Genomic DNA, 60,948 nt, shown 5'->3' on the forward strand with positions numbered 1-60,948 from the left:
ACCCGCTAGTTTTGCGAGAAAACTGTTATAAATAGACAAATATCGCACACCCGTAACTTGTGAACCACTAAAGCTATTGACTTGTGCTATTTGTAGTGGAAAAGGTATTTCGAAATCATATGCACATCTTTTAAACGTACTTTGCATGGTCTTTAACTTAGGGCCAATCATTTTTTAGATCCATGTTTATTACTTTCATGTTTATTTCGCAAAAACCATTTTTAATGATTTCTTCATTATTTGGGTTAAAGAGGTTCTTTATTTAATAAAAATGTCGTCAATTTGTAAATGCATATATTTGTTCCTAAGACAGAAAAAGTAAAAGGTATAAATAAGGTTCAAACAAAAACTTCTGATATTAAATAAAAACACCTCTTAACAAGTACTAAAACTCTGATATCAACATTTGTGACGAAAAATTATTACACTAATGAATAAATACTTTCTAAAATTGTATCATTCGGCACGCTGCATTAGAAAATGCCAGTGAAGGCAAAAAGCCGAGAATTGTTTGCTAGGGCGGTCCGAATGAGTCACTAGTTTTTTACGTCGTCAATATGTCTTCCCACAGAGCTCCATCCACCATCTACCATCCGTTAAACGGATGGTCCGCAAGGTTTTGCCGTTCCGAAAATTTCCCAGTTAGTCCGCCATCCAATTTTGACGGTCTTTGACGGGCGATATGCGATAGTTAGGCGATGTTTTTTCGGTGCAACTCTGGCTTCTTGACTATGGGAAATGGAACGATGACTGATAACAATTCAAATCGATGGCGGGAAAAAATTCAAAATTGCTTAGCCTCATTGTTTTATAGCTATTGTTGAACTATTTGTAGTTTGTTATGAGCAAAAAAGCGTTTGCAAACTGATTGCTATGAGAGGGCCAAAATGTAAGCTGTTCTGCGTACGTAGGTGTTAATTGGCTGAGGACGGACATTAAAGTGAATTACTTGTATTGTATTCTTTTTTGGTTTCACCAAAAATTTGTTTAAACCGCGAGTTCTTTGGGATAGGTGGCCAACTTCATGGCCAAAAATGTCACTTCCTTAATGTCTTATCTAAGCCCTCAATTAAATATCCAAAAACCAGAAAACCGCGATTTGTTTGGCATATGGATGCATATATGTATAAGCATCGTTTATCAATGGCATTTACCAAATAAAAGAGCATTCGTCGCTAAAAGTAGATCAACAAAATTTATATGCGAATTCTTAAGCCTCAGCGTTTAGTATTTTTGAAATATTTAAAACCTCTATTTTAAACCATTATTTCCAAACAAATTTTAATACATAATCTGGAGTGTTGTAGGCCTTGAAAACTATTTTGTATAGAAATTAGTGTTGGAACGGAATTGAATACCCTAAATGTTTGCAGCGAAGTCTCAGAATATTTTCTGTCCTTCATAAGTAATAACTAATATTAATTAAAAGTGTACTATGGACTCCTAAAATGTTCTAAAGGTGATATAAATTACCAAAACAGCACAATTTTGGGTATGTTTACAAATTTGCCATATGGGCATTTCCAGGAAAAAGTCAACCAAACCCCAAAAACTAAAAGCTGGCGGAAAATTTAATTTTTTGTTTTGAAAATAGAATTGGAATCTATATTTTGTGAATCAATTACATTTCAAATTAATTTTTTACACAAAGATATGCAGGTTTCAAGCACGAGCAACACTTACTGTATATCTAAGCAACATTTTGATGTGTTTTCGTAATATTCCTATGCCTTCTGTGGAAGTCTCAAGATTAAGCAACCAATCCTACAAATTACTTTAAGGCAAGTCCTATCAGGAAAAATTAAGACTTCTTTAATATTAATGGATTAGGTGTTTTTATCAAAGTTTGTTTTTAAAATTTCTAATACCCGTCACTCGGTTAAAGGGAGTGCGAGGGAGATGGATATATACAATTTTTTTGATTGCGTATAACTTTTTATTGAATGGTCCGATTTGAAAAATGTCTTCTACATTTCGATAGGTATACGTATACACAACAAAATTGCATTTATACTTCTCGGAAATCTTTAAAGGTGTGGGCGCCAGACATTTTAAAATTGTTAGTGGTTGATTGTGGGCGTTAGAGGGGGCGTGGCACTTGGCTGAAATAAACTTGCGCTGCGTAGGAAGCCCAAGAATATGTGTGGAAAATCTCAACCTTCTAGCTTTTGTAGTTTCTGAGATCTCAGCGTTCATACGGACGGACAGACGGGCATGGCTATATCGACTCGGCTAGTGACCCTGATCAAGAATATGTATACTTTATAGGGTCGTAAACGCTTCCTTCTCCTTGTTACATACTTTTGCACGATAACAATATAATCTTTTACTCTACGAGTAACGGGTATAACTATGTTTCTATTAAAAAGAGGTGAATAAGGCTAAAATAATTTAGCCAAACTTTACAGTACGAACTTCACTAACACGTATAATAGCTCTGCAACATTTTAGCAAAATAACAAGAGAGAACGCTATAGTCGGGTGCCCCGACTATCATATACCCGTTACTCAGCTAAAGGGAGTGTGAAGGAGATAGAGATAAAAACTTTGATCCGCCGTAACTTTTTAACGAATGGTCCGATTTAAAAAATTTCTTCTACTTTCGATAGGTATTAATAAACACAATAAAACTGCATTTTTACTTTTCCGAAATATTGAAATTTTTAAAATATAAGCGATTGTGGGCTGCGTAGAAACTCCTAGAATCTGCATGCAAAATGTCAATCTTCTAGCTTTTATAGTTTCCGAGATCTCAGCGTTAATACGGACGGACAGACAGACGGACATGGCTATATCGACTCGGGTAGTGACCCGGATCAAGAAAATATATACTTTATAGGGTCGGAAATGCTTCCTTCTAGCTGTTACATACTTTTGCACGAATACAATATACCCTTTTACTCTACGAGTAACGGGTATAACAAGAGAGAACGCTATAGTCGGCTTGGTGTCCCGACTATCTAATATTCGAACCTCAGCTAAAGGGAGTGCGTGGGAGATGTATATATAAATTTTGATTGCGTATAACTCTTTAATGAATGGTCCTATTTAAAGAATGTCTTCTACATTTCGATAGATATAAGTATACACAACAAAATTGCATTTATACTTCTCAAAAATCTTTAAAGATGTGGGCGCAGGACACATTTTAAAATCGTTAGTGGGCGATTGTGGGTGTTAAAAGGGGGCGTGGCGCTCGGCTAAAATAAACTTGCGATGCGTAGGAGGCCCAAGAATATGTGTGGAAAATCTTAACCTTCTAGCTTTTGTAGTTTCCGAGATCTCAGCGTTCATACGGACAGACAGACGGCCAGACGGACATGGCTAGATCGACTCGGCTAGTGACCCTGATCAAGAGTATATATACTTTATGGGGTCGAAAACGTTTCCTTCTCCCCGTTACATACTTTTGCACGAATACAATATACACTTTTACTCTACGAGGAACGGGTATAAAAAGTTGCAATTTTGTAGCAATATGAAAAAAAAATGTTTTGCCACCGAACTTGCTTTGATGTGTTCTGTAAGAACTGGCTGGACAGATAATCTTTATTTTTTCACCATTAATACAAGAGCGCTTGAGCTATCGAACAAAAATATAAAAAGTAAAAAATGTATACTGCGTCACTGTTATTTTTAAAGTTTATGTTGAAAAAATGTAGCGTCCGTCACCATGGAAATGCCCATATTAATATGAGCTACACAGAGGCGAAGTGTGGGCTCTCCCCCAGTTAGCAATATGTACTAATGCATACTCGTTATAGGATTTGTTATAAAAGCTCAGATATGTTTTAAACTATTATCTCATGCTATTTATTGTATTAATCTGCAATAAGATTAGGAGAACGCAATTTTACGACAGTTTTGCTGAGTTAAAATCCCCCTTCGTTAATGTAGACGCTATTAGAGGTGTTTTTTTTTATTAACAGTTAACCAAAATTCAATAATTCAACAGTTTAGGACTACCCTAAATGTTTATTAGGCCAGAGTCAAATCAAGGAAGATAACTTAGCTGCAGAGAAGGAGCCGTGAGCGTCAGGTGGCTTCCCGTCAAAAGTTACAAATAAATGAAAATGTGTCTCATAAATTTGTATATTAGCAAAATACAATTGTCCCACTTTTTACCCCGTTTGTAAGCAGCCGATGAGCTAGGCGCCCTGAGTCGGCTTCTCAACTTTTTGGCCACCACGCAGACGGCAAGCAGCGCTAGGTGCTATATATGCGATTGGTAAGTCTAAGTCACAGCTTTGAACCTTGTTGATTTAACCAGTTAAAGTTATTTGCATTATAAATTTAACGTTTAATTTCTAAGTTTGTAAATCGTCGCTGTGAAGGAAGCAAAACAAAACATTTTAAAAATTTCCAAAACAATTCACAAAACCCTGATGAGTGTCCTTAAAAGTAAGGACATAAGGTGTCTTTGGATCAAAAATGCAGTGTAGAAGAAAATTGTTTTTTTTTAATTTTTAAACGCTGTTTACAAATGAAGGTTTTTAAACTTAGATGAGACTTTAAAATTTTGAATGCGCCCACCCTCTCTTGTGGTTTAGTTAAATTGAATTTCCCAAAACGATCGTATAAATGGGACATGTAAATATTTAATTCCGAAAAGATAACCAAAATTGCTTGACCACTCTTGAAGATATCCCAAAAGACGAAGAAAATTTGTGATTTACGCAAATACCACAGCTGATGGGGTGGCAACTTATGCTTAGAAAAGCCACATTTTGTCGGCCTGCGTTATTTGCAGATTTCTAATTAACTTTATTTTATATAGTTTTCGTATAGTTTTGGTATTTGATATGACAAATGATCTGGGAATAGTTCAGTATTCCGAGGATGACCCAAGCGCATAAAGGGCAGTAGCAGTACGTTTTTCCTCTGGAATGGCTCTGCTACAAAGGATCAGATTCGACCTATTGGTTGTAGCGCAGGATCATGGGCTTTTTTGCCCGGCTCCATGATCTTGACGCTAACTTCTTAAACACGTGCGACCGCCATTCGTCCATCCGTCCAGGGCAGGTACAAAATCTACTTTTCCCATAGATGTTGTTATTGCTTTCATCATTGCAACAATGTTTCCAAATATATTTACGCTATGCAAATGCTGTTATGCGATTACAATTATCAATGACCAATTATTTAAATCTTTTGTTTTCTTTAGCTCGTGACGATTTCACAGAACAGCTGTTTTCAATCGCGTTTTCCAATGGAAACACCTCACGTTTGCCTATCTAAAATTTAGAAAAATACTAAAAGAAACGCATAGTGGAAAAATGCCTTTACATTTTCGATGAGTATGTAAATCTCATAGCGGGGACTCGAACAGGTTCAGGTTCGGGCATAAATAATAAAGATGTCAAATATTTTTAAAATATCGTATCGCTGATATATTTTCCTTAAGAAAAATATCAATATGATATATAATATATATATATATATATATATGATATATAATATATCGATATATCAGATACTTTTAGCCGCGTAAATAAGCTAACAACAAAGACTTTTGCCCTAAAATTAATGTAAAAGCACTAGAAAAGTATAAACAATATAATACGTTTTATTAAATTTCTTATTTTATTAGTTCCACACATAAAAGTGTTTGTTTTTCAAGTGGGATAACATATTTGATGTATTCCCACAGGAAGAATCAAGAAATCAACATTTTGTCATTAAATAGGATTGATCTTCAAGGGTTTTCTTTTCTTGTTTCTATAATTTCTTAGAATTTTTCTATGAGAGCCATAAGATAAAGTGGTCCTATATGGTTTGTTCCGCTATATGTATGTATTACCAGCAATAGAAGAAGACTTGTTTGCAATAGTTTCTATAGTTTACTTCCGAAATTTACGTGAACATCTTTATAGGGTCTTCCCACAGAGCTCCATCCACCATTTATCATCGGATGGTCCGTAAGGTTTTGCCGTTCCAAAAATTTCTCAGTTAGCCCGCCATCCAATTTTGACGGACTTTGATGGGCTCTTTGATGCGATAGTTAGGCGATGTTTTTTCGGTGCAACTCTGAATTCTTCCTCTTGACTGTGAAAATTGGAACGATGACTGCGAGAACAAATCAAATCGATGGCGGGAAAAATTAAATAATGCTTCAGCTCATTGTTTTTTTGGGTTTTTTTTAAAATTATTTTTAGTTTGTTATGAGCGCAAAAGCGTTCGCAAGCAGGTTGCTATGAGTGGGCCAAAATGTAAGCTGTTGTGCGTACAAAAACATCAATATTGGCAGCAAAGTGTCAAAATATGTTCTGCACTTCGTAAACTATAATAATTAAAAGTATACTTTGTACTCCTATAAAGTTCCAAAGTTGCTATAAATTACCAAAACAGCAAAAATTTGGTTTTGTTTACAAATTTGCATTATTAATATTGGCTAGACAGAGACGTAGTAAGAGCAGAGTGTGGGGTACGGGAGGTTAGGCTCTCCCCCAGTCAGCAATATGTATGCACACTCGTTATAGGATATGTTTTAAAAGCTCAGATGTGTTTTTAACTAGTGTCCTATGCTATTTATTGTATTAATCTACAATAAGATTAGGAGAACGCAATTTTACGACAGTTTTGCCGAGTTGAAAACCCCCTTTCGTTTATGTTGAGTTAAGCAACTGCTCTTCAAGTCAGCTGTTATTGGATGTGGATGGAAACTCTATGGGAACACGAATTTCACATTTGTCAAAAATCCGAACCGTTTCAAACGGATGGACTCTTTGGGAAGAGGCTATTAATTATTATTATTTTTTACACGTATCGAAATATCGATAATAACATAATTGTAACAAAACTTTAAAAATAATACCGTCAAAAGATCAACAAACCTGAAAAAATTTTATTTTCAAGATCATTCAAATTTGAATAACTAATAAGAAAAAAAATCATTTGTAGTATACAAAGACATAAAAACAAATTAGGTTAGATAATAATTGCATAGCGATATTGTTTAATGTATGAAGTTCTTAAAAGGCAAATAACTTTTTTGAATTTTTTTGTAAACTTTCACAACATTTTGTTGTGGAATTTATTTCCTGATAAACTCGAAATGCCTTAATTAAGTTGATGGCAATTCTTCGTTTTCGTGGAGGTTTTATTGCCCAATAATTGTGTTTGCTCAAGATAACTCTTAAAAAGTTCCCATTTCAAAAAAAAAAACATGTGAAGTTACCATACCAATACACTTGTTTAGAGCTAACAGCGGAACAATTTAGTTTCGATCTGGCACTTTTGGGTTTCAGGCATTAATCACTTTTAAAATTGCAAAAAAAAAATCCTCTAATAAAAAAATTAATTCGTTTTCTTTTCAAGTTTAAAATATTTTTTATCGCTATTAGCAAAAAGACCAATCAAAATGGGCTAAAAAGCCAACGCGAAAAAAAGAGCCAGATTTGGCTCCATTTTTGATTTTTATATATCTACGATAGCTGTGGTCAGTGCTGCAGTTGCGGAGGCAGGAAAAATATATTTTTTTTAAATTGCGCGCGCACTTTTTGATATATTTGTTTACTGTTACGTGATTGCAATGTATCATGCGCGTTCAGCAGAACAAACTTGATCACTGATTACTGATCCATCAGTGATCAGGTATCATGTTGTTCTGCTGAACGCGCCCATTGGGCATAACTGTGTCCATCGCCATTTGATCGCGTTTGCAACAAATGCTACCACGTGTCCTTACAAAAGGTGGGATTAGGATATTTTGTTACAATAACATACATTTTCGGGCAAACTGGCACGTTGCTGACCGCATGTTATAGCCTCTTCCCATAGAGTCCATCCGTTTGAAACGGTTGGGATTTTTGACGAATGTGAAACTCGTGTTCCCACAGAACTCCATCCACCATCTACCATCCAATAACAGCTGAGTGAAGAGCAGTTGCTCAGCTCAACATTAACGAAGGGGGATTTTAACTCAAAAAAAAACTGTCGTAAAATTGCGTTCTCCTAATTTTATTGTAGAATAATACAATAAATAGATTAAGAAAATAGTTTAAAAACATATCAGAACGTTTATAACATATCCTACAACGAGTATGCATACATATTGCTGACTGGGGGGAGCCTAACCTCCCGTACCCCACACTCCGCTCTTACTACGCCTCTGCCTAGCCAATATTAATATGAATAATATGTGAACAAAACCAAATTTGTGCTTTTTTTGGTAATTTATAGCAACTTTGGAACTTTATAGGAGTACAAAGCACACTTTTAATTAATATTAGTTATATTTACGAAGTGCAGAACATTTTCTGAAACTTTGCTGCAAACATTGATGTTTTCGTACGCACAACAGCTTACATTTTGGACCACACATAGCAACCTGCTTGCGAACGCTTTTCCGCTCATAACAAACTACAAATAATTAAACAAAAACCCAAAAAACAATGAACTGAAGCATTATTTAATTTTTTCCCGCCATCGATTTGATTTGTTCTCGCAGTCATCGTTCCAATTTTCACAGTCAAGAGGAAGAATTCAGAGTTGCACCGAGAAAACATCGCCTAACTATCGCATAAAAGAGCCCGTCAAAGTCCGTTAAAATTGGATGGCGGACTAACTGGGAAATTTTCGGAACGGCAAAACCTTACGGACCATCCGTTCAACGGATGGTAGATGGTGGATGGAGCTCTGTGGGAAGACCCTATTAGATGACCAGGAGCTGACCCTGCGAAAAAATATGCATTTCCCATGGGTCATTTCTTTAGTTAAATCAAAAATTAATTTATATTTCAAGATCCTTTGAGATTTTAGTTCCTATATCCTTTAGAATGTGAAGATAAGCTCGAATCTTAATCCTGGATACACAAGAGAAGCTCAATTTTTAGTGTCCTTAGTATGTTTGAAACATTTTATTTGAAAGAAATAGCAAATTGAGATGGCATTTTCAAGCCGAGCACGAAGAATGGCGGGCTATCGGAGTATCGATAGGTGACGATCGAGCTATCGATAGTCGGCGATGTTTTCTTACATCACTAAAACTTTTGCAAGATGGAGCCTCTTTTGCTTGGTTTTAACAAATCAGTAGCAGCACGTGTATAAAAAGTGCCAAATAATTTTCAGAAAATGTTAGTATATTTCTTATATTAAGCGTTCGAAATGTGAAAAGCGGCTAGGGGAACTCGTGACCCATCGAATCCGAAACGGTTTTAGGCGATCCGAGAGTGCTTCAACGCAGAAAATAGCTTTTTAAAATTTCTGACGGTCAAAATGAGTGGAACGCAAAAAAATTACACGCCCGAATGACAGTGCAGGGAGTGGAAGCGAGAGGCAGCGAGCGAAAGAGAGCGCAGTGGTTGTGACGTCTGTCCCCACTTTACTCAGTCTCATGACTGGACAATGACGCAGACTGAATGGTTCTATCTTCAGTAGATTTCCACAACCTTCGGGTGACTTAGCCCGGCTCCATCTCGATTTTCTTTGGCTCGTCACACACGCCTTGGAAAATTTGCCAGTCGTTCCGCCCCTCCCCCCACTTATCAACCCTGTCAAGTATTACCATTTTAACCGGCTACTACCATTCGCGACCGTCGTTAGGCAACACTGGCCGCGTTACGTGCCCATATCGCTCGACCGCTCTCGCCCACTGACATTGACGCACGCGACACTAGGGTCGTCCCGCTCGCACCCGCTCAGGGGCGGACTCTCGCCGCGCATCGGTCAAAAGCAAAGGCCTCCTAGCTGTCGTCGCAACTGGCAGTCGTTTTTTGTTTTATACGTAAAGACACCGCTTCGCAGAGCGCACCGAGCCACAAACGTAACGGACTGAAAACACGTTCAACCGTTCGGCTTCGACTTTCGGGAGAAAACAACACAGGCCGCACGGTCAACTCAAATTCCCATTCTGTTATTCGTTCTATACAGACAAAACAGAAATTGATTAAGTGTACCGGGCTCCAGCCGTCGAAATTCAGGATATAAGTTTACCTAGTCAATTCTTTATTGTTGATAATGTGAGTGCCGCTGGTTGCCAAGCGCCAGTCGCTATTCGATTCGCCATAACCAACAAATGTGGCTAGAAAACGGTTACCTCCCTCCCCCCTCCATTTGGAGTTCTTCGCTTTCGTTTGGTTTCGCCTGCCCACTAACGCATTTTCTCTTGCCCGCAGGGATGACCGAAGTGAAATAGCTCAGGATGGTCCCGCCGGCATGGACCCCGAGGGAGTCATCGAGTCCACCTGGCACGAGGTGTACGACAACTTCGATGACATGAACTTGCGCGAGGAGCTGCTGCGCGGCATCTATGGCTACGGTTTCGAGAAGCCGTCGGCCATCCAGCAGCGCGCCATCATTCCCTGTGTCAAGGGTCGCGACGTCATTGCCCAGGCACAGTCGGGTGAGTAAATAATTCCGGACTCCGAGCTCCGGATTCCCCTCGATCATCATCGTCAGCAACAAAGAAAAACTTTCGAGAATGTACAAAATTGGCGAAAAGTGCCAGGCGATGACTCAGCTGCTGCGCCTGTATTCTTCGTTGAAACTGCGCTCTCGGCCGCTCTCTTTCTCTCTCTTATGCGACGCTCCCGCCCTCTCGATTCTCGGCGTCATTGCGCTTGCGCGCCACTTTTCGCTGGCCATCTGCGATTCGTTTTCATAACCGACCGGGCAAAAAAAAGTTCCTAGAAATAAGGTCGCTCGTCGGACTTTACGGCTGATCTTGCCAAATTCCAGCTGTGGGGTGTTCCGTTTTTAAGGTCAAACGTGAAGAATGCTATCTACCTGCCGATCAGTCGGTCCTAATCCATTTTGCAGGCTCTCTGAAACGCATTTAGTCCGTCTTATTTACTCCCTTTTTTTGCATTCTGCCTGCACCTTCATTTCGCATTCCTTGCAGGGGATAGTGCCTGGCAGGCCTAAAATGCATTATAGGCAGGGACTTTAAGAAGATCTATCCGATTTACAAAATAAAATCCATGAAACGCTCCCAAGCGACTAATGGCAAATTACACTATGCATCATTAAAAATTAACCTCGATGGATGCTATATTTTTGGATTCGTTACGAATTCCCAAGTTAAACTGCGTTTTCCAAAGAGTTCCCCGACGCAAGGATTCTTAGCAAAAGGACCTCAAAGTTCAAAAAATGCTGAAATTGACCAACTTTGCGGAGCTCTCAGAGACAAATGGATGCATGGCTTGGTTCGAAGTTAAAGTTTTTTAAAAGATACACCCTTTATCTTTCAAACCCCATACGTAAAATAATTTTAGGATTTTTTTTAAGGCAGAAATAAATTCCAAAAAACATAGTCAAAAAACTGAAAAACATACAGCCGCGGTCAAAATAGTAGTAGTGTTGCCGCCTTGTGTTTTTAAAAGTTTGATGTTGTAACTTTTTCTTATCCAATTAGTCTAATAGTAAAATTATAATCAATACAATATTACCAGGAAAAGAGCAATTACAACAACAAACTTTTAAATACACAGGGCGGCAACACTACTACCATTTTGACCGCAGCTGTATACTTTTATGTTTTTTGACTATGTTTTCTAGAATTTGTTTCTGCCTTAAAAAAAATCCTAAAATTATTTTAAGTACAGGGTTTAAAAGATAAAGGGTGTATCTTTTAAAAAACTTTAACATCGAATCAAACCATGCATCCATTTGCCTCTGAGAGCTCCGCAAAGTTGGCCAATTTCAGCATTTCTCGAACTTTGAGGTCCTTTTGCTAAGAATCCTTGCGTCGGGGAACTTTTTGGAAAACGCAGTTTAACTTGGGAATTCGTAACGAATCCTAAAAAAATATAGCAACCATCGAGGTAAATTTAAAAAACACTAAAAATGCTGCACAGTGTTATTTTTGCGTTGGACCCTGGATCACGAAAATTTCCACTAACATTTTTTTTATAGTTTTTTTTCAACTTTTTTTATATAAAAATGTTAGGTTGCTGTTTCTTTTACTTTTATCCACCCAATGCTACACACAAAAAAAAAACTTGGTAAAATCAACTGTAATAATTGTCAAACAGGCCCCAACCAGCAAAATTGTCAATTCTACTAAGTAAATAGTCATTTCACAACAACAAAATTCACACAATTAGCAAAGACACAAACCCAAAGCAAAAACAAAATACACGTAACTATTTTAATAGTTACGTAACTATCTTTGTTGGTCAATTTTACCAAGCAAATTTTTTTTTGTGTACAAGTTTTGTTTCATTCAAAGGTCAATAGATCAGCTATTGACCAGCTCAAGGGCTCGACAAGTATGAAAAATCGATTTTTTTTTGTTGGACGACTAAGTTTGCTATACAATTTGCAAAAACTCTAAAAAAAAAATAAAAATTTCTTATTTAGGGTATTCAATTGCGTTGCATTCAAAATAGTTTTCATGTGTAGGCCTTGAAAACTATTTTGTATAGAAATTGTTGTTGGAACTGCCTTACACTTTTACACTTTACAACGTTTGCAACGCAATTGAATACCCTAATTGTTTGTTCAAAAAATTTCTTTATCTGAAGAAATATAAAAATAAAAGTGCCATCGAAAAATTGTATTTAAGTTTTTTAACAAAATTTGCCATCAAGCGCTTGGGAAAATTTTGGCTTTCCACTATCGCTTAGTTAGATACGGTAAATAAAATAAGAAATAAAATAGGTTATGAGTACCAACTTTGTAACTGCTGTTTAAAGGCATCCCCTCCGCAAACCAAAATCACTGCATGCTAACCATATCTCATCTTAATCTTTCCCGTAGGAACTGGCAAGACTGCCACCTTCTCGATTGCTATCCTTCAGCAGATCGATACGTCCATTCGCGAGTGCCAGGCGCTGATTCTGGCCCCAACTCGCGAGCTGGCCACGCAGATCCAGCGCGTGGTGATGGCGCTGGGCGAGTACATGAAGGTGCACTCGCACGCCTGCATTGGCGGCACCAATGTGCGCGAGGACGCCCGCATTCTGGAATCTGGCTGCCATGTGGTGGTGGGCACGCCCGGACGCGTCTACGACATGATCAACCGCAAGGTGTTGCGCACCCAGTATATCAAGCTGTTTGTGCTCGATGAGGCCGATGAGATGTTGTCACGCGGTTTTAAGGACCAGATCCAGGACGTGTTCAAGATGCTGCCTCCAGACGTGCAGGTCATCCTGCTGTCCGCCACCATGCCGCCGGACGTGCTCGAAGTGAGCCGATGCTTCATGCGCGAGCCCGTCAGCATCCTGGTGAAGAAGGAGGAGTTGACTCTCGAGGGTATCAAGCAGTTCTACGTAAACGTGAAGCAGGAAAACTGGAAGCTGGGCACCCTATGCGATCTGTACGATACGCTGTCTATTACCCAGTCGGTTATCTTCTGCAACACCCGTCGCAAGGTTAATATTTTTAACTCTATGCATTTCTACTAATTTTTTTATTATGTCTTCAGTCCAATTGGAATAGTTAGAAATAACGATATTAGACTAGAATTTTACAGACTATTAAGTTTTGGTTATCATAAGAAAATTAAAAATACTAACGAATTGATCTCCCTTTTCTTCAGGTGGACCAGCTGACCCAGGAGATGTCCAGCCACAACTTCACCGTCTCGGCCATGCACGGCGACATGGAGCAGCGAGATCGCGAGGTCATCATGAAACAATTCCGTTCGGGATCCTCTCGTGTCCTGATTACCACTGATTTACTGGCGCGTGGTATTGATGTGCAGCAGGTCTCGTTGGTCATCAACTATGATCTGCCCTCGAACCGCGAGAACTACATTCATAGGTGGGTAATCAGCTAGCAACCGAATCCATTCCGCAAATGGCTCCTGTAAACATTTTTCGTCATTTGTTTTTATTTTAGAATCGGTCGCGGTGGTCGTTTCGGTCGCAAGGGTGTTGCGATCAACTTCATTACAGATGATGATCGACGAATCCTTAAGGATATTGAACAATTCTACCATACAACAATTGAGGAAATGCCTGCTAATATTGCCGATTTGATTTAAATATTTTCTGCTGAGCCGCAAAACAACTAAGAAAGAATTCTAAATAAAAAGTGAGTGAGCAAAACAGCAACCAAAAATTGCGAAATCAATAACCGAGCGCAAATATAAATTATTCAAAGATCATTAAAGAATTAAAGTCAAGTTAAATAATTATTCAACCATTAATTCAAAAAGGCAGCCGACCATCAAACGACAAGGACTAGACGCGGACAGAGTACCAACATCATTAGCAGCGGCGCAGCAGCAACATCATCAGCAGCGGGGGCGGCAGCAACAACATCTAGCAGCCGCAGGAGCTTACAAAATTTCGCCGAAACGCCGGACATCCTCTGTATCCATTTAGTTCTTCTCAGTGTATCATCAATTTTAAAACTGCGTCGTCAACCAGCAACAACAAATATATACAAATATATAAAAAAAAAACAATTGCGTCTATCTAAAATAAAGTACTATTTAAAACGAGGCACGAAGCAAGCAACTAAACGCAAACACCAAAATTATCAAACAAAATTTTGCCGCACCTTTGTTTTAGCTTTTTCTAGAACTATTGATAAAAATATACTAAAAACAAAAACACAAATGTACACATTATGTTTAAATATACCACTCCTAAGAAACAGCTGTCAAACGAAGATCAATTTTACGCAAAAGCAATGCGCATGGTTTCAGATTAATTAATGAATAAAAATGCTTATATACAGTGGGGTGGGATTGCTAATGCACATCAAAGAAATGGTTTCCTCGTTCTTGCAATTCGGTAAAATAGACTTTGTTTATAGCTATCTCTCGCAGTGGAAAATATTTGACATAATTGGTTTGTATTATACATTTTCACAGAAGTTTGCTATGCAGTGAAGAAACATATTTTTTGATAATGTTCTTGCTTTAGGCCCAGTACTCACTTCAATTAAAAGCCTACGAAATAAAAATCTCCACACAAAATTTTGTTTATGAAATTATCATTTCGTTGCCTTCTTAATTTAAGTGAGTACTAGTCCTTACGCTAAAACCCAGCGTCAATCATTCAGTTTATTTTGTATCATCGTATGGCATGAATAATACACATGAATAAGTTTGCTCTTTGAGTGTGGGTGCAATTCCCTACATTTGCATACAAAAATGCTTCGAAGTTACCCTTGCAGGAAAATTAAATACCTGGGATTATAGATACTTTATTTCCTATTTATGTTTTTAAATTGTCAGAAATCAAAAAATTGTCAAATCCTGTTACAATGTTTTTTCTATTATTTTTTTTTCATTATTCCTTTGGGAGACATAACATATAGTGGTCTGATCGAGTACCTCGACTATCAGATACCCGTTATTTGGCTAAAGGAAGTGCAAGGGAGATTTAAATAACAGGTCCCATTTGAAAAATTTCTTTTACTTTTTGAAAGGTATGAATAAACACAAAATTGCAATCATACTTTTTTGAAGTCTTTAAAGATGTGGCACTCTGATGAAGTAAACTTGCGCTGCATAGACACCCCAAGAACCTGCATGGTTTGTCCCATATATTTTATATGTATTTTCCGAGACCTCAGCGTTTATACAAAGGGACGGATTGACATGGCTAGATCGACTCGGATATAAATCCTGATCAAGAATATATATACTTTATGGGGTCGGAAACGACTCCTTCACTGCGTTGCAAACATCTGACTGAAATTATAATACCCTATGCAAGGGTATCACTATGGACGGCAGTCCATGTAGTGACGAAGCGCACCAGGAGAGTGTGCGAAGGCGACTACACCCAAAAAAAAAATCGACTGAAATCGCCCTTGGTTTTAGAAAATCGCCTATGAATTTGCTTTACTGGCGATTTTGTCTATATTAAAGAAAGTAGGTTTTTAAAATCAAAGACGTTTTTTCTAAAAATCAAAAAAAAATAGACTGCAATTTAGAAATATTTTGCTAGAAAGTAAAAAATTATTTCTTAGAATTTAGAAATAAAGGTTTTCTAAAAAATAGAAATACGGTTTTTTTTAAATATAGACAAATATTTTTTAAATAAAAAAAAAAAATTTCTCAAATTCAGAAAATACAAAAATCTATTTTCGGGCTTCGGAATTATACCCGGTTGTTTCTGTGACGCCACGGCCTTTGTGTTGTTTTTTTTTTCGTTCTTGTTTGTCACCTTATTTTAATTTCCTTTAATTGAGCACATGGGTGGTTTCAAATTGGAACTGAAATGAGTGTACAAATTACAAATTATAAATATAAAAACCCAATAACTTACTATTTTGAGAAAAACATCTTGGTCGCCGCACGCGGGATTCGAACCGCTAACCGCTCGCGCCTCACAGTTTGCAGTCAAGCACTCTACTAGCTACGCCACGGAAGCATCACGTGAGGCGCTGTACAAAGTCTATTCACATTTTGTTCTCCTATTTTTACTCAAATTGATCTGGCTTTCTTCTGGTTATTCCTTTTAGTTTATCATTTAATTTTACTTTTAAATATTTATTGATTAATATTAATATTTATATATTTATTATTTATTATGGTTCAATAGTAACAGTAATTGAATGTTTCAAATTTGAAAAACTTAAACAAAATGCAATACATTTTTTTTATTAATATGTAACTATTAGTGTTAAAAAAAAAACAAAAAGACACCACGAGTTTTTCGTCTCGACGTGGGTTTGAACTCACTCTTGCAGCCGCAAGCTTGAATAACATATGCATGCACGCACGCGTTAGACCCCTAGGCTACCAATCCCGGAAATTTTCTTCGATTAATAGCGATTTTTTCTTAGGCTAAAAAAAAACTTTTCTAAAAAGTCTATAAGAAAGGAAATCGATCAAATACGGTTAAATTTTTTATTTTCTAGAAAAATATTTCTTAATATCACACATTTTTTTCAAAATGTTAGAAAAATCTTCAAAAAAATTTTCTGTTATTAGAAAAACAATATTTCTATTATGTAGAAATATTTATAATTTTAATGGCAATTTTTTTTTAGTTTTAGAAAAGTTCAGTCTTTTTTTTTCTAAAATCAATGGCGATTTTAACCCTCAAAAAAAGAAAGGATGATTAGAAAAATAAACCTTATAATTTAGAAAAAAATTGATTTTTCTGTATTTCAGAAAATATTTTCTAAAAAAACTCGTTCAATTCAGAATTTTTTTGAAGATTAGAAAATTTTTCTGAAGATTAGAAAATTTTTCCTCTTTTTAGAATATTTTTTTGAAGCACAGAAAAATTTTTTTTTTCTATATTTAAGAAAAAATAATTTTTTGAGTGTACTATTATATACCCGCAAAATTGAAAATCTGCTGTGATAGTCCGATCGTAATGAGTAATACACCAATCGAAAGGTATTGCAAAAACTTAAAGGATTGCATACCAAGACTTTAAGAAAATCAATTGGCTTGGGAGAGAGAGCGGTGAAAGTGAAAAAGTGCAAATTTCGAAATTTGGAGCTGTTAGGGCCGGTGGGGATTAAAGCCCCCTCGCAATGTTTTAGTTGTCTTCCTATTGAAAATACCCGTCGATTGAGGGGTCATATGATAAAATCCGACGCTCTGTTCAAAAGTTATAGCCAAAATAAGATTTTCTTCGCCTTCCCGAAATGAAATTTTAATTCTGTTTGTCAGTTTGTCCAAAACATGTTTTTTAAGTTTTGAAAATTTGATATGACGTTCATCACATCGATATAAAAAACTTTTGTTCTACGACTTTTGGAAAAAGCCGCTACTTTAGCGGGAAAAAGCTAAAAATAGCTACATTTCGTTAGTTTGTAAGTTCTACACTACTAAAGGTACAGACATGTGCTATACCTCGTTTAAAAGGTATTTTGAAATACTTCAACGCCTTTTTAACTTAATTCGTTAAAATACAATAGTTTAAAAATTATGATTTATGACCAATTTAAATTTAAATGTTTATATTAGCACCTATGAGAGCAAAAGTAAACAAACAAAAACTTCTGATATCAAATAAAAACACCTCTTAACGAGGTAAAAAACTAGTGACGATCGAACCTTCAACGTACAAAAGTTCTGATATCAACTTTTGTGACGAAAAATGATTTTAGATGCGACTAAATAAGTACGCTACCTAAAATTTATTCGTTCGGCACGCTACAACAGAAAACTTTCGTGTAGATATTAAATATTTGCTAAAGCGGGCCGAACGAGTAAATTTTAGGTAGCGTACTTATTTAGTCGCATCTAAAATCATTTTTCGTCACAAAAGTTGATATCAGAACTTTTGTACGTTGAAGGTGCGATCGTCACTAGTTTTTTTACCTCGTTAAGAGGTGTTTTTATTTGATAATTAAAAGCTATAATAATTTAGACAAGTTTAATACCCTTGAAAATTACTTTCAAAAATTACTTGTAGAAAAAGAACACTGAGCAAGATAAACAACTGCAATTTCAATCTGTCTTTCTGTTCAATTCCCTTTGCAGTGTTGCCAGATGAAAATTTAGCTTTCCCCCTGAAAAATCTCAAACAGTCGAAATTTCCCCCTAAAAAATTCAATTTTCCCCCTAAATTCCAAAAATTAGTTAATTTCGAACATGTACAATAAATTATAAATATGTCAATATGACGTTGTAGAAATGTTAAGATTGTAAAAATCTGTGTACTCGAAAGGAAAGACGTGTCTAGTATTTTTTTTGACAGTTTTGAAATGTTTTAGGAAGTCACAACGTTTTAGTGATTTTTCTAAACATTTGGGTAATAAAATTTCCGGAAAACAAGAAAGGAAGCTAGCTTCGGCAAGCCGAAGCATATATACCCTTGCAGATCATTCTATTAATTTATAAATCGCCAAAATGTTAAAATTCCTATTATTTCACATAAATTTTTCGATCGTTTCTATACCCAAAAAAAATCGATATGAATCGTAGGTCAATTTGACCTTTTTTAAGATCATTTTTAACTTGATATGGGGCCAGGTAGAACGAAAATTTTCATTATTCCTGACCAAAACTTATTCTAGTGCGAGCAAGAAAACAAGCTTGAAGTACGTCAGTTCGAATTTCAAATACGTCTTTCTCGCTTCCACTCATGTCATTTTGCTCGCCATATTGATTCTTGCGCTCTTTTTCGAGGTTAGAGAATCTCCGAGAGAGAGAATTCGGCAAAATTATATTATTTAATGTAAATGTTATGAATATTTTAGGTAAAAACGATATGAGTAGGAATAACCAGAAAATTACCTGGACTTATCGATTTTACGGCGACGTGCTTTTTTTGTGTGTATGGCAGCTATGTGTCATAGTAGTTTGATCTTTTTATACCCTTGCAGAGGGTATTATAATTTCAGTCAGATGTTTGCAACGCAGTGAAGGAGACGTTTCCGACCACATAAAGTATAAATATTCTTGATCAGCATCACTAGACGAATCGATCTAGCCATGTCCGTCTGTCCGTCTCTCCGTCTGTCCGTCTGTATGAACGCTGAGATCTCAGAAACTACAAAAGCTAGAGGGTTAAGATTTCCCACACATATTCTTTGGCTTCCTACGCAGCGCAACGATTTTAAAATGGGTCCTGCGCCCACATCTTTAAAGATTTCCGAGAAGTATAAATGCAATTTTGTTGTGTATATTTATACTAGGGATGTCGAAATATTTAAAAATATCGTATCGATGATATTTTTTATTTAAACAAAAAATCAAAATGATATTTGATATATCAGAAAAAAAATATCTATATATCAGATATTTTTGATATTTTTGTTTTATTATTTTTTTTTAATTTTAAGCTGCATAAGCATTAACCACTAAACATTAACCCACATACGATCTTAAATTATATTTTTATAATTTTTAGTTTATATTTATTAATAAATGAAAGAAAACAATATTTATTTTTGCTTTCTTTTGTTTTTATTTATAATATTCAAGTCAAGTATTTCCCGCGCATTTTTTTTAGCGCGTTTTCTTGAATTCTGAATGCTATGCTATGCATTTTCACTTGCCGAAAAATAAATTTTACCGGCGCTCATCTTTCACATATGTATTTTTTCTTGTCCCGATGAAAAGTGAGACCACTTAAAATTATCAAAAAAAAATGTGAAAAAAAATCGATGATGTATGATAATTATTCAAAAAAAATATCACGATAAAAATATTTATTTTTTCGTAAAAAATATCGATATATTGATATTTTGATATATTTTCGACATCCCTAAACGGGGGTCAATGGCGACTAGGCAACAAATCTAGGGCGAATCGCCATAAAAATATAAACCAAATAAAAGCAAAAACAAGAAAGGAAGCTAGCTTCGGCCAGCCGAAGCTTATATACCCTTGCAGATCATTCCTATTAATTAACAAATCGCAAAAATGTTCAATTTTCTAATATTTCTCATTAATTTTCCGATCGTTCCTATGGCAGCTATATGATATAGTCGTCCGATTTTGATCCAATTAAAATTGAAATTCGGAAATATTTAAAATGAGTCATATCCTAGAGTAGAAGATAATACAATAAAAACCTAAGAAGCTAGAATTTATTTCCTATTACTTTTCCATTAATTTTCCGATCGTTCCTATGGCAGCTATATGATATAGTAGTCCGATTTTTTAAATAATTAATTCGAAATTCAGAAATATTTAAAAAATAACATCCCCAAAAGTAGAAGGTAATATTTCAAAAAACACCGAAGCTAGAATTTTTTAAAGTTTTTTTTTTCCGATCCTTCCTATGGGAGCTATAAGATATAGTTGTCCGATCCGGTCGGCTCCGACATATATACTACCTGCAATAGAAAGAAGACTTTTGGGAAAGTTTTATCCCGATAGCTCAAAAACTGAGAGACTAGTTTGCGTAGAAACAGACAGACGGACAGACGGACGGACAGACGGACAGACGGACAGACGGACATAGCTAGATCGACTCGTCTTGTGATGCTGATCAAAAATATATATACTTTATGGGGTCGGAAACGTCTCCTTCACTGCGTTGCAAACTTCTGACTGAAATCATAATACCCTCTGCAAGGGTATAAAAATCTATTAATTATACCCTTGCAGAGGGTATTATGATTTCAGTCAGAAGTTTGCAACGCAGTGAAGGAGACGTTTCCGACCCCATAAAGTATATATATTCTTGATCAGCATCACAAGATGAGTCGATCTAGCCATGTCCGTCTGTCCGTCCGTCTGTCCGTCTGTCCGTCTGTCTGTTTCTACGCAAACTAGTCTCTCAGTTTTTGAGCTATCGGGATGAAACTTTCCCAAAAGTCTTCTTTCTATTGCAGGTAGTATATATGTCGGAACCGACCGGATCGGACAACTATATCTTATAGCTCCCATAGGAAGAATCGGAAAAGAAAACGTTAAAAAAATTCTAGCTTCCGTGTTTTTTGAAATATCACCTTCTACTTTTGGGGATGTTATTTTTTCAATATTTCTGAATTTCGAATTAATTATTTAAAAAATCGGACTACTATATCATATAGCTGCCATAGGAACGATCGGGAAATTAATGGAAAAGTAATAGGAAATAAATTCTAGCTTCTTTGGTTTTTATTGTATTATCTTCTACTCTAGGATACGACTCTTTTTAAATATTTCCGAATTTCAATTTTAATTTAATCAAAATCGGACGACTATATCATATAGCTGCCATAGGAACAATCGGAAAATTAATGAGAAATATTAGAAAATTGAACATTTTTGCGATTTGTTAATTAATAGGAATGATCTGCAAGGGTATATAAGCTTCGGCTGGCCGAAGCTAGCTTCCTTTCTTGTTTTTCAATGATGTGTTGATATTTCCTGGGAACCCACCGGGAAAATTCCTCTGGAAAATAACATATTTTCTCCATAGAAGCGGAAGGGACTAAACCTCATTCACCCCTTACATTTCTTCCATCTCTGGTTTCAAAATACACGGGGGTGACACAAAAAGTAAGGGGGAAATGAGGTTTCTATCTGGATCTCTGGCAGAAGAATGCAGGACAAAATCCACTGGTTTTTCGACTTCCCGCATTATAGATTTTCCACACGTACCCAGTTATGGTTTTCCTCCACTTGCAATATCTGTTTTTCTACACCCTCCCAGTTTTGGTTTTTCCAGACCCTCGCAGTTTTGGTTTTGCACTGCTTTTCAGTATCTGATTTTCCACAATAAAAATCATGTTTTTTTGTAATATTTGTTTGTGTATTTATTATCGAAGCATTGGAACTACAAATTTTTAATGAAGCATTCCCGGGTTTTGCTTGGCCGAATGCAGTACTTAGATATCCATTTCTTGTCTGTCTTCTGAAAATATCAAACATAATTTAGATATGAATGTAAGACCAGGAATAATAATAAGAGTAATTACCATTATTAGGTCTCCGCACAAAATTAAAGGATCTCTCCAGAAATTATGCCTGGTTTGCCATGGCCGATCATTTACCCTCTGTTCAGTTGTTTTATGTCGGGTATCTATATCAAAAACTATGAGAAGAAAAAATAAAATATGACAAACGCAGGCGCAACACTTCTGGTCCCAAGAAGTCTCAGTCGGCCTGGCTGAAATAAATGTAATATTTTGATTAAGTTAAACAACTAAGTTAGTACTGAAGTACTATTTATACAACCATTTAATGAACACCTCACACCATTTACCACTGGTAAAGATTAAAAACATTTCAAGTGTCACTGAAATGCAGAATTTGTGTTGAAGATAGCATCCGGAGGCGTATATTTATTAATGGCGAAAATATCTGTGATACTAACCTTTGTAACGCTGAAATAAAGGTTATAAAAAGACAAAATTCATTTTATCACTCACCTTTTTATTGTTTTTTAGATTAAAATTAACTATTTTCACTTTTTTTCACTTTTTCCAACAAATTTAAAAATGATGTGACCCTGCATTATATTCTTGATAATACCATACAAAATGCAGATAAATGTGGGGTAAATTTCGTTGTAAAGTTGGGTCACACTTTGGCGCCGAATAAATATTTAAACAATACTTTTCAGGACCGTAATCATTAAAGGTTACGTATATTATAGGTATATTAGGCATTTTCGTGTTATCAATACCACCAACACGAATTTTTATATTTTAAGAACACTTAAAAATGGCTTAGGCCACGATCTGACGATCAAATTATTTTATTTCACAGAAAATGTTTAAAAATGTAAAAAACAACAATAGTTTTCTTTGAAATTTAATGTAATTCCTTGATAAATGTGATCAAATATTTTAATCGTCTTACCGTGGCTTTTCTCTATAATTTGGTTGAATCCCACATTCATCCTTATTATTATTTGAAAAATGTTGAGTAAAATAAATTAATATTATCATTATAGACATTATGATAATAATGTTATATAGTTTAATTTTTTTGATTAACAATTATTAATATTTTTTCTACGACTTTTAAAATTACTAAAAATTAAAACTAAATGTGAGAACAAGTCTTTTGGTTTTGGTGTAAATCATAGGATTTTTGAATATTATAAGTTGGTGATTTTTTTGTTAAAAAATATTATAATCGTAGTGCCACAGAAATCACACAGCGCATAAGTGGCCTGATATTGATGCTTCTCAGAAACCCACCCCCATTTAACGCTCAGAAATTATCTAACCCCACACCGCCGCCTGCAAAAAGGAACAGGATTTCAAGAACACAAAAACCAACTTCTCACATTCCCGCTGGGTAATTTATTTGTTGAATTGTCGCTATATCGGACGATGCCTTTGGGGGGGGGCAGGAGGCACCAGACTTGTATAATCGCCAGTTATAACTGAAAAATCATCTTTGTAATCGAATTAGGGATATATATAAAGAGAAAAAACAACTTACTTGAGAAAAACATTAGGTGTCACTACGAGGGTTCGAACCCACGGCCTCTCGAGTTGGAGTCTAACGCTCTAGCGCTGCACCACAGTCCCTTCGCGCTATGCAACGTACAAACACTGTACAAATCTTATTTTCTTGCGGTCTAAGTTATACAAACAAAAACTTGTATTTTTTTGCTGGTGGCTGGGATACTTCGCGCCGTTTCTTCGCATGCTTAACATAAATTAGTCTTTTAACTCAGAATTTCCATATGTATGTAGGGTTTTAAGACTACTTTAAATTTAACATGCGGACGAAAAACCTTAATTAGTAATAAAATATCTTTAATAAAAAAAAAAAAAAAATGTTGACTCACACAGGAATCGAACCCTCACCAACAGGAATACGACCTGTATTTTCAAACAGCAAAGCTGAAAGTGCGAGTGCTTAGACCGCTGGGCTACCGATTCTAACTCACTTGTTTTGACCTGTTAACTACACACACATTTACATAACATGTTTTACATGTATGTATCCATTTATTGCATCATAAAATTTCGCCCTAAAAAATAGGGCAAATTTGCCTTTTTGAAAAAACTAACCCTAAAAAATATTTTCCATGGCGATTTTTCGTATATTTAGGGCTAGCCACCCGTATAATAAGAACATTTTTCGTATTTTTAGGGCGACCTCGGTTTTAGGGCGACTTTTCTAGTATTTAGGTAAAAATTTCTATGAGTGTGTGTCCCTGAAAACTCTAACAATCAAAAAACAACCCAAAAGCAATTGTTTGAAAAACATTTACAATTTTTTCTTTTGTAGCCAATATTCAAAATCTTTTTGACATGAAAAACCCGACATTTGTGTTGCTAAAAACAACCTCCTGAAATGTCGGTATCCCCGAAAAATTGAGGTTTAAGTTTGCTTTTTGACACGCACTTGTATGAAAAACAACATAAGGGCTACTGTGTTGCTTTTGATTGAGTAAACAAGGAAAACAAGGCAGTTTCTTAGTTGTTTTTGAAAGCAACTCTCCGAAAAAACTCTAGTGTTTTCTGTTTGTTTCGTTTTCTATGATTTTAAGCACTGATTAACCGCCCCCAGCGGCGATCATGTGAATGGGGTCTGGAGAAAAAATGCATTACAAGTGTAGACATTGTAATCGAATACGATCGCTGTTTTTCGACAGTGAAGTTGTAATCAGAGCTTCTATGACTTCGTACTTATGTTCGTTAACGATTTCCTTTTGTCAAAAATCACAAACACACCTAAAGAATATTTTTTGTTTTCATAAATGAACAGCATTACAACTCAGCATACGTTTTTCAAAATGTATGTTGAATTTTCTCTAGTCTGTCTACATTTTGCATTACAATTTTGGGAAAGTATAGTGAACTCGTAATGGAGACCCGAATGTGACTCGGCCTTGCATACTTTTCCCATTACTAGTAATGCAAATTGTGTCCCGACCACATTACAAGGCGGCCATGCCTATGGCAAAGTAATCCATGTTGAAATCCATTGTTTCCCTATTACTGGAGGAGAAGTAATGCATTTGTAATCCATTTTGTAATGGCAATTTTTGCCGCTGGGCCTATTCATGGTGGAACTATACAAGGTGGTCTCGTCAGCTCTGCTGAGGACGTTAAATATGTTTACCTATCTGTCTCTCTTAAGCGATAGAATGAGAAAGCTAGATAGAGTCTGGCACAAATAACGTCCTCAAAAGAGGGCAGCTCTCGCGACGAGATCACCTTGTATTGTTCCACCATGGGCGCGGTGTGGATTTTCGGGGACAGAGTAAAACCGATTCATGACCGTCACGAAAATTGTACATATCCCTGTCTCTCTTTTACTGCTGACAAGCGTTCTCTCTGTCCTCTCCTTTCCTCTCTGCGCTCTAATCGCGCTCGCACATGGTGCACATACATATATAAGGTGGTCTCTTCACCTCTGTTAAGGACGTTAAATATGTTTACCTCGCTGTCTCTCTGAGGCGATGGAATGAGATAGCTAGATGGAGACTGGCACAAATGACGAGAGAGCAGCTCTTGCGTTGAGACCACCTTACACATATAGTTCCACCATGCGCTTGCACAAAGTTGAGAGCTTGTGTGAGAATACGATTTTTAAGCCGACATAATTTCTGTGACATCAATTAAGCTGCACACACCTCTCACCCTTCAGACTGCGAATCCGTTGCATCGCACAGCTGTCGACTTTCGAAGGTAAACAAACCGATCGAGAAAAGAAGAAGACAAATTACATGTTTATATTTCCAGGTCGGTCCATGAAATGACAAACGAAAGCGGAATACTAGAAATTTCACTTCACTGGACATAAACATTTGTATAAACGCAAAAAAATTAACAATTTTTGGGGCGGAACACAAACTATAGGCCGTTCTAAACCATATTGTATAAAATTATTCCTAAAACCAGATTTGACCCTCCGCGTAAGAGGAAAATGCTGGTATTTGGTTTTATTTTTGAGAAAAATATCGTAGTAGCCGTTAATCTGTGGTCTTTGTAACTAATTTATTTCTAAGAAAACAATAAGTAAACAAAACCCTGTAAGAAAATGTTTATCACAGGCTTAGACTAAATGCTAAATGTAATAATGTGCTTATACTAACATTTTGTCATCTGTCATTTCAAATTGAATCTCTTGATTAGCATTATAATATGGTAAAAACCAAGCTTTTCGCAAATTACAACAATAGAAGTGACTTTTTTGACTACCAGCTTAACATTCGATTGTAGAGCAATATTGTAAAGCAATATTTTAATGCAGTTAACCTTCTAGTCCTCCTTATTTATTATTATACCCTTGTAGAGGGTATTATAATTTCAGTCAGATGTTTGCAACGCAGTGAAGGAGACGTTTCCGACCACATAAAGTATATATATTCTTGATCAGCACCAATAGCCGAGTCTATCTAGCCATGTCCGTCTGTCCGTCTGTCCGTCTGTCCGTCTGTCCGTTTCTATGCGAACTAGTCTCTCAGTTTTAAAGCTATCGCGATGAAACTTTCCCGAAGGTCTTCTTTCTATTGCAGGTAGTACATATGTCGGAGCCAGCCGGATCGGACCACTATATCTTAAGGCTCCCAAACAAATATAAGAAAATTCATTGTAACTTTGTAGGAAGTAGGCGTTTTGATTCTTGACTACTTAAAAACAAAATTGAAATAAATCGAAACGCTGAATCTGGAATCCCTGGAACTGCACCGAGTGAGTATTCTTTTATCTACAAGGGTATATAAGCTTCGGCTGGCCGAAGGTAGCTTCCTTTCTTGTTTTTAAATTTTTTTTATTTGGTTAAAAAATGTTGATTAGTGTTTTTGTAAATCAAATTTGAGTGACTGTTGCACTGTTGCAAAAATACCGAAAAATGCTATTGTACATATTAATATGTAATGTCCTGAAAAACGAACAGAATTAATTAATTTTCATTTTAAATAGTCTCCTAAAGTCTTGTATTGGGTATAACTTTTAAACGGAGCGTCAGATTTTATTACGCGTATTTTTAATAGGAACACAACTCTCCCAAACTAATTTAAATTGATTAAGTCTTGGTATGCAATCCTGTTAGTTTTTGCAATACCTTTTGATTGATCGGACCATCACTGCAGATTTTTAATTTTGCGGCTATAAAATAGTACCCGCCTTCGCACACTCTCCTGGTGCGCTTCGTCACTACGCGGACTGCCGTCCACAGTGATAAAGTAAAAGTTAGAGCTTGATGGTCAAATTTATCAGCGGAATTCTGAGCTTTTATGTACATTTAAAAATTCGAGTAAACACGAAGGCAAGGTGCGTACATCGCATTTGGCGAATAATCGTTGTTGTTAATTCTACTATCGATATAATATCGGTTCCCTTTCCAGCTCCATCACTGTCATATTACATTTTTCAATCCGCCCATTTGGAAGTTTCGACAGTTTTCCTCCTCGCGCCGGTCGATAATGTCAGCCAATTAACACCGACCTGTAGCACGTCACCTGGAACAACCTACAACAGCAACTAATCCAAGCACCCGAGATGGGCCAGAAAGTATCACGCAGTGACTTTGAGTGGGTGTACACGGAAGAGCCGCACGCCTCGCGGCGCAAGCTAATCCTGGAGAAGTACCCGCAGATCAAGAAGCTCTTCGGACACGACCCCAACTTCAAATGGGTGGCCGGTGCGATGGTGCTCACCCAGATCCTGGCGCTGTTCGTCGTTAAGGACCTGTCGTGGTCGTGGCTCCTCGTGGCCGCTTACAGCTTCGGGGGCATCATCAACCACTCGCTGATGCTTGCCGTGCACGAAATTTCGCACAATTTGGCATTCGGTCACAGCAGACCCCTTCATAATCGGATCCTGGGCTTTATCTGTAACCTGCCCATTGGCTTGCCCATGAGCATTTCTTTTAAGAAGTACCATCTGGAACATCACCGGTACGTGTTGTTTAATTCAAATCCATGACGTCGTACACTTTCACACATACATGGCTATATTTGTTCTTACTGGGGCGTAGTCACAGCAAATTGTGAAAACATCCCGTTCGTCGAACCCCGGTTTAATTTTCCCATTAAATCGCCGGCATGCGTTGCCCAACACTGCATCCATTTCATTACGTTCGACAAAAAAGTTTCTGAGTCAATTTCCTTGTTATTTCCTTTTGCTGGGCATCGAATGGCTCTAAATTGCGTCGATAAGATAAGGCTGTAGTGATATGTATATCCAAATAGGCGCTCAATTGGTCACGTAGCTCAGCGATTTGCCACTCGAGATTCAGGCTGCAAGGCGAGTTAGGTTGAGTCACAACCATTGGGTTTGGAAAAAGTTCCCTATCGAATTATAGTTCTTAAGGCAAAACAAATATTTTCTGCAAAATATATGTATGCGTGTCTATGTTTACAGTCACTCCCATTCACTAAACGCGTTGACGCAGATAAGGTTTATCTAATCGCTCAGGTGCACCGTTGGGTGGATCATAGAAGTCGTTCAACAACGTTTTGATCCCAGTAAGAATTTTCGATTGGGGCTAATCCTGGTCCTCTGAAACAAAACTAAGTAGTAGTAGTAAGATTTGATTTCGATAGAATAGTTTTTATTACTTAAAGTTGAGTAAAAAACTCGAACTTTGTCAATACCACTAAAATAAAAAATATAAGTCTGTTTTTAACTAGTTTTGTGAACGAGATAAGTGAAATCATTGAACACAACTTCATGCTAAAGGCACATACTAATTTTTGTTGTACTCCTTGGTAGTAAAATATTTATTTTGCTCTTTCAGTTACCAAGGTGATGAGGCAATCGACACTGACATACCCACACTGCTGGAGGCGCGCCTTTTTGACACCACGTTTGGAAAGTTTTTGTGGGTGTGCTTGCAGCCTTTCTTCTACATTTTCCGTCCACTGGTGATAAACCCGAAGCCACCTACGCGCCTGGAAATAATCAACACCGTGGTGCAGCTGACTTTCAACGCGCTCATTGTTTACTTCTTGGGCTGGAAGCCTCTAGCGTATTTGTTGATCGGTAGCATTCTTGCCATGGGATTGCACCCGGTGGCCGGACACTTTATTTCGGAGCACTACATGTTCGCTAAGGGATTTGAAACCTACTCCTACTACGGCCCGCTCAATTGGATCACCTTTAATGTCGGCTACCACAATGAGCATCACGACTTTCCGGCGGTACCCGGCTCCAGGCTGCCCGAGGTTAAGCGCATCGCAAAGGAATTCTACGACACAATGCCCCAGCACACCAGCTGGACCCGGGTACTTTACGACTTCATCATGGACCCAGCCGTGGGACCATACGCCCGCGTAAAGCGCCGCCAGCGCGGTCTAGCCTCCTAAGCAATCGATGCTATTCAAGGTTTCCTGCCATGAATGTAATCTCAGCGTTAGACCTAAACCGGTTTTTTATGTATATATAAATCGTACAGACGTTTACATCGGACGAGGAAGAATTGAAGGGAGCGACGAATTGCACAGCACCTACTAATCTCCAACGATTAGATAAAGGAAACGTAGACGTGTATATAGTTTTTGGTATTATTGCAATACTGTTAGCACTCTCGAGCGCTTTAAATTTGTTTTACCTCATAAGTAGGAAAGCCTATTGAATCTAGTGTGTAATACTTGTCCTATTATACTATTGTCTTAATATTTTCGATACATATTTATATTGCTTTCAAATCATAATTGTGAAGCCCCAATGCAGTGTGTTTGTCCCTAAACGTCACCCCAACGGCAGTAAGCTACTAATCAACTAACCAGCAACTACTATTTTTGATAGCCTCTTGAAACTGTTACCTAAGAATAATGTTTAAGTGATTTGCCAGGGGTGGCTGCATGTATAGAATAACGTTGAAACTTGTGAGCAAAATAATAAAAGCAACGTCCTATTGTAATGACTCTCCGATTAATTCTTAATTTTAAAGCTCGAAGTTATTGCTTACGTCGATTGCATGTCGCACGTCATGTGGGCACAACGCTATTAACTGATAATAATTATTTCGATAAGCGACTGAGTAGCGACACAGCAATACGGTTTAATGATTGTTTGGCACGTTCATCCTCTGAAAAATTTCCCTATAAAATCGGCATCACAATACAAAGAGGATATTTACAATGATTAAATGTTAAATTGAAACATTAAAACACCAATGAGGTCCGAATTCCGCAATTTGAACATAAAACAAGAGAAAACGCTATAGTCGGGTTGGTGTCCCGACTATATAATACCCGTTACTCATCTAAAGGGAGTGCGAGGGAGATAGATATATAAAATTGTTTTGATTGCGCATAACTTTTTAATGAATTGTCCGTTTTGATAAAATATCTTCTACATTTCGATAGGTATAAATATACACAACAAAATTGCATTTGTACTTCTCGGAAATCTTTAATGGTGTGGGCGCCAGACTCATTTTGAAATCGTTAGTGGGCGATTGCGGGCGTAAGAGGGGTCGTGGCGCTCGGCTGAAATAAACTTGCGCTGCGTAGGAAGCCCAAGAATATGTGTGGAAAATCATAACCTTCTAGCTTTTGTAGTTTCCGAGATCTCAGCGTTCATACAGACAGACAGACGGTCACGGCTAAATCGACTCGTCTAGTGACCCTAATCCAGAATATGCTTCCTTTTAGCTGTTACATACTTTTGCACGAATACAATATACCCTTTTACTCTACGAATAATGGGTATAAACATACAGCTGCGGTCAAAGAAGTAGATTGTTGACAATTAATTACCCAAATGTAAAGCACCACAATAATTTCTCTGATACTTCAGGAACAGCCCAACACTCCCGATATGCATCGTTGTTATACCCTTGCAGAGGGTATTATAATTTCAGTCAAAAGCTTGCAACGCAGTGAAGGAGACGTTTCCGACCACATAAAGTATATATATTCTTTATCAGCATCAAAAGCCGAGTCCATCTAGCCATGTTCCTCTGTCCGTTTCTATGCGAATTAGTCTTTCAGGTTTAATCCTATCGCGATTAAACTTTCCCAAAAGTCTTCTTTCTATTGCAGGATCGGACCACTATATGCCCTGTAGTTCTCAAGGGGGCCGGTGGCACTTTCGGGGTAGAAAAGGGATCGACCACCCAGTGGTCCCTTAAGGGTCAATAGGTGGCGTGTGTATTTTTTACAAGAGCAAAAGAGTTATCGGAGAGTGAACACTTCTATGTGAACACTTCTATATGAGTTAAAAAAAATTGTAAAATGAAATTTTTGACAAGTATATAATGATTTTAATAACGAATACAACTTTATTTTGTTTATATAAAAAACAAATTTAAAAAAAGTTAAAATAATAAAATAAAAACTTAATAATGAGATAAAATAAAATAATAAATGATAGAATTTTATTTCTTTTTATATTATTTATATTTAATAATGAGCAATTTAGCTGCAGCAATATTTTTAACAATAGCGGTGGTTCAGTAGCAAAACGTTTTCCTTCCTTCCATAACAAGCGGATTTTATTGGTGCTTAGATATATAAAGTAAATATATAAGTACCTAATTTTATATACATAGAACTAAACAAAAATAATATTAGCGAATGTTTTTATTGCCATCGATTATACGATATCGGTAGTCGCAATATTAATCGTAACGGATTGCCATAACTACCCAACCCCGCTACCATCACTAACCCAACGTTTGCGCCAAATTTTGTAAACATTGTATTTAATTTGTCTTATTGTACATTTAAAGTTTTATATTTTGTTGTGATCTGAAGTGTCGTCAACAGGTGAGTAACACCATGAGTTGTGCAAGTGAAATACCTAATAATGTGTGATATTTAGCCATGAACAGCAACAGGCACATTCGTCGATTTGTTAAAGAGGAGAAGGAGAAATAGTGGTGCAAAGGACTCCTACGTAAGTCTTTTTTCTTTGATATAAATATTTTAGTGAAATTTTCTTCCTTTTTAGATTAAAGCCATGAGATCGTTGTTGCTGCCAGAAGGGGGTTTAAAAAACTTGCGGAGGGTTCTCACGGATGAGTTTGTTGTGGGATTTAATGTTAAAGGCCTTTCTGGAAAAAAAGCCGTAAACTCCTTTACACATTTCTATGGTGCACTTCACGGTAGGTTATTTTTATAACTGTATTTTTTATAATACACTTAGTTTCTTGATTCAATTTCAATCTATTTACTTAGAATGCCATCTGTCTTTAATCCTATTTCTTTCTGTCTTTTTCTGCTTTTCACTTTTAAAACATGGTTTGATGTAAACAGGCTTTTATAACAAAATCTTAAAACATGGTTTGATGTAAACAGGCTTGTATAACAAAATCTAAAAATATATATTTAAACCCATGCAGAGGGAATTATAATTTAGTCCAGAAGTTTGTTACGCAGTAATGGAGACCTTTTCAAACCTATAAAGTAAATCCATTTAACCATGTCCGTCTGTCTGTCGGTTCAAGTTTCAAAAGCGTGAAATAAGTCTACATTTAACTGTTGGTTATTCTTATTTTATATTTATGCTTTTCTAGTCACAATTTTATTCCTGAAAGCTGCAAGGGTATTAAAACTTTGGCTTGCCGAAGTTATTTTCTGTTCTCATTTTATTTTAAAACACTAAAATCTTAATTTTTTTAGATATTGTTTCAGGATCTGGTAATGCAGAAATATTGATTCCCAAGGCAATTCAATTGCAAAAGAAACGATTTTTTAAAAATAAATCCAAATCAAATAATAACAACAATGAGGCACTCAACAAAAACGTGTCAGCAGAGGAATTTGTTCAATAAATATAAATTAAAAAAATAGAAAAATTGTCTACTTATAATACAATAAATAATTTAACAAAAAGTATTTTTTCTTGGGAAGTTTCATAGCATTCAGCTTTTTTGGTATTGAAAACACCAACCCCATTTTATACCCATTTTCGCCACAAAAGGGACCGATAGGTGGTCCGATAGATGGTCCGATAGGTGGCCCCTTTTGTGGCAAAAAGGGGTATAATATGGGACCACCTATCGGTCCCTTTTGTGGCGAAAGGTAATGCAGAACTTCGCCATATGACCACCGCCTAGGACATGCCGTGGTAAAAGTGGATAGAAATTTACATTGCGGGTGGTATGAACGGGAGTTAGTCCCAAGCCCCCGGTGTATGGCGATTTCGCTAGTTCGGGACCAGTCCCGGCGAACTACAGGGTGGCTCCCATAGGAATAATCAAAAATAATAGAAAAAACATTATAATTTTGTAGGAAGGAGGCGTTTTGGTTTTTAATAAGTTAAAAACAACATATTAAATAGGCATACCTGAAAAGGTATATAAACTTCGGCTGACCGAAGGTAACTTCCTTAGTTGTATTATAGTATTTTATAAATTGGTCGTTTATTGGAAAAATTAAAAAAAATAGAAATAGGAAAATAATTGTTTTTCAGCCAAGTCCTGACAGGCCAGTTGACTCCCTGCAGGAAAAATGCGAACTAGTCTGAAAAACAACTAGTTATACAACAAATATAAAGCAACCGGAATTTGTCTGAATGCATTTGGACTACACAGGGTCTAGAAAATTTGTGCTAGTCGAAAAAATGATTAATACAAAACTAGTAAAAAAGAAACTTGTCTCGGACTAGTACCTTTCTGACAAAAAAATTCTTAAAACATGTTAGGGTCTAGTTAAAAGGCAACTGGAATTTAACTAGTTGCAAATTAAACACATATGATCCAAAAATATAGCCTAGAGTGTAAATGTCTTGGGAAATTTAGCACTAAACAAATCAAACACTCGAGGTCCTCGGTTCAATCCCCAGTCTCTGTACATTTTTTTTTTGTTTTTTGTTTGCTAGGTGATGTTTTAATTTTATTTTAAACTTTGTTTAATCTGTCCGAGGCAATATATATGTGAAAAATCACTGTTTATGAATTATGTCACACTAAAATTCATAAACCTTGTTAGGGCATTACAAAATGTTATGCGTGTATGGCTCAATCAGTTAGTGTGTCTACAAATCCAAAGGTCCCGTGTTCAAGTCCTAGAGTGGGCGACTTGCCTCATAAAAAGTAAGTTTGTTTTAATTCCATTTAATTATCATTTACTGTATTTGATTACATAATAATTATCAGAAATTCTCTAAGGACCGCGCCTATTGATTGGATACTAAATTAGGAGAGCGTCAAGTTAGGCATTAGGCATCGTCAAGTACTAGTGAAATTCAATCACTTGATGGTTTAGAGATTAATTTTTAGTTTTTCGTGAAAATATTTTTTTGAGTGTATTTTAACAGCTGTAACCATAAATTGGTTAACAGTAGGGGAGTGTAGGGTAATTTGACTAGTAGGGTAATGTGACGAACTCGTCGAATCTCATATATGACGTCACGACAAAAATTCCAAATAAATGTAGTCGTCTCCCCTTATCGTGTCGACAATGTATTTAGAGTAATATTAATAAGAAGTCCCGTTATTTGTTCGTGAGGTAATTTTCGCTAAAAATGCTGCAGCAATATTTTTAACAATAGCGGTGGTTCAGTAGCAAAACGTTTTCCTTCCTTCCATAACAAGCGGATTTTATTGGTGCTTAGATATATAAAGTAAATATATAAGTACCTAATTTTATATACATAGAACTAAACAAAAATAATATTAGCGAATGTTTTTATTGCCATCGATTATACGATATCGGTAGTCGCAATATTAATCGTAACGGATTGCCATAACTACCCAACCCCGCTACCATCACTAACCCAACGTTTGCGCCAAATTTTGTAAACATTGTATTTAATTTGTCTTATTGTACATTTAAAGTTTTATATTTTGTTGTGATCTGAAGTGTCGTCAACAGGTGAGTAACACCATGAGTTGTGCAAGTGAAATACCTAATAATGTGTGATATTTAGCCATGAACAGCAACAGGCACATTCGTCGATTTGTTAAAGAGGAGAAGGAGAAATAGTGGTGCAAAGGACTCCTACGTAAGTCTTTTTTCTTTGATATAAATATTTTAGTGAAATTTTCTTCCTTTTTAGATTAAAGCCATGAGATCGTTGTTGCTGCCAGAAGGGGGTTTAAAAAACTTGCGGAGGGTTCTCACGGATGAGTTTGTTGTGGGATTTAATGTTAAAGGCCTTTCTGGAAAAAAAGCCGTAAACTCCTTTACACATTTCTATGGTGCACTTCACGGTAGGTTATTTTTATAACTGTATTTTTTATAATACACTTAGTTTCTTGATTCAATTTCAATCTATTTACTTAGAATGCCATCTGTCTTTAATCCTATTTCTTTCTGTCTTTTTCTGCTTTTCACTTTTAAAACATGGTTTGATGTAAACAGGCTTTTATAACAAAATCTTAAAACATGGTTTGATGTAAACAGGCTTGTATAACAAAATCTAAAAATATATATTTAAACCCATGCAGAGGGAATTATAATTTAGTCCAGAAGTTTGTTACGCAGTAATGGAGACCTTTTCAAACCTATAAAGTAAATCCATTTAACCATGTCCGTCTGTCTGTCGGTTCAAGTTTCAAAAGCGTGAAATAAGTCTACATTTAACTGTTGGTTATTCTTATTTTATATTTATGCTTTTCTAGTCACAATTTTATTCCTGAAAGCTGCAAGGGTATTAAAACTTTGGCTTGCCGAAGTTATTTTCTGTTCTCATTTTATTTTAAAACACTAAAATCTTAATTTTTTTAGATATTGTTTCAGGATCTGGTAATGCAGAAATATTGATTCCCAAGGCAATTCAATTGCAAAAGAAACGATTTTTTAAAAATAAATCCAAATCAAATAATAACAACAATGAGGCACTCAACAAAAACGTGTCAGCAGAGGAATTTGTTCAATAAATATAAATTAAAAAAATAGAAAAATTGTCTACTTATAATACAATAAATAATTTAACAAAAAGTATTTTTTCTTGGGAAGTTTCATAGCATTCAGCTTTTTTGGTATTGAAAACACCAACCCCATTTTATACCCATTTTCGCCACAAAAGGGACCGATAGGTGGTCCGATAGATGGTCCGATAGGTGGCCCCTTTTGTGGCAAAAAGGGGTATAATATGGGACCACCTATCGGTCCCTTTTGTGGCGAAAGGTAATGCAGAACTTCGCCATATGACCACCGCCTAGGACATGCCGTGGTAAAAGTGGATAGAAATTTACATTGCGGGTGGTATGAACGGGAGTTAGTCCCAAGCCCCCGGTGTATGGCGATTTCGCTAGTTCGGGACCAGTCCCGGCGAACTACAGGGTGGCTCCCATAGGAATAATCAAAAATAATAGAAAAAACATTATAATTTTGTAGGAAGGAGGCGTTTTGGTTTTTAATAAGTTAAAAACAACATATTAAATAGGCATACCTGAAAAGGTATATAAACTTCGGCTGACCGAAGGTAACTTCCTTAGTTGTATTATAGTATTTTATAAATTGGTCGTTTATTGGAAAAATTAAAAAAAATAGAAATAGGAAAATAATTGTTTTTCAGCCAAGTCCTGACAGGCCAGTTGACTCCCTGCAGGAAAAATGCGAACTAGTCTGAAAAACAACTAGTTATACAACAAATATAAAGCAACCGGAATTTGTCTGAATGCATTTGGACTACACAGGGTCTAGAAAATTTGTGCTAGTCGAAAAAATGATTAATACAAAACTAGTAAAAAAGAAACTTGTCTCGGACTAGTACCTTTCTGACAAAAAAATTCTTAAAACATGTTAGGGTCTAGTTAAAAGGCAACTGGAATTTAACTAGTTGCAAATTAAACACATATGATCCAAAAATATAGCCTAGAGTGTAAATGTCTTGGGAAATTTAGCACTAAACAAATCAAACACTCGAGGTCCTCGGTTCAATCCCCAGTCTCTGTACATTTTTTTTTTGTTTTTTGTTTGCTAGGTGATGTTTTAATTTTATTTTAAACTTTGTTTAATCTGTCCGAGGCAATATATATGTGAAAAATCACTGTTTATGAATTATGTCACACTAAAATTCATAAACCTTGTTAGGGCATTACAAAATGTTATGCGTGTATGGCTCAATCAGTTAGTGTGTCTACAAATCCAAAGGTCCCGTGTTCAAGTCCTAGAGTGGGCGACTTGCCTCATAAAAAGTAAGTTTGTTTTAATTCCATTTAATTATCATTTACTGTATTTGATTACATAATAATTATCAGAAATTCTCTAAGGACCGCGCCTATTGATTGGATACTAAATTAGGAGAGCGTCAAGTTAGGCATTAGGCATCGTCAAGTACTAGTGAAATTCAATCACTTGATGGTTTAGAGATTAATTTTTAGTTTTTCGTGAAAATATTTTTTTGAGTGTATTTTAACAGCTGTAACCATAAATTGGTTAACAGTAGGGGAGTGTAGGGTAATTTGACTAGTAGGGTAATGTGACGAACTCGTCGAATCTCATATATGACGTCACGACAAAAATTCCAAATAAATGTAGTCGTCTCCCCTTATCGTGTCGACAATGTATTTAGAGTAATATTAATAAGAAGTCCCGTTATTTGTTCGTGAGGTAATTTTCGCTAAAAATGTGGTGCGCAAACTAGCAAACCCATTCAATTTACTTGTGGTTCAGCAGTGCCAGAGCAAAGATGAGTGGAAATTAAAATCAGGCAAATATATGCACGTATACATGAGATCTTTATCAACAGTTTTTGGTACCTCGCGTTTTTTTCTTTTGCGCCGTTTGAGAGTGACACCGTTTTTGCTCCAAGTCTACCTTGTAGGGTATCGTGACGAACTTTTTTTAGGGTATTGTGACGAACTTTTTTTATTCAAGAATTTTAACTGTTATCGTTGATTATTTGTAAAAAAAAATATAATAATACCAGATAACATTTACTGCTGCAGTTTTATTGTTGTTTTTAATAGTGACGTCAGTTTAATTTAATTTTAAAAAAATTTGCACTTTGACCATTTTTTTTTTTGGAAGTTTGGGTATTATCTTATTACTTCTTTCTTTTCCGTATCGAAAATAACCTTTCCGTAAATAATATAAAAAAAAATGTATTTTTTGTTTGTAAAAAGGATGGTTTACACCAAACGCTGTGGGATTTGGCTACGTTGAAATTTCGAATCCAAATTTTTTTAGAAATATGCTCAGTAAATGTAAGTAACTTTCTGCTTTTACACTTTTAAAAAATATTGATTTTTGGAGAAGTTACATTAAAGAACAAATCGTTCGTCACATTACCCTACAACTTTTGAAAGTGCAAAAAAAGAAGGGTTCACGCTAAACGCCGAATTTTACAGGGATATGCTCAGTAGATGTAAGCAACTTTCTGCGTTTACACTTTTGAAAAATATTGATTTTTAGAAAAGTTACATTCAAAAAACGAATCGTTCGTCACCTTACCCTACACTCCCCTAACTAATGCAAAACTAGTAGCAAATGGACTAGTTGTTTCCGTCGACAAGCATATGAAAAATGGACCACTTCGTTACAAGGAAATGGACATAACTTTATATAGTTAACCTTCTTGACCCAACTAGTATATTAATAGTCCAAAACTGATTCCGTTTCCTGCAGGGCTTTTTTATCGAATAGTTAAAGTTAAAAATGTTTCGAGCAAGTCTTTGGCATCAAAAAATCAAGTAACTTTGCGATTGTTTCTATAAAAACTGGTTGGATGGATTTAATTCAAAGCAATTGTATATTATAAAGTGTCATTTAAATAACATCCACTAATTTTTATATCCGATACTATCGGCTAATATATCGGTGGCAAAGCGATTGCTGGAACACTATTAAAAAAGGCGTTTTGCGGTAACCACTGTATCTCCTCCAAAAATTATCGGATTTCCATTCTGCTTTTATATTTTGCTTAAGAAAAGAAAAAACCCACCCCTGGAAAGCGCAATTTTTAATTTTTTTTAAGGAATTTGTTTTGCCCTTCCAAAGTCAAAAATGCTTTTTTTACCTAAAAAATTCGACTTTGGGCTTAAAAAAAACTTAAAGTTAAAAAAAATGTAAAAAAACGCTTCCCAGGCGGCGGGTTTTTTATGCAGAAAAATATGCGACAAATTTGAAAACGATCGGTTGAGCCGTTTAGAAATGCCGATGACCACGGACTTTCAAAACGTGGTTTCGAGAAAAACGCACTTAAAGATGCACTTACGTACCTAAAGTCTGAGAGGTTAGGGTACTAATTTTGACATAACTTCTAAAGCTCTTGTCCAATTGACTTAAAAGAAAAAAAATTTTTAAAAAAATTTAAATTCTTTTTTTGCAAGACCCTACTCCCCCTTTTAAGAAAGTCGATAGTTTGAAACAAGGTCACAAGTTTACAAAAAGAGACAAGAAACTTTGTAATTTATTGTTTGATTATAATCAAACCAGAAAGTTTAAATATGAATCCAACCCAAATCTAAGAAAATGGTCAATATACATCTGATATATCTAAACGAGACCCATTGACATAAAGCGTTTGAAGCTCTCAAAGAAGGAAAGTATGCATTTAAAACAGCGGTCGGCACACTCATACAATGACATTTTGTTTTAGATTTGTGTGAGTAAATTGCACGGGGCAGCTCATTAGTGTGTGTGTGCAGACCGCTGTTCTACAGTGTACGTGAGAGGCAGAGAATGGGCAGAACAATTCCCTATGCTCACTTAATAGGGCGCTGCCGACCGCTGATTTAAACTGCAAAGGTATACAAACTTCGGCCTTCCTTCCTTCCTTACCGCCTTTCTTGTTGAAAATAAAAATTGGAGAATAAGACCACACCTTTAAAGATTTCCGAGAAGTATAAATGCCATTTTGTTGTGTATAATTATACCTATCGAAATGTAGAAGACATTTTTGAAATCGGACCATTCATTAAAAAGTTATACGCGATCAAAAAAATGTTATATATCCATCTCCCTCGCACTCCCTTTAGCCGAGTGACGAGTATTATATAGTCGGGACACCAACCCGACTAAAGCGTTCTCTCTTGTTGACTATGTTTTTTAAAATTTGTTTCTCCCTTAATAAAAATACTAAATTGTTTTTAAGTATTGGGTTTGAAAGAGTGTATCTTTTAAAAAACTTTAACATTGAATCAAACCATGAATCCGTTTGCCTCTGAGAGCTCCGGAAAAAAGGCCAATTTCAGCATTTTTCGAACTTTGAGGTCTTTTGCTAAGAATCCTTGCGTCGGGGAACTTTTTGGAAACACACAGTTTAACTTTATAATTCGTAACGAATCCAAATCTAAATTTTTGATGCTGCATAGTGTTATTGTTGATGTGCCTTCAAACAAAGTTTTTATTTTCTTAATAAATGTATTCATTGCCACAATTAATAGAAACTTTTTTAACTGTACCGGTACGTACCGGTACCAGAACCGGAACCAAAATTGAATATTTTACCGAATGAGTCGATTCGGTATAGGACCGGTAACGGAACCGGAACCGAAATAAGATTTAGTTTGATTCCCAGCATCACGGCATTCCTAACAAATAGTCCCCGTTGTCAATCATTGCCCATATCTATGGAATTCGACAACAAAGAGATTTCTCTGATGGAACAACAATTCTCAGAATTAAATCTTAAATATAACTAATTTTAATTATTCATTGTATGCTTTAATTTCGACTTAAAGCGTTTTCATGAGAATATTTTATTGGATTTCTTATACTAATAAAACAGTTTTTTTTCGCACTCCCTTTAGCTGAGTAAGGGGTAACTGATAGTCAAAGTTCTCGACTTTAAAGTTCTCTGTTGTTGCATGTAAATTCTTAAGAGAATCAAGGAATTTTTCGCGAACTTCGGGGGTGAGTCGTCTAAGCTATCTTAACTATCTTATCAAACCTCTTTTGGACCTATTTAGAAATCCATTCACTAAAGGTGAGCTGGTAAACATGGGAAGGGGTCAGAGACAATGACATTTGATTTTATACTTTTCCAAAATCTTTAAAGATGTGGGCGCCAGATACATTTTAAGGTCGTTTAAGGAACTAACCCTTAGTGAAATGTTAAAATAACCTGCAGTAAAACAACTTTTCTTTTTTAAATACTATTTATATATAATTTATTTAAATTATAGAATTATATATTTTGTTGGGGGAAGGTATCGTGAAGGTAAATATTTTGTAATATTTGTTTGGATCATTCATTGAAATCAATCGTACATTACTGCTTAATGAAATAAGTTTTTATCCTTAATATATTTAGGGCTCTGTTTTGCTTCAGTTGTCGTTCATCTAGGGTTGCTTGCATTTAGAACCTTCACGTTTGTCAGCTTGACTTTTTATACACATTTAAAAAATGATTTTACAAAGTGTTTTCCGTTTTTTTGTCTGCTTTTTCAATTGCATAATTCTAAGCACTGTGTTTATTGTTGTACGTTAATATTATCAAGATATTTTGCAATTTTTTTTGTTTTTTTTTAAAATATGTTTTTACTTCCAAATGGCTGATTTCAGCGAACTTACTAATTATAAATTAAAAATTATACATTTTTCATTGTATTTTAAATGTAAACTTAGATTTATACTGTTTTTTTTTTTGTATGATCGTTTTATTAACAGTTTTTTGCTTTAGTTTTTTTTTATTGGGGGAAAAACAAGAACATACAAGGAAAGGTAAATCTACAAGGCGCCACGCGTAATAATGGAAGATTCTTAATGTTTGGGGATATCAGCTCGCAACCTTCAGTAAACAAAAATGTACAAAAGTAAAACGAGAGTTGCCTTCCGTAAGGGGACACCTAAAATAATATGTAAGAAAACTATGCGTGCGCATTATACGAAACTCAAAAGGCGAACACAAAAAGTGAATTAAATTAACAAAAACTAAGAATAGCAGGTAATGATAATGGTAAAATATATTATAAAAATAAAAGAACGTTTAACGAACGAAATAAATGGGCTGAATTGTATAAAAACAAATAGTTGTATTGGTTTGTTTGCGTTTTTTTCTGTTTTACTTAATCAATAATCCCTATGCTTGATTTTTATATCCTTTTTGTTTTGTTTTGTAGTTCATCTTTTTCAAATCTGTTTTACGTTGCGCATGCGTAAATATAGCGATAATTGGTAAATATGTACTACAAAACTTTCAAGTGACTTTACTAAACATAGTAAATACCGTTAGTCGGCCCTCATCGTTTGTTTAGTAGTACATCTTGCGTAAAACACAAGTCGGCTGTTACTGCAACATCTAAAATGTATTCACCCGGCACTTCTTGGACTATCTTTTGGATTATCTTTTGCTCTACCGCGCAGATTGCACCGCCCTCTGCTTGCCCGGCGTCGTCGTGGAAGCCGCGCTCATACTATGACCGGATCCTGGTGTGCCAATCGCAACTGTTTTGGTGCAACGGATGCAGATATAATCGTCGTCCGCCTTGATCTGGCTGCGGTTGAGGCCCACGCAATACATGTGGAACCATTCGTTGCAGCCGCCGTCGCATTGCACCCAATCCACTTCCCGTCCAGTGGGCTTATGACAGTTCTCCGCCCGGCACTCCTCCTCATCGTCTTCCTGTGCGGCCTGCTGAGACCGCTGCGCGTGTTTCTTCTGCCCCACAGTTGAGTTAATACCTCCAGTGGCTGCTCCCTGGGTGCTAGTGGCATTACTGTTGATATTGTTGCTGCTGTTGCTATTGCTATTGCTAGTGCTGTTGTTGTTGTTGTTGTTATTGGTGGCTGTGGTGGAGGTGCGCTTTCGCTTTTTGTGCGTCGAGCCTGGTGTGGGTGTGGTAGCCGTGGAATTGCCACCTCCTGTACTAGAGTTTATATTTCCTCCGTTGGCCTGCTTGTTCTCAGCATCGGCATCCGCTCCCGGAGTTGTAGACGCTGCTGGCGATGCCTTGGCATCGCTCTTGCGTCCTGCTGTCGCCGATCCCTTCTTCCCCGGAGTCTGCTTGGGCGTGTTCTGCTTTTTACGCGGCACAGCTGAGTTGCCGCTGGCGTCGTTGGAACGCCTCTTCTTGTTGCGCCCGCTGTTGCTCGCAGACGCCGTTGGCCCACCACTATTGCTGTTGCTATTGGGACTATTTTGTACCAGCAGACTATCGTTCGAGTCTTCGGCGCCGGATGTGGGCAAAGGATTTGGTTGCTGCTGACGCTGGCGTTGCAGGTGCTGGGCCACTCGATGCATGGCCTCCGCCTGCAGCAACGTGGGCGGCATCGTTTCTAGGATGCGCCACAGCTCGAGCGTCTCATCTAGAGAAACCTCGAGCAAGTCGCCTTCCATCATTAGATCAAGCAAATTTTCAATTTCACTGTCGGACAGAAGCTTGAGGAGATCGGAGTTGATATTGCAGGTTGCGGGGGCGGCGGTACTTGGCTCATCCTCATCATTGCTAAAGTTGTCCTCGACGATCCGAAGCCGACATTCGTCCTCGTCATCATCGTCGTCGGCATCAGACTCCGTGGAACCACTTGCTTCCTTCGCCAGACTGCCCCGACGACGGGGCTTCCGTGGACTGTTGATATTCCCTACCCCAATTCCGCCGCCCTCAGTGCGCCGCTTTTGCTGCTGTTGAGCCAGAATCGCTTCCTGCGCCGCACTCACGTCAGGACTGCTTAGCGCCTTCCTGGCCCGATCCTGCCAATTCATTGCACGCTCCGCCAGGCAGCGCAACGCTTCGTCCTCGGGCAGACGGATAGGCAGTTGCTGTAGCTGAACGAGCAGCGGAAGGATGGTCTCTAGACGCGGTCTCTTCGACCGCACACAGCTGGGACAAAGCCACTTTGGGCGATTAGTTCCGGCTCCGGATCCGCCGTTTGGAATTCCATTTTGATTCGTAGCTGAGAACGGTGGAACGCAATCCTCGTGAAACCAATCGCGGCACAACTGACAATTAAACATGATGTTCCTGAACTCGGACTTACACAAACAGAACATGTCGCGCAACGGGTTTTTGGTCATGTTCTGCCGCCTAAGCTCGCGCATATCTAGCAGCTCCTGTTCCTCCGCGTGCTTGAAGCTTGCCACAATCTCCGCCGGATTTTTCTCCTTCAGAAAGTCATCCTGCAAGAGCAACAGAAACAGAAATTAGAGAAAGGAAAAGTTAAGAATTTAAGTGTCGTGTTTACCTGGAAGCGCGGCTTGAGATCCGAGTCAATATTAATGGCATCCGACCGGGGCATGAGAACCTCCAAAAGCGTGTAGAAGGTGCCCTTCTTAAGAAAGGCACATGCCGTATTGTCCTTCCACTGGTGTGCGCTATTTAGGTGGCCCTGCATTCGGCTCAGCTCCTCCAGCTGGATGGGTATGTTCATGCCGCGTTCAATCATCGCCTCGAGTGTGTGGCAATATGTTACATGGTTGTTCTGCTGCAACTGTTCGACAGCACGGAGCCACTCACGCGCCTTCCGAAGTGCATCTTTCAACAGGCCGTGTGAGGGCACCTGACCGTTTATGTCACCGGCTGATTTCAAAAACTCTTCTATTTCGCCGAGTTCGTGCTGTTGGGTCAGTCGCCGGAAGTACTTGGCCGCCTGCGACTCCCAGGCTTCGATATCTGCCCCAATCTGCTGTAACTTTCGCATTTCCCTTTCAACGTACGGATCCGTGGGGTCCAAGTCCGCAGCCGCCATGTGCAGGAGGTTTTTGACGTCTTGATAGGTCAGTTTCGAACTGGTCTCCCTCAATCCCTGCGATCGCTTGTACCATTTGCACTGCTTCATTCGCTTTTGTAGTAGGTCGAGCTGTTGCAACTCGATTCGCAAGGAGCTGCCTTCGTTTATCAACGTTTCTAGCTCACTCTCCTCCAGGGCCTCCAGCGTCAGCTGCAGCTGGTTCTCGGACCGGTCCACGAACTGTTTTCCCAAAACAAGGAGCTCTCGCACTGATGCGCCTTCGTCAATGATGCAGCAGAGATTATCGATTTCCTGTACGAACAACTCAAGCTCCTCCATTGTAAGCTTGTACTGAGCCGCCTCTTGGTTGTGGTCCGATCGAGTTCGTACCTAAGGGTTAAATATCGAAAAAATATTAATAATTATTGATAACACAGGTCGTCAAGATCAGGATTTTTTTTGAAAGGATTTCAGCTGTAGATTACTTCCTCATACTTGGAATCTTTTCATCACGTCACAGTTCTGAGAAATCGGTGGTCAAAGTTCCAAACTTTCGATTTATAGGCAGTTTTTGTGGCCTAATAAAAACTAAACTTTTTGTAGCCCAAAGTCACAATTTGGTGGAAATGGTACTAATCTCTAAGTTGGGCGCCCTCTACTTCTTAAGTTAGTCTAGAGGGGCCTGTGCCCCAAAAATCGCGAAAAAATTACCCTCGATGGACCGCGATTTCTAAAGAATTTACGTGCAGAAGATTATCGGAGGAAATGCTCTCTTGCAGTTGGACTTTTAAGTTGCGTGTTTTGCTATAAAAGAAAAAGTAACATTTTCTTCGATTTTGAGGTCTTTTGCTACCGTTACTCAGCTAATGAATGTGCGAGGGACCATGCAGCAAATCGACTGCGTAACTTTTTTAATGAATGGTCCGAAAGGGTCTTATAAATAGTTGCAGTTAAATAGAAAAAGAATACTAACCTTATTGATACCCAGCTGCTGTATTACTGTGACACATTTCTCCGCCTCGACGGCAGCCGCGTTGAGGCGATCAATTAGCAGCGATGAGGGAAACTTCTTAGTCTCTGCCTCCTTGCACAAATCTTGCAGCTCCTGTAGGGTTACCGAGGTGGGCGTATGTGCATCGACGATGTCACGACAACGCGAAAGCCAGCGCTCAAAACTGTGCGCCTTGACCTTTAGTTTCTGCAGCATTAGCGGCATCTCGTCCAATGTGTAGCGATATATTAAGGTGTGTTTCTCAGGAGCACAGCCACAAAGCACTGTATAGTGGCGGAGACAAACAATAAGCTTGTCATTGCACTCACAGGCTACCGCCGAAAGGAAGCATGTAGTATTGCACTCCTGGCAATGGCGCTCGTCGTCGCTAACTAGCTCAAAGGCGCGTCGTTCGGCGCGCGTTACGCCCCACTCCAAAAGTGATTTTCGCAGTTTCTTTTCCGTATCCACCATCTCGGCCATGTCGATGTAACAGGCTGTAGCGATCCCAAAAGTAAGCTTGGCTGGCTCCAGGGCCATCTTGCAAACGAGCTCGTCGTGCGAGAACACGCAAAAGCGCCGAAGCATAGAATAGTGGTTAACACACTCTCGCCCCATCTTCAGCCAATCTGCGGGTGCAAAGTTGACGGCTTCGGCAAAGTTATACCCCTGGTTAAAGCCTGCGTGATATGCCCGAGGGAAGGTAATTACAAACTCGCCGGCGTGCTGATCAGTGCGGAACACCGGCACGCGGTTGTTCATCAGGATGTTGGGGTTCATAATAGTCACCAACTGGTGAAGCAGATCGGGCTGCGATGAAAATAGTTCAGGGGCTGCCTGCTTCATGGTCTCTTCAAACTGCTCTGCACAGGACCCCGGAACACCATACCAGGTTTTTGGTTCTCCCCAGTGAAGATAGTTGATCGAATAGCTCCAGTGGTCTTCATTGTGCCAGCAGAAGGCGGCAAAGCACATGCCCACGTACATCCACGGTGCGTTCATTCCGCTTATGTCGGCGTTGATGTGGCCCAGAATGGAATCCTCCAGCAATGGCAAATTGTTGAGGTTCCAGCTTGATTCCGCATACTCCTGGTCGCCAGGTAGCAAATATAAAGAGCTCTTGGTGGGAAACCCGGAGCCGTGATCCATTGTGTGTAAATCCGCCCCATACTCGACGGTAACGTCTTCATCAATAGAAGATACGATGCGCCAAAATTCGCGCTCCACCATCTCGGTGGGCACCAAGTGTACCGGCTTTCGAAAATATTCCTGCTTGAACTGATCCGCCATCTGCCCAAACTGCTGCAGAGTATATTCTCTCTCTGCCTGCTCAAATCCAAATGCCTCCTGCGGTTTGCTTACCTCCTCGACAACGCAGCGCGGGCAAAGCCATTCGCCTAGATCAAATGAAAAATATAAAATTTGTATAGCAATCGACATAAAAGCACAATAAAAACGGTCGAGTTTTCCGACCTTGGGATAATCGCTAATCACTGAATTGATAAAAGTGTGTATAATAAAAAACGTATAATTAAAATTGTGGCATATTGTGGCATTCTTCAAAAGAAATGTTAATTTTTTTTCAGAAAACATTTTTTTTTAGGAAAATGTAGTCAATTCTTTATTTTTGGTTTGAGGATATCCGGGATTAAAATATTTTCTATTTAAATACAAATTAAAATTAATTTTTTTTAAATAACTTTTATATATTCCTTTCTATTTTGGCTAAAATGAGACAGGGTTGTCCTGGTACCTGGAACCATTGATTATACTCTTGAAGGGGTATTACAATTTCAGTTAGATGTTTGCAACGCAGTTAAGGAGACTTTTCCGACCACACATTTCAGCCGGGCGCCAACTTCAAGTTTCATTAAAAATGAATTTTTTTTTTGCTTAAACAAACCCAAGAATGTACCCTCGTGAACTACAGTTAAAAATAATGTCTTAATTAATTTGACAGTCAAAAAACAAATTTTTTAATTTCTAATGTTTGAGAACCTAAAGATCTTACTATTGTCACATAAGTAACAATCGCTTAGGATGGTTTAAATCGGTTTTCTTAACTTTGAAACAGAAATCTCATCCAATCAACAAACATAACGGATTTTACTTTACTTTTTATTATAACTAAATATATATTTAATAACAGGAGTTTGGCATGAATAACATGCTGTGATTCTAGAATTATAATACATTCCTGGTTTTTAGATATTTAAAAATTAAAGTCTTACCTTTGGGTATGCTAGTCAGAGGCGGCAGCAGACAGAAGGTATGGTAGCTGTCGTCGCAGCCGTCGCAGAGCAGCATCGACTCCTCGACGTCGCCGCGGTTGCAGATGTGACAAATGTACTTCATCAGCGGGTCAACAATAAGAGCCGGAGGCTCAACGCCTTTCTTTTGGCTGGAGCCGCGAGTGATGGCAGGGGCGCCTGTGGCTAATGGCTGACCGCCACTGTTCACGGCATTGAAGCTGCTGAGCAAATCCCTCTTGAACTCCTCCTTGGACTCGGTCTTGACGAACACTCCAGCAGACGGTTTTGCCGAGGGTGTGACGCCGCTAAGACCACAGCTGGCACTGGAGTTTCCGAAACGCTTGGAGCGGCGAGTGTTTGTCTCGTTGGGCGGCGCTATTTGCTGCCGTGTGGGTATCTCGTGTGCCTTGTAGTCGGTACCGCCTCCATCCTCTAGCTTCACGGGTGTGCCACTAGCTCCAGCTGACGCTGGTGTGGGTCCTAGAACTTTTCCTGAGGTGTATACCTCAAAAGGGTGCAGGATGCGTTCATAGTGCGCCTTTAGGGTGGCGCCCACGCTCTTGCTGGAGGGGTACTGCATCCGGTTGGCCACCTTTGCCCACTTTCTGTCCTTTGTGGTTTGCTCCATGCCTCCTTCCTCCTGCACGATTCGGTGCAGTGTGTACAAGTCCAGGGCCTTGCGCTCCACCATAGGGATTTTAAGAGAGGATCCCTGTAGCTCCCAGAATTTTGCGATCTGGTCGAGAAAGTTAAGTTTAACGCGCGTTTTGGCCTCCAGTTCATTGAGTCGTTGGACGCGTGGCACGAAGCGTAGCTTATCCACGTCCACTGCAAATGGTGGCGACCAGGTGGCCGGCGGTAGGATCTTTGCGATACCGCATTTCTCAGCTATGGATCGTATTTTACTGATGTAGGCCAGTGGGTTTTTGAACTCCTCAACTGTGGGCCGGAACACGGGGCACTCTGGCGGCGTGTCGAAGTGGAACTCTTCGTTCTTTCCCTGGTCAAACTTGTTGCTGCTGTGCGGCTGCGTGTGCACAGTCTTTTTGTGCCCGGTAGGCGCAGGCGTGGGAGTGGGATGAGGGCAGCTGTTGTGGTACTTCTTGCTAGCGGACACGCTGCTGCTGGCGTGGTTCATTGGAACGCTGGGCATCGGTCGTTCTACCACCGCCGGGGAAGTGGATGGCGGAGCTTGGGCATGAGATCCTGTTGCTCCTGACGGGGTGACTGGGGTAGACGGTTCATCGCTAGCGCCAGTCTTTTTAACGGACTCGCTTCCGCTAGTTGTTCCGTTGCCTGTCGAGTTGCGGGTGCGTAGGCGTCGTGCCGGAGTGGCTGTTCCGTTTGCGGATGCGACGCCGGCAGAGGATGCGCCGCTGACGACTCCTCCGCCTCCGACGCCGCAGTTGGCGGCCGTCGTGTTGTCCGCCTCGGTCTTGGCGGACATGGCTTTAAGATGAGTATAGATTCGATTTATTGGCCTCTGATCTGAAAAGGAAAAGAATAGTTAGGACTAAAGTTTTAAGTACTTTTAACTACTATTAAATGCGCTTCGGAGCTCTCAAGGGTTTATTATTGAGTGAGTCATTTAAACTTAGAATAATCGGCACCATAATTATGACCGTTTGACTTTTAAATCAAAGAATGCGTTTTGTAAGTACACATCTATATCTTTAATTTCCCTACATTAGAACTACCCTCTACAAGTCCAACAATTTGAGATTAGTTGGCATCAAAGTTGCACTTTATAGCACTTGCATTGATCTAAACTGGAACCTGTGTGACCCACAGTATCTACATCAAATCGCCACACACCTGTGTGTGTATATGTGTCGGTGCCTGCACCCAACACTCGCAGGTAAACAAACAATTAGGAAGGTGAAAAAAGGACTTCGCTTCGGGGCAAGTGTAGTGGTAGTAGTATACTGGAGTATAATGTTTTATTCAGTGCTGGCGGGATCGAAGAATAGGGGATTGGACTAGACTAGGTGCAATAATGCCCATCTACATTTGGGGGATGTGGTTCTCCCAGAGAGAGAGAGAGAGAGTGCATCTGCCATTAGCAGTACTGAATTTGTTGCATACAAAAGTGGAGCAAGGCAATCACAACCCCGGACACGAATACGGGGGATTGCCTTGGAGTGTGTATGTATATCATAGCGACCAATAAACTTACAATTTCAAAAGGAACATTTAGATATGTATGTACATACACACATTTAGTGTGTACAGTGGGATGAAGTATAGTATTGAAACCATTTGGCAAACAGGACTTCTGTTATCTTCCAAAATTCAGCTGACGAAATCCCGAAGCGGAGACATGTTGAAAATAGTTGTCAGCTTCAAGTTTTGGTTAGAGTTTCAAACTGATTTTTTACCTTTGCCAGCTAGACAAAAGGAAGCCGCCGGCACTGAGCTGTGCTTTGGTGGTTGTTAAAGTATATACACACACAATCTCGCACAAATGTGGGGCGCCACTACCACCACCGAAAAGGGAGTAAAAGTGGGTGGGCACTGGGGCGGTTGTGTGTATAGTTCCCGTGTGCTTTGCTTGATCAGGAAGAGCCCGCACTCTCCTAGAGAGAGCGAGATGAGAGACGAGTACCGTTTTTGTGTATCAAGTGAGCAAAGTACAACGACGGCGACGTCGGCAGCGACGAGGCGAAGGCATGCTGCACTGCTCGGGATAATATTTCCTTTCCCCCCTTGATTTACAATTAATGTCGGGGGATTCGTTTCGGTTGGGGATTATTGATTGTTGTGCGTGGCGTGCCAACTGTCGTGCTCGGAACTGCACAAAATGTTTAAGGTTTATTGGGAAACTAATTTTCCATCTGCGGTTTGTCGATCGGAAAAGCAGCCTAAGCCGAAAGCTTTTTATATAATTTTCATTTTCAGCCGTACACACACACAGGCACGCAGCTTACACACAGTTACAAACAAACGCTTACACGTACAAACACAGGTACGCGAATACAAGAACACATTCGAATCGAGCATGTACATAAATATGGATAGTTTTGGCGAAATTAGCACTCAATATTGGTAACTTTTGAGCAGGAGCAGACAAACGACGACGATTTAACTTTTACTAATTTGCCCTGCCATATTGCACATTTCCAGCGGGAGAGAGGGGAATGCGAAAGCTAAGCGTTTGGAAGGTAAATGCAGCACTGTACTTTTCGAAAACTAACTGCCCGACTTATGTACATTTATATTGCTCCACGAAAGAATTTGTCAATGTTTTCAAAACGTGGGATCACAGTATTTTTCGCTATGATGGCGACCGGGCAGCAACGCAACGCACTTTGCTGCGCTGCCGCTGCTCTGCTGGCATATGCATTTCGTGTGCCAGATTCTCACCACCTATGTGTGCAGTTTCCTTTATTTTCAACCGTACTCCGCGGTGTAGTTCCTAACCTAACTGGGGTCAGGAATTGGTTTTTCGACCGATTTTCACTTTTATTACGGATTTTCGGACGTCAATTGAGCTGCGAGCAGCACACATACAAACATTTTCCACGACTAGTGCAGGGGGTTGTTTTTCGCGTTGTCCATTGCAGAGCCTGCAATCTGCATTAGGCGCTTTTCCTGCCTTCTTTTCCTAAGATTCAGGCCGTTGGCCAGCTGGGTGACTACTTTTCGTTGGTTTTTCGCTGCTAATTAAACATTTTCAGCCATCAAAAGTGCCCCAAACTCACACACTCACACACACTCGCACTAACTCGGTTATTGGGTACTCTACACTGGGCAAAAACTCACTGTCTTCATAGGAAGTTCGGGCCGCGCACGCTTGCAGTGTGATCGAAATAAAACCATAAAACCACCGAGCACGGCACTTTCCAACTAGTTTTAATACGAATTTACTTTTCTGATTTCTTTCTCGATGTCTGCTTTTTTTCTGCTACATGTGTCCAATGTGACCCGTCGTTAAAGTACTGAAAACGCCGCCCTGCCCGCACACAAAGATCGGAAAATACCAAGTTTCATTGATGTTGTGCAGCACTGGCAATTAAATTTATATTTTAAGCCTAGTACTCAGTACGACGAAAACTGCTAGCTAAGCATAGGAGTAAGCGAGAGGCAAATAGGTAGCTAAAGCCCTTAGCCGGGGACTTTTTCCCACCTCGGTACTCAGTTGAGCTAAGGAAATAGTAAGAAAATACCACTAAAATACTAGATTTAGCGGATGAATTCTGATGAACGCCGTTAGCCGCGGCCCAAAGAATAAAAAATTTGATCTTTGGCTGTGTTTGTGCAGAAGCGGTGTGCCAATAACATATTATAAATAGAATGAAAACCCCAAAAACCAATGGAAAACTGCCTGTAGGAGTTGCAGCAATACATATCCTCATTCCAACAGCAAATTTAAAGCTTGCGACCGAGGTCGGCTAATCATTTTGTAATATTTCAAAATTGGCGCCAGTTGATTTGTTTGCTGAGAGTAAGACCATGCTACATGCATTGCGGATGAACTCCAAAAACTTCGGTCACACTAAATGATTAATATTTTTCGACTAGTGAAACTCTTAGCCGAACTGAGTACTAGGCTTTAAGATCAGCTGATCGAATGGGGAAAAAAACAAAGAAAATCTATATATATATATATATATATAATATTGCTAGAGAAACTACACCTTATAAATCACGTTGGTCCCTCCGCATTTGCAAAAGAAAAATACTGGTTTTTTGATGAAAAATATATCTGAGTTGCCTTGAATTTTTAACATTTGTATGGACGCAAAAAAGTTATGAATCGTTTGGGCTGTACATAGTCAATGGGTCAAACAGGGGTGTCACAGAAATCTCTTCCAACCGAAAACTGTTGGATTTGGATTTCGGTTGGAAATAATTTCTGTGACACCCCCGAATATGCCTAAAACCACGTTTGACACCACGCATTTGCAAAATAATGTTTCACAATATAGCCTAGTACTCAGTTCGGCTAAGAGTTTTACTAGTCGAAAAATATAAATATTTTAGGGTGACCGAAGTTTTCGGAGTTCATCCGCAATGCATGTAGAATGGTCTTACTCTCAGCAAGCAAATTAACTGGCGCCAATTTTGAAATATTACAAAATGATTAGCCGACCTAGGTCGCAAGCTTTAAATTTGCTGTTGGAATGAGGATATATATTGCTGCAACTCCTACAGGCAGTTTTCCATTGGTTTTTGGGGTTTTCATTCTATTTATAATATGTTATTGGCACACCGCTTCTGCACAAACACAGCCAAAGATCAAATTTTTTATTCTTTGGGCCGTGGCTAAAGGCGTTCATCAGAATTCATCCGCTAAATCTAGTATTTTAGTGGTATTTTCTTACCTTTCCTTAGCTCAACTGAGTACCGAGGTGGGAAAAAGTCCCCGGATAAGGGCTTTAGCTACCTATTTGCCTCTCGCTTACTCCTATGCTTAGCTAGCAGTTTTCGTCGTACTGAGTACTAGGCTTATAAGCCACTAAAGCCACTATGTATTGCAGCAAATCCTACAGGCGGTTTTCCATTGGTTTTTGTGGTTTTCCTTCCAAGCTTGCAACCCAGGACGGCTCAACGTTTGTAATATTTTAAAATTCGCGCCAGTTGATGTTTGCTGTTTGTCAACTGATTGAGAGTAAGACCATGCTACATGCATTGCGGATGAAAGCCTAGTACTCAGTTCGGCTAAGAGTTTTACTAGTCGAAAAATATTAATTTTTTAGTGTGACCGAAGTTTTCGGATTTCATCCGCAATGCATGTAGCATGGTCTTACTCTCAGCAAACAAATCAACTGGCGCCAATTTTAAAATATTACAAAACGTTGAGCCGACCTGGGTCGCAAGCTTTAAATTCCCTGTTGGAATGGCGATATGTATTGCAGCAACTGCTACAGGCAGTTTTCCATTGGTTTTTGTGGTTTTCCTTCCATTTATACATTGTTATTGGCAAACCGCTTCAGCACAAACACAGCCAAAGATCAAATTTTTTATTCTTTGGGCCGCGGCTAAAGGCGTTCATCGGAATTCATCCGCTAAATCTAGTATTTTTTGGTATTTCCTTACCATTTCCTTAGCTCAACTGAGTACCGCTGTGAAAAAAGTCCCCGGCTAAAGGCTTTAGCTACCTATTTGCCTCTCGCTTACTCCTATGCTTAGCTAGCAGTTTTCGTCGTACTGAGTACTAGGCTTAAGTCATGAAGTAACTGTTATTTCAGACTTTGGGTGATCTTCCGTTTAGCTCCTACGCCCAAATTTGTTCATACTTTTCAAATCGACGTGTTTTTGGGTCCTGATTACGGGAAAAATAGTCAAAGTTTTCTTACAGTTTCACAAGGTTTGAAAATAAAAAACCGTTGGAGATGTGTCGATAATGATATCGATGTCACTTGATGATATAGTGATAGTACGACAAAAGCACAAGAACGGCAATAACGGCGATTTTTGTTTAAAAAAAAATTTGCCTCTTGCGCACTACCTCTTCGCCCACTGACAAAAATATTCAATTTTGAGGTCTTCCCATTTCAAGCTCTAAATCAGCGGTCGGCAGCGTCCTGTTAAGTGAGAATAGGAAATTGATCTGCTCATCCTCTGCCTCTCACTTCTACAGTACAACAGCGGTCTGCACTGATAACACAGGTCGACAAAATCAAGACTTTTTCTTGGCCCAAGAATAAACGCTACAAAACCTGAAAGAATGTTAGCTGTAGATTACTACCTCATCCTTGGAAACTTTCCAACACGTCGAAGTTTTTAGAAATCCGTGGTCAAAGTTCCAAATTTTCGATTTTTAGGCACTTTTTGCGGCTTAATAGTAAGAAAACCTTTCGTAGCCCAGAGCAACAATTTAGAGGAACTGGTACCTTGAACCTTTAACTTCAAGATTGTCCAATCACAAAGTTGGGCGACCTCTACTTCTTTAGCTACAATCGATTTTACAGAAGTACTTTTTGTTACTTTTTATACCCTTGTAGAGGGTATTATAATTTCAGTCAGATGTTTGCAACGCAGTGAAGGAGACGTTTCCGACCACATAAAGTATATATATTCTTGATCAGCACCAATAGACGAGTCTATCTAGCCATGTCCGTCTGTCCGTCTGTCCGTCTGTCCGTTTCTATGCGAACTAGTCTCTCAGTTTTAAAGCTATCGCGATGAAACTTTCCCGAAGGTCTTCTTGCTATTGCAGGTAGTACATATGTCGGAGCCAGCCGGATCGGACCACTATATCTTAAGGCTCCCAATCAAATATAAGAAAATTCATTGTAACTTTGTAGGAAGTAGGCGTTTTGATTCTTGACTACTTAAAAACAAAATTGAAATAAATCGAAACGCTGAATCTGGAATCCCTGGAACTGCACCGAGTGAGTATTCTTTTATCTACAAGGGTATATAAGCTTCGGCTGGCCGAAGGTAGCTTCCTTTCTTGTTTTCATCTATAGTAGCCTGATATTTTCCTTGTTGAACTGAGACCCGTACACATTCAATACATTACAAATATCAGGCTACTATAGATGAAAAAAAGTGACAAAAAGTACTTCAGTAAAATCCATTGTAGCTAAAGAAGTAGAGGTCGCCCAACTTTGTGATTGGACAATCTTGAAGTTAAAGGTTCAAAGTACCTTTTCCGCTAAATTGTGGCTCTGGGCTGCGAAGGGTTTTTTTTTACTATTAAGCCGCAAAAAGTGCCTAAAAATCGAAAATTTGGAACTTTGACCACGGATTTCTAAAAACTTCGACGTGTTGGAAAGTTTCCAAGGATGAGGTAGTAATCTACAGCTAAAATCCTTTCAGGTTTGGTAGCTTTTATTCTTGGGCTTTTTTTTTGTCGACCAGTGTAAGCTGCCCCGTGCAATTTTTTCACACAAATATAAAACAAGATGTAATTGTATTTGTGTACCGACCGCTGCTCTAATAGCCTCTTCCCATAGAGTCCATCCGTGTGAAACGGTTGGGATTTTTGACAAATGTGAAATTCGTGTCCCCATAGAGTTTCCATCCACATCTACATACATCCAATAACAGCTGACTGAGGAGCAGTTGCTCAGCTCAACATTAACGAAGGGGGATTTCAACTCGGGAAAACTGTCGTTAAATTGCGTTCTCCTAATTTTATTGTAGAATAATACAATAAATAGATTAAGAAAATAGTTTAAAAACATATCTGAACGTTTATAACATATCCTCCAACGAGTATGCATAGGGGAGAGTGGGGGAATTTCGTCAGCATTTTTTCAAAGCTATTTATTGTCCATCTTGAGACACGTTATCATATTTCTATTTTTATTGTTGAATGCGGTTAGCACTAAGCTTTAAAATGTGACATTCCCCTATTTTTTTAATTAACTTGGTGATTTATAAAAAATTAAAAAGTAAAACCAATATACTGGGGCAATCTCACTACATAGGGGGGTAAAATCACCACACAACTGGGGAAATTTCGTCACCTGAAAAATGTAGGGAACTTTACGCCTGTAAGTATGCTACACAGATCAAGCGTACCATTTTTGTTGACGTCCTATATTTGTTGCTGCTGCTGGTAGTCTGTTCGTTAGCCAGATCGTCAAATATAAAAATATGTATTTAAAATAGGTGCGAATTTACCCTTAGCGTAGGGTGGCGAAATTTCCCCAGACCGTACTTTTCTAGATATAATTATTTTTCTTCCGAAATTAGGCGCGAAGTTAAAAATCACTAACGCAGAAATGCACATTATAGCACTGTGTATTATATAAAAAATCGTGTATTTTATTGCTTTTGAATTGTGGCATACAGAAAAAATTTCGTCGAGAACTAAATGTAGCTTTTGAGCTGTTAAAACACATTTAATATTATAGCTTAATTATCTTGGCCTTCTGTGCAAAACAAATGCATTGGTTGTGTCTGGCCGTCTTGAAGGACTAAAACAAAAAAATTATATATTTTTACGACTTATGGATTCTGAGATATTGCTGGTGACGAAATTGCCCCTGTGACGAAATTCCCCCACTCTCCCCTACATATTGCTGACTCGGGTGGAGCCTAACCTCCCGTACCCCACACTCCGCTCTTACTACGCCTCTGCCTAGCCAATATTAATATGAAACATTTGTGAACAAAACCAAATTTCTGCTGTTTTGGTAATTTATAGCAGCTCTGGAACTTTATAGAAGTACATACATAGTACACTTTTTAAAAATATTAGTTAGTATTTACGAATTGCAGAATGGTGGATGGAGTTCTGTGGGAACACGAGTTTCACATTCGTCAAAAATCCCAACCGTTTTAAACGGATGGACTTTATGAGAAGAGACTATAAACCGAGGTTTAAATCCGAAAATTTTAAGTGGTTCTTGGCGAAGAGGGAATTGTAAAACAGCAAGGAGATTTAAAGGGCAATGTTAGTGGTCGCAGACGGTTCTGCTGGCGGAAATTTTGTTGTGTTACATAATTGAAGTTCCTACCAGTGAGTTTTAAAATAAAAGGAAATTAGGTTTGAGTAAAGTTCAAATTTTAATTAATTGTATAATATTCCGGAGTGATTAATCACGGATCAGGAGAAGGCAATTCATGGAGGAATCATCAGACCAGCCACCAAGAAGGGAACAACTTTTCACGAAGAAAATTGGCCACACTTTCCTTGGTGGCCAAAGGTTTTTAAGCCTAGTACTCAGTTCGGCTAAGAGTTTCACTAGTCGAAAAATATTAATCATTTAGTGTGACCGAAGTTTTCGGAGTTCATCCGCAATGCATGTAGCATGGTCTTACTATCAGCAAACAAATCAACTGGCGCCAATTTTAAAATATTACAAAACGTTGAGCCGACCTGGGTCGCAAGCTTTAAATTCCCTGTTGGAATGGCGATATGTATTGCAGCAACTCCTACAGGCAGTTTTCCATTGGTTTTTGTGGTTTTCCTTCCATTTATACATTGTTATTGGCAAACCGCTTCTGCACATACACAGGCAAAGATCAAATTTTTTATTCTTTGGTCGGCGGCTAAAGGCGTTCATCGGAATTCATCCGCTAAATCTAGTATTTATTTGGTATTTTCTTACTATTTCCTTAGCTCAACTGAGTACCGCGGTGGAAAAAAGTCCCAGCTAAAGGCTTTAGCTACCTATTTGCCTCTCGCTTACTCCTATGCTTAGCTAGCAGTTTTCGTCGTACTGAGTACTAGGCTTTAATCAAAAAGCTAGCTAGGAGAAATAAAACCTATTAAATAAATGAGTATTTAAAAAAATTTTTGCCAGCGGCGCTTTCCTCGCCCGTACCTTACTACTTTCTTTAAAAGCTTATCCAGCTTTCATTCGGGTCATCCGTTCCATTTCCTTTTTTCGCGGAGCATGAACACGATACATCGTATAAAAAGGCAAAATAGGTCCATCACTAGAGTAGAAGGTAAAATGCTGTTATCGACTAATCGAAAACTATCTGTCGCCATTTTATGGCGGGATATTGCAGTATTTTAAAATGTTCACACCCAATTTAAAATACTTCTTTTAGTTTTTCCTCGAAAACCTTTATGTTTACAAATAAAATGATTAATACACAAAAGATCCGTTTTATAAATATCTTCTGTTTTTGTCTAAAACATTTTTTGATTTTTCTTTTATTTTCCGAAAAAACCGAAAATTTTACGATTTTTACCGTTATTTTTCAAGATCCCGTTATTTGCGCCAATTTTGGCTATTTTTCCCGTAATCAGGACCCAAAAACACGTCAATATGGAAAGTTTGAAAAAAATTGGGGGTAGGATCTAAACGGAAGTTTATCCATAATAAATGTTGACGTTTCATCATGAAATAGCGTTGTTAATGTCTACTGACGTGTTATAAGCCAGAAAAACTTCATTTTTAAGCATGAGTCTAATAATAGGATAAACTTCCGTGTAGGAGAGTGTACCAAGGCGACTTCGACATATATATACAAAAAGAAATGAAAATCTTCTGTGACGGATTGATCGAGAATAGTAATAAACCAATCGAAAGGTATCGCAAAAACTTGCATACCAATATTTTTCTGATAAAAATCTCAACTCAAAAGCAGTATAACTTTTTCCTTAAAATGTTTTTCTCATTTTTGACATTTTGTGAGGAAAACATGAAGAAAATAAAAACACAAAAAGGCTACTTACACCAAGTTTTATAAAAGTTTTTTTTTGTATTATCTAGGCTTTAATAAGCAATTTATATGTTTTTAAACGCAGGTTACATTTTTTGTATTTTCTGCTAAGCCTTCCATTGACTGTGGATCAAATACATTATTTCTGCCCATTGTAAATTTAACACGCTTTTGAGTTGTCGGTGCTATTTGTCTTTGACTATATTGTCAATGATCATTTCATCACCCGTGAGGGATATTTTTTTCCCTCACTTTTTATCATTTTATTTTCCTCACTTATGATGAATATTTTTCGATCAGTGAGCGATATGTATTTGAATGAGCAAAGATGACAATTTGTCTGTATCGTGATTGATCTATATTTATTTTCATCACAGTCGGCTGGTTTTTGTGGATATTTAAAATGAGTGATGTTTACGAACCCTGGGTTTTAGTTGTGTTCCAATTGGAAATACCCTTCGAATGAGGGGTCATTTGATAAAATCCGACGCTCCGTAAAAATATGGCAAGGGAATGTACTATTTATTTATATATGTACATTAGGGTGGTTTTTTTTTGTACACCCAAAAAAAAGTAGTCATCAATATGCCCCTATTTAGGTGTCAATGTGACACTATTGAGTGGAAAGAAATCATTGATCCGAAGGTCATCAAGTTGACGCTATTCTGTTGTCACTTTAATACTTTCGAAAATATTAATTTGACCCCTTTTGGTGTCAAAGAGCCACTAGCCGGTGTCATTTTCTTAGTATTAAATAAAATTTGACATTTGCTTGAAAGCTCCTGTAACCATTCTGCCATGGCAAAAATTAATATGGGCATGGCTCAGGGGCCAAGGCGCTTGGTTCTGATATTATTTTGTGCTCGGGGGAACGAGGTTCGAATCCCGCTCGCAACACCATTATTATTTTTTTTTTTTTATCAGTAATCTAACACAACTTAACATTTTTGTTCTTAAAATGATATATTTGCATTTTAAAAACTTTTTACCTACTCTGATTTATCTGGGTTTCGAACCGGGGACCTCTCGCATCAGAGGCAGACGCCTTACCAACTGGGCCATCGAACCATTTTGCGCGCGAGCGAACACTTGACAAGTATAAACGAAATCGATACTAGAGTAAAACATCGCCGAACTTCGAACTTCGAAAATCAAAAATGATAATTATTGGGATCGATGTGAACCTAGTTTTATCAAAATGACACTATTTAGTATCAAATACGATTTTTCTGAAAACGCGGTGTACTTTTGACACTCATTTGGGAGCAAATTTTAACCCACAGTTATTAAATTGACACTCAGGATTTTTTTTTGGGTGTATGAAAAATTCTAAGGTCCTACTCTCACCCCCTTATACTTTGCGCATTGGTGCATTTAAGACATACCAAAAAGAAAAAATTAAAAAAAATGCGATTTAGTGCTTGCGCATTGACCTTTAAGTTTATCACTCATACGTACTGTTGCCCTTGATCAAATATTTTAATTTCATACTTATTGAGTCTAAACATAAAGGTGACCTTGTCACCTTTACAAACGGCTAAAGAAAAATAAAATCGCTATGGCTATATAAGTTCCAACATTTAAGGGAGTCGCACCACAGAATCAAACATATTTTTTTTTTTATTTATTGCCCCCTAACTATATGCAGAATATGTGGAAAAAAAGCTATTTAGATATTTTTAAAAGAAGTAACATGGGGTGACTCTCTTAGGAGTATATCGTAGCCAAAAAAAACCCTTGCTAGGGTTTTATAACAAGTTTAGAACCCAAGTCGAAACCTAAATTTTTACTTTAGTTTATTTTCGTAGTCTAATACAAATTCAGGTGAATTACGTGGACTATTATTCAAAAAAATTGTCTACATCTACATTTATTGAATCCTACATATTTAAATAATAAAAGACAATCAAAGCAAAATAGTTATACCGAAAATTCATAGATTTATTTATTTTGTCCC

General features: G+C 38.0%; 3 protein-coding genes and 4 long non-coding RNA genes across 23 annotated transcripts; 4 read left to right on the top strand and 3 right to left on the bottom strand.

Annotated features, from left to right (window-relative positions):
• Positions 1–8,943: 8,943 nt before the first annotated feature.
• eIF4A (eukaryotic translation initiation factor 4A) lies at positions 8,944–14,546 on the top strand. 3 transcript variants are annotated; one of them, XR_001770504.3, is made up of 6 exons: positions 8,944–9,074; positions 10,116–10,342; positions 12,700–13,313; positions 13,481–13,704; positions 13,783–13,977; positions 14,102–14,546. XR_001770504.3 is itself a non-coding variant. In XM_017159746.3 (5 exons), coding segments are annotated over exons 1-5 (1,212 nt in total). In that variant the 5' UTR covers positions 8,944–9,072; the 3' UTR covers positions 13,928–14,546. The 3 variants fall into 3 exon arrangements, 1 of the variants encoding a protein (XP_017015235.1); XR_001770505.3 differs by lacking the exon at positions 8,944–9,074 and adding an exon at positions 9,750–9,959; XM_017159746.3 differs by having other exon boundaries at positions 13,783–14,546.
• Positions 14,547–15,948: 1,402 nt separating this feature from the next.
• Positions 15,949–16,743, bottom strand: LOC138912368 (uncharacterized). Its single transcript, XR_011417901.1, has 2 exons — positions 16,170–16,743; positions 15,949–16,116 (listed from the first exon to the last, which is right to left on the bottom strand). It is a non-coding gene; the product is annotated as an uncharacterized lncRNA (long non-coding RNA).
• Positions 16,744–22,033: 5,290 nt separating this feature from the next.
• Positions 22,034–22,767, bottom strand: LOC138911941 (uncharacterized). Its single transcript, XR_011417576.1, has 3 exons — positions 22,675–22,767; positions 22,222–22,412; positions 22,034–22,157 (listed from the first exon to the last, which is right to left on the bottom strand). It is a non-coding gene; the product is annotated as an uncharacterized lncRNA (long non-coding RNA).
• Positions 22,768–27,574: 4,807 nt separating this feature from the next.
• ifc (delta4-sphingolipid-FADS-like protein ifc) lies at positions 27,575–30,082 on the top strand. The gene is made up of 2 exons (XM_017143236.3): positions 27,575–28,115; positions 28,958–30,082. The coding sequence occupies exons 1-2, from the start codon at positions 27,718–27,720 to the stop codon at positions 29,523–29,525; spliced, it is 966 nt and encodes a 321-aa protein (XP_016998725.2). The 5' UTR covers positions 27,575–27,717; the 3' UTR covers positions 29,526–30,082.
• A 1,704-nt stretch (positions 30,083–31,786) lies between these two features.
• On the top strand, positions 31,787–33,002 carry LOC138913383 (uncharacterized). 8 transcript variants are annotated; one of them, XR_011419101.1, is made up of 5 exons: positions 31,788–31,934; positions 31,990–32,064; positions 32,119–32,272; positions 32,424–32,457; positions 32,790–33,002. It is a non-coding gene; the product is annotated as an uncharacterized lncRNA (long non-coding RNA). The 8 variants fall into 8 exon arrangements; XR_011419091.1 differs by having other exon boundaries at positions 31,787–31,934; positions 32,119–32,736; XR_011419092.1 differs by having other exon boundaries at positions 31,787–31,934; positions 32,119–32,712.
• Positions 33,003–34,837: 1,835 nt separating this feature from the next.
• On the top strand, positions 34,838–36,053 carry LOC138913562 (uncharacterized). Of its 7 annotated transcripts, XR_011419344.1 has the most exons (5): positions 34,839–34,985; positions 35,041–35,115; positions 35,170–35,323; positions 35,475–35,508; positions 35,841–36,053. It is a non-coding gene; the product is annotated as an uncharacterized lncRNA (long non-coding RNA). The 7 variants fall into 7 exon arrangements; XR_011419339.1 differs by having other exon boundaries at positions 34,838–34,985; positions 35,170–35,763; XR_011419340.1 differs by having other exon boundaries at positions 34,838–34,985; positions 35,170–35,624.
• Positions 36,054–41,425: 5,372 nt separating this feature from the next.
• On the bottom strand, positions 41,426–51,856 carry Kdm5 (Lysine demethylase 5). Of its 2 annotated transcripts, none has more exons than XM_017143042.3 (5): positions 51,678–51,856; positions 47,895–49,403; positions 45,646–47,060; positions 44,187–45,062; positions 41,426–44,121 (listed from the first exon to the last, which is right to left on the bottom strand). In XM_017143042.3, the coding sequence occupies exons 2-5, from the start codon at positions 49,360–49,362 to the stop codon at positions 42,358–42,360; spliced, it is 5,523 nt and encodes a 1,840-aa protein (XP_016998531.2). In that variant the 5' UTR covers positions 49,363–49,403; positions 51,678–51,856; the 3' UTR covers positions 41,426–42,357. The 2 variants fall into 2 exon arrangements, with proteins under 2 accessions (XP_016998531.2, XP_016998605.2); XM_017143116.3 differs by having other exon boundaries at positions 51,783–51,844.
• Positions 51,857–60,948: the final 9,092 nt, after the last annotated feature.

Source organism: Drosophila takahashii, chromosome 2L (genome assembly GCF_030179915.1).
Source record: "Drosophila takahashii strain IR98-3 E-12201 chromosome 2L, DtakHiC1v2, whole genome shotgun sequence".
In the NCBI taxonomy this organism is placed as follows: domain Eukaryota; kingdom Metazoa; phylum Arthropoda; class Insecta; order Diptera; family Drosophilidae; genus Drosophila; species Drosophila takahashii.

Coding starts and splice junctions, on each gene's coding strand:
- ifc (XM_017143236.3), top strand. CDS start 27,718: ATGGGCCAGAAAGTATCACGCAGTGACTTTGAGTGGGTGTACACGGAA. Junction 28,116..28,957: donor TACCATCTGGAACATCACCG/GTACGTGTTGTT, acceptor TTGCTCTTTCAG/TTACCAAGGTGATGAGGCAA.
- eIF4A (XM_017159746.3), top strand. Junction 10,343..12,699: donor CATTGCCCAGGCACAGTCGG/GTGAGTAAATAA, acceptor TCTTTCCCGTAG/GAACTGGCAAGACTGCCACC. Junction 13,705..13,782: donor CGCGAGAACTACATTCATAG/GTGGGTAATCAG, acceptor TTTTTATTTTAG/AATCGGTCGCGGTGGTCGTT.
- Kdm5 (XM_017143042.3), bottom strand. CDS start 49,362: ATGTCCGCCAAGACCGAGGCGGACAACACGACGGCCGCCAACTGCGGC. Junction 45,063..45,645: donor AGCAGCTGGGTATCAATAAG/GTTAGTATTCTT, acceptor TTTAACCCTTAG/GTACGAACTCGATCGGACCA. Junction 44,122..44,186: donor ATCTCAAGCCGCGCTTCCAG/GTAAACACGACA, acceptor TTGCTCTTGCAG/GATGACTTTCTGAAGGAGAA.